Consider the following 72,089-nt stretch of genomic DNA (forward strand, 5'->3'; position numbering starts at 1 on the left):
AGGTCTGATGTTCTCACACGTGGAGAGCACGTGACCAGGGGCCTGTGTATATAGCGCCGCTAGGCGGCGCTATCTTTGCATACAACGTTTGCACTCCTGTGCCATACTTGCCGAGTAATGACTTAGAACGTATGAGTAATTCGTAATAACGAATTAATAATCCGTAATTGAAATGTTGCACGGCCTTTTATGTTACATTTGAATAAGGATGTTCACAGATAACATTTTGGGTACATATAATCAAATCTAATACACCCTTGGAATGGCTAACAAGTTGGTCTTTGACAAGATTTTGAAAGGACAATGAACATAATTATGCAATCTTTTTTTGACAGCTGAAATGTATTTGCCTAGTTAAGCAACTTAGTATTCTAGTTGTGCAGGAGGAAAATAGCATAGCCTTACAAAATCAACGATATCTCTGGTTTGCATTGATGGGTTTCGTTGATATTTTCACCAATTATGAGACCATAGGTTTTAAAATAATATTAAATTTGATTATCTAGTATGACCACCTTTTGAGCAAATCAGCGACTTCTTCATGCACAATGTTTAGACACCCTGTGTGTACATTGTATAATTATACAGGATTCAGATATACGGACCATAGTCATAGTATTGCATGAAGCATTGTCAAAACTCTTCATTACTATTTTCACTGTATTTTATCCCCCTTTTATTTATTAATCGTTCGTTTGTTTATTCCTTTATTAGTCTCTTCATTTCGCCATCTTTGTTTTTCTCCTTCATCGATCATGAAAATCCCGCTCCGGCATGTTTAACGTCGTCGTGTTTCGCAGGTCACTGTACAAACACACACCCAAATTTGTAAAGATTTGGTGAGCCCAAAGAGTTTTATAAATACATTTGTATAACTCATGGGTGAACCCTGTTTCTTTTCGGAGGTAGTGTTTTTCTGTCTGTGGGGTCATTTGTGTTGGATTGTCTCTTTGGAGTCTGGGTTTTTTTGGTCAAGTTGCACGTCTTACATTTGTCGGGTGGGGGTCTGTTTGTCGGTCGTTTGATTTTTTGTCTGTCCGTTCCAAGGTCTTTTTTTTTTTAGATCTTAAGTTATCTAGGGGGTGTTTTCCTTACTTTTTCTGTTAATTCGCTCTTTTTACATTTCCGCCATAGGCATGCACAGCCTCGATCTGGCAACGCTACACAATAAATATAGCCGGTTCAGTGATTCCCGTGTCGGAGTTCAGATCACTGAACCGGCTATTTTTATTGTGTAAAGTTGCCAGATTGAGGCTCTGCATGTCCAAAGAGCGAATATGGTGCAATAAAAAAAAATTTAAATCCAGGAATTTGTGCAATTTTAAAGGTTTTTTTCCAAGTTTTGCCCATGGGATTATGTGTTATAGTGTAACACTGTTATAATGTTTGTGTTTTTGCAAAAAAGGGTTTGTAGTCATGCTATGGGGGAACTACTTGACAATGATTTAGTTCATTTTTTAGCAATCCCGCAGGGGTTTTAGTCCTTTTTTCAGTTTTTTTAATTTTTGGTTTAATGTTTTGTTTTTTTAAACTTATCACGTCTTTTTTTATGTCTATACTGTCTGTAATATTTTTTATTATTATTCATATTTTACCATTGTAAATTTGACCTTTGAAATAAATAATCAATGAAATGAAATGAACCCTAAACCTTGGGCCGGGGTTTTTGTTAACAAGGACTTATACAAGTTTAGTTGCCGGCCAAGCTCACAGCGCCCTCATCAGCCGAGTCGTATAATCAGGGTTACCGTTTTAGCCGATTTTCGGCTAACTTTGACAGATTTTTTGTTAAAAAAATGAGTTTGACAGCAGATTTCTGGCAGAATTCTGCAAACATGGATATTTTACAGAAAAAACATATAACAAATTTGAAAAAAAGGTACATTTAAAGCTTCAATCTTCTCAAACAAACCCTTGCATAATGGGAAAGGTTGGCTGGTCTAGGTGCTGAGGTTCACTGGGAACCGGACTTTGTCGTGGTGCAACCGCGTTTTGCCTGAAATTTATGCAATTTCATAACATCTTTATATTACTGTACATTGTTTATAAAGTAATTTGAACCTTAATTGAGGCAATACTACAACATCTACATGTTATTTAAGTGTTTATAGTGTATTTCGAGTAATTCTGGGGAATTTGGCAGATTTTTTTATGAATCTGACAGATTTTTAAATTGCATTTAGCAGAATTTGGCCATGACCTTACGGTCATCCTGTGTATAATTTTACATGCGGAATTCATTGCACATGAAGTGCGCAACAACAATCTACGCACGAGCAATTTGTGATCTGCAGACTGTATACTTGAAGATGATAATGACAATGGCCCATCAAGACATCAATATGCCAATATATTGGATAATGTTAACGGCGGTGATTGTTGGTACATCTGTTGCCATCGATCATTGGTCTGATTCATTGTATGGTAAGTATATGCATTAGTAGACTACTCCTACTCCTAGAACTATGAGGCTCCACGTACGTACTGCACTACGTGGAGCCTCATATAGTTCTAGGAGTAGTAGTAGTAGACCCGTGAACGTGGCGTTGTATACAACGCCACGCGCTTCCCTCGGGTAAATTCAAGCGAAAGCTACTTATCTTTTGATCCGCTACATACATGGGTACAACTATAGAATGCAGGGCCACTTTACTCTACATCCGCGCCTCCGTACGGCTGCGTGGAGGCGTGGAACCGCAGTCGACCTACCTCCGAAAATCGATCGTGGAGTCGTGGAGCCGCAGAGAATTGCGCCCTCTATCGGTGCGCGTCTCTGCAACTCCGCGACTCCGCGCCTCCGCCACTCCAGTGCCCTGCGTCTCCGCGATTCTGCGACTCCAAGACTCCGCGCCTCCGCCACTCCAGACAGTGCCCCGTCGCCCTCCTCCCTTCCTAATTTGCGCGCCCATTTAAAACGGGTATGGATGCTTCGTTCTCAAAAAAATTCCGCCGAGAATTGCGCCCTCTATCGGCGCGAGTCTCTACGCCTCCGCCACTCCAGTGCCCCGCGTCTCCGCGATTCTGCGACTCCAAGACTCCGCGCCTCCGCCACTCCAGACAGTGCCCCGTCGCCCTCCTCCCTTCCTAATTTGCGCGCCCATTTAAAACGGGTATGGATGCTTCGTTCTCAAAAAAATTCCGCCGAGAATTGCGCCCTCTATCGGCGCGAGTCTCTACGCCTCCGCCACTCCAGTGCCCCGCGTCTCCGCGATTCTGCGACTCCAAGACTCCGCGCCTCCGCCACTCCAGACAGTGCCCCGTCGCCCTCCTCCCTTCCTAATTTGCGCGCCCATTTAAAGCGATTCTGCGACTCCAAGACTCCGCGCCTCCGCCACTCCAGACAGTGCCCCGTCGCCCTCCTCCCTTCCTAATTTGCGCGCCCATTTAAAACGGGTATGGATGCGAGTCTCTGCGTCTCAGCGACTCCGCGCCTCCGCCTAGCACTGCGGCCACTCCAGTGCCCCGCGACTCCAAGACTCCGCGCCTCCGCCACTCCAGGCAGTGCCCCCAACACATTTACAAGCACGCCCTCCCTTCCGATCCTTCATGAGAAGCTTAGAAGACAAGTGCATTCCTTCGCTGTACTTAGCACTTTTTGCAGGTTTGCAGTATTACTCCTATTCCATCCACGCCTCCAGGCAAAATAAAAAACCTTGCTTCGGCGTGGCCCTGCATTCTATAGTTGCTCCCATACATGACATATAACCAAACCATGTATAATTTTGCCCATAGGTGAATCATTAATCACTTACTTGTTGGGTTTCCTGTGAATTTCCGCGAGTGTTGGATCTGGCATTGCCAAGAAATTTGTGTAAATTGAGGCACAACTTTGTCACAACGAATGTTTTCAAAATGATCAGAAAATCAAAGACAGGCATGACACTCTGGTACCCCGTGTTCCGCATGCGCAAAACGGTGAAAGTATCACCAGTGGGTACCCGACTATCCATCTTACATGGCAGGATGACCGTAATACCATATGAAATTCTGCTAAATCTACTTCGAAAGTCTGCCAAATCACCCAGTTTATATTGCTGTTCCATTGTCATGATTGTGCAAGGGTTTGTTTTCAGGGATTTTCAAAAAATGAAGGTTTTTCTAGCTGGAGTTACCCAGCCCTAACCATGACAACCCAATGATAAAATTTAGGGCTGGGTAACTCCAGCTAGGTTTTTCAAACCAAATGTGCCATAGGCTATTCCTCTAATCTTTTTCATTTTCCATCAATCATCTTCATAATTCTGCCAAAAAAATATTCTGCTGATTTTCTGTGCAACTGATTTTTGTATGCAAATATTCTGTCAAATGTAGCCGAAATTCGGCTAGAACGGTCACTCCATCTTAGTAACTGCGGATCACAATAGAGTGTTTTTACTATAGACTGAAGCGTGGCTTGTTCACGGGTCTAGGTAAGTAGTAGTAGTACTACTACACTGTACTCCCACTAACTGGGGCGCTAAGAACTCCTTTTTTGTAATTTGGGATGTTGGTCTGTCGTACTAACTAGTACTAGTAGTAGCCATGCTAGCGTCCCACTACAATAAGGAAGTATTGTCAATGTTACAATTTCAAACTTCACCACAAAAAACACGAAAAATACCTTTGAAAGCACCTACTGGCATCTCCACATGTCACAGACGAAGTAATGGGGCGTTAATGATCATGATGATACTCACAATTATTTTTTGGGTTGCAAATCCGTGAAATTCAACAAGGCACTATAGCACAGACATCATTCATACAGCGATCATTCAATAACGTTATCTCTGTGATAACGCATTGTCTATGGTAGTACAGATGTACACCATGTACATACATTAACATGACAAAACACTTACGTGAAGCAGGGGCCAGGACACGACCGTAACCTGTGTCAAAAAACAAACTCCGCTTGTACCAGTAGATCGGGGGATGCACCTACGACTGTCCCCCAATCTACATCACAGTACATATGGGGAGTTTGTTTTTTGACACAGGTTACGGTCGTATCCCGGCCCCTGCTTCACCTACGTGTTTTGTATGTACCGTACATATCCATATGTCTGGATAAAATAACCGGTCTACATTTCAGCACGCCTACCTGAAAAAATGTCTTGACCCACCCTGCTAGTGCTAGCCCCCCCCCCCCCCAAATATTGGCTTTAGAACCGCGCCTGCTTACAAGTTACAACTGATATTATCACACTAGTAGTACAATGTAGTAGATTAAGCCACTTAATTATTACTACATGTACTAATACGTTTGTTTGTGTGTTGAAAAGGCTTCAACAAACAGTGACATAGCCGTTTTGAAGGGATAACGCCATCTTGCTTGAAATCGTGATTGCGCAAATAACATGGCAAATGGGCACATGTGACCCACGCTGAAAATCCATAACGTAAAAGGCATGGGGAGTTCAGAACTGTTTTTTTTTCCATGAAAAGAACACAATTTCAGATACAGAGTTTTAAAAACTGATATTGAACATCGAGCTGTCCGTGGGTAAAAATAAAAAAAAAAATTTGGGTCTTGATAAAATTATATGGTCGACAATTCTTGACTCTGTCCAATCTGGCAATGGTACATCTTTCAATTTCTTTAAATCGGCTAATTTTGACCCGCATTTGAGTTGGCCGGCATATGAGTTGGCCTGCGTACGAGTTGTCTCGCGTATGAGTTGGTTCATTTACGAGTTGTCTCGCGTACGAGTAGACCAATCCGCATACGAGTTGGTTCGCGTACGAGTTATCCTGTTTTCAAAACTAACTACAAATACTTCTACAATTAGAAGGCACTCTGTTCTAGCATGGTGATTTTTCGGGGGTCAGTACGCTATGGCTTTTAGAAATGCACTTTGATAGACGAAATACCTTCATCTGGAATTCCAATTTCTGAAACACAAATCCACCCAAAACATTGACAAGGTTGATCCATAACTCTGAATTGTTTTAGAACCATTGACATTTGGATCATGGGACAATCTTTTAGGTGGAAAATTTTAGTTTTTACTCACCAGCCTTGTGTTTCCGATCTGACTTTTTGGGTGGATTTGTGTTTCAGAAATTGGAATTCAAGACAAAGGTATTTCGTCTATCAAAGTGCATTTCCAAAGGCCATAGCATACTGCCCCCCGAAAAATCACCATGCTAGAAGGCTAAGGGAGTACCTTCTAATTAATTCTAGAAGTACTAACCACAAATGCAGGCAGATGCTTCTGGGCCTGCCGAAGTTGAAAATATTACTTTCAATATTGCTTTATTGGTCTCCCACTGTCGCCAGTACTTAAAGTTATAGTCCATCATTTGTAATTTGTGCATTTTGTTCGTTTGAAGCAACAAAAGTGCTCAAAATCTAAAGAAGGGTACTGAACAACTAACCTGATAAAGTTTCAGCTTAGCTTCAGCTGTATATTCTGAGACAGCATTCTAGGATCTCAATTTCAAATCAAAAGTTGCTGAATCATGTTTTGAATTGTGCCTAAATTCAGCGTCCGAGACACGTTCTCGCTGAGCCGAATGCAGCTACGCGATGTCGCGCACTGATCTGACGAATTATAGCAACCGGGGGTGCATGTGCGTCGTGCCAATGCTTGCTCGCGCTTCACCGAATAACAAAACGAACTACTAATTTAAATTTTCCTACAGTGCGTCTTAAGAAGCACCATTGGAAAGGCCTTCTTTCGTTAATTACTTCAAAATGACAGCTTGCCAGAAAGAATAATTTCACAGGGAGTTTAGTCCCCTTACTATCTTTCAACCGAGTATGTTTTTCAACAATAATACGCCAGCTATTTTTCGGATAGCTGCAAATGATGGACTATAGCTTTAATATGTCATAGATAATACGTTGCAATTTCTACAGAGGTGTAAAACTTACGGTGCAACCAAAAAGACACGTCCCATTAGGCCTATATGTTTGATTTGTTTGTCATAATTATTAAAATCTGACATCGTGACAGTTGTCTCTGATTTGGATGATCAAAATAACAATATAAAAGTGGGACAGGTCTACATTAAATAGGTCAATACGTAAAAAATGTATTTTTGTAAATAGGCCATAGATGTAAATTAATCTTGAAATTATGAAAAGTGTATTGGCATTGAAAAAAGAAAGGAAAAAGAAAGAAAATTATTGAAAATGAATTTTCTCTAAAACCAAGGAGTCTAACTCATTAAAAAAAAAGAAAATATTGAGTTACATGGCCCGGACAGCACAGATTTTTAATAAGGCATCCCCTGCGTAGAATTAGAATTAGGCAGGATTTTTTTCTACAACGCCAAAACTGCACACTTTGGAATTCTGTGGTTGTTGCAACAAATAAAGAGATGTCGCTATGGTGGATGATCGCAAGCCAACAATATAGGCACAAGTTTTGTTACTTGGAAAAGAGTGGTTGCTGTGCTATTTTTAAGCTACTTGGTTGCAAAGCCTTAGGCCTATCTGCGCTAAAATAGGAGCATCGAGGATACAGCTTTTTCATGTTTTTGATATGCGCCTACCACCCCTACTCCCTAGCCCTCCCTGGATACGTCATGTACATGGGGCACACTACTGCCTTTCCATCATGTATAGTACATGTACTTGTGGAATAAGAAGGCACCTTTCTTCTAACGGAAAGGTGCCTTCTAATTCTACAAGTATTCCTATAGTACATGTACGCCAATGGTAACCAGGTGGTAACAATTTATACAATGTAATTTGAGTGACCAAAATATCCACCCTTGGGCATGAATAACATGACCAAATCCCGACATTGGACCTGGGGCAGAGTGGAGGGGGAGGGGGGACATTTGATACGCAAAATCAGTCGGTGTGATCCTTCGCTCTGCATCTTGTCTTTCTTGATTATGTTAATGTTGATGGATGGTGGGGTGCTGTGGTCAAACGGTTTCGGTGTTCGACTCGTGTGCCATGGTACAACGTACATGGGTTGGAATCCTGACTGTGGAAATGTGGTGCTTGTGCTCTTGAGCAAGGCACTTTACCATTATTGCTTCGTCCTTCGGATGCGACGTTAAGCCGTGTGTTGTCACGTTAAAGAACCCAGTAACAGTTATCGCTAAGAGAAGGGGTTCGCCCTGGTGTTTCTGGCTGCAGCAGCTTGTAAACCCTAAGGTGCTACATACAATGTACATGTAATGGTGCAGCTACACAATGGGTCTCATATCTCTCATGTACATGTACTTCATTCACCTGTCTCTAATAATAAACATACATTACCTGTAACTCCCAGCGCCTTGAGTACCATATTTATACGCCGTTGCGTTAATGCCTGAATAGGTTTCTGCAACGTAGCCATACAGATACAGATCCAGATGGCAACAAACATGGCAGCTTGTGCACAACCTATGACAGGTATGAGGCCGAGTACCATTACCATGGAGGTAGGAAACAACTCCATGCATGCAGTTACATGTACATGTAATGCGCCTATCAAATGTTTGCAAATCCCAACACCCATACCATTTAACTACAGGTGCAATAATGATAATCACTTAATCAGTTGGACTCCACAGAATGCTTGTGATGCTTGTGTTGGAGTTTGGCTGGATTGTAATAATCGATATTTTTTTAACTTGATTACTCGATATTAGTTTGATATCGATATCGCCGATAACAATTGTTTTAATCATTTTATATCGACATTTTTGTTGTTGTGTTTTTACTTTTTGTTTAACGTTTGTTGTATATTAATATAAAAGTCAGCGGCAGCTTGTGCTTAAAATAAATACATCGCGAAATGTCAAGCAGCGTCGCTTTGTGCTGTAGCTACGTTCGCTGGAATTTGCAGTCTCCCCCAATGTAGAACCTCAAAAGGAAACGCCCATTCTGCATGTTCTGGGCAAACTATCCGTGCTGAGATTTGTTTTAACATAATTTAGCTATCATCTAGAGAATAGGCCTACCGTGGATAATTGGAACTTAAGTTTTTTTTTTTTTAATCAAAGTGTCATCTTTATGGTCTTACATTACATCCAATTACATGGGATAATCAACATATCGAATATTCTCGATGTTGGATTTCTGATCAATGGATTATTGAAAATTCTGATTTTGACAGTGCTTTGCTGGATTGGGATCTTTAGGGTTAGGCCTAATTAAAGCTTGACTGGTTCTTATACCCCCATGCATGTAGATTTGTGCACAAATTGCATGGTTGGTTTGGTCATCCAATCCCAAGAATTTCAGAAAGGTGTATTCATTGTATTGTATTGTCACTAACTGCAAGAAGTCGGCCAAGTACTTCTAAAATAAAACGGCGATAAAACATACATGTACCTCAAAACACGAAGCAGCCATTCACCAAGCAAAAGATCGACTTTAACCAAAGTAAAGTGACTAAAATATGAAAAATATTGATTAGGCGAAAAAAAAAATATGTTTAGCGTCCTGCCTTTTTGCAAAAAGGAAGCAGCTAGGATGCCCTTTTTTTCCTCCCTCTGAAATGGCTATCCTATTTTTCAAGATGTCCACAAATTGGTGTTGTTTTTAATGGCCGCCATGGGCTTGGAAAATGACATTACAGCTTTAAATGGGCTAGATGCAACAGATAAAAAGGCCAAAATGATGTCACTGTTGAAAATTTATCAATTTTTCGGTTAAAAAACAAACAAACAAAAAGGGAGCCGGCCTCCAAAATGGAAGCGGATGGGGACGCTAAACATGTTTCGTTTTGTTTTTCGCCTTATTTCTGTGGCTTCTCAGGAAGATCCGTCCAGTGCTGCTGTTCTGGCTGTGTTGTGTGCTTGTGTGCATGCGACTGTGCCAGTCAGGGTGACCAGATAAAAATTGAAAAATCAGGAATCAAAAAATCTGCTAGATCATGCCTCTGACTCAAGCACATGGTCTAGCAGATTTTTTTTATTCTTGATTTTCAACCAGTGGCCGAACCACCGCTGTTCCTGAGGCTCACAGTGTGACATAAGGTTTATGAGCATGCGCCACTTTTTCCGGGCTGTGCCGTAAAATGAATCATGAGCTCGTTCATAAAAACAAATCACTGAGAACGGCCTTCCAAAAAAACGGCTCATGATGCATAACCAAATTTTAGAAGGATTTTTGTCCTATTAGTAGTAAAAGCAACATGACCTATGAATAAATACATGTAGCTGCTCAAATACAGCGTGTGTCAATAAAAACGCAGGATTCAAAGCGATTTTTTTTTCTGAGAAAATTATGCTACTGGTGTGCCTAATTTGATAAGGATTTGATTGTCCATAATTTCATCTTTGACAAGATTTTTTTTGGTGGAATTTGGACTTTTGGTTCAAAAGTTATGACAAGTTTTGTGAAGCCCTTCTGAAGCGGGTTGGTCTGATTCAATGACCTTAACACAACGACCAGTTATGTACAATGCAGGTATGCATTGAAGACAATTAAACCAGAACAAAACTTTCTTTGAAACAACTGATGATGTAAGTATCACTTAAATTTAATAACTGGACTATCATTGTTTCAAAGCATCATGAATTATTGACTAATAACATTGATTGTGGACTAAAGGATAAATGTAAGCCTAATCCTGCCACACATGTCCTTCTTTGTGATCCACAAATACTTTCACCTGTACTGAATTCAAACCTTTCATTAGGTATGTGTGATTTCACAAATCAGACCAGCTTGGAATTTATAACCCTTCTTCAATGTACTCTATCTCTAGACAGGATTGTCCAAATGAGATGGGATAAAAAGCATAGTGAAGAGAAGGAAAGGTACACGTACTTTGAAAAGAGGGTTAACATTATGATGAATAGGGGTGGTTTATATTCTTAATATTTTTGTTTCTAATCCTGCGTTTTATTGACACACGCTGTACATGTACCGTTATCCCAATATCGTCCCAACTACATGTACATATTTTCCTACATGTATGTGTAGTTGGGATTATCACAACTATTGTTAGGTATCCCAGCTATTGTTAGGAATTCCCCAACTATTTTTGGAAAGCTGTCCCAACTTTGGTAGTTAATTGAGAATATACATACACTTGAAGCTTGTACCACTGATACATTTTTTTTCTGTATATATTTTTTTCTTCTGTTGTTTTTGCACCTGTAGATGGCTATGACATGGTTGGCTCAACATGTGTAGTCTCCTATACATCAACTGAGTATATATCATCATCTAGGGGTGCTCTGGTCTACTCGATGATTGGCTCCCAATACTCTGTAGGAACCTGTTACTACATATTCTATACGGCTGATGATGGCCGTCTCCTAGTGGATGCAGAGAAGATGGGCTTAGACGGCACCGGAGCCTGTCTCAACTTCGAGGAAAGCTCAGATTCCTCATTCAACAGGAGAAGGCAGTTGGCAAGGTATTGTGGGAATACATTGTTTCAGGTAAACACGACCAAGCGGTACCTGAAGATCAAGTTTGATTCGTCCTCATACACTGACCAGGCTGAGTTTCGTCTGGTTGTATCACCATTCTTTGAAGGCGGTAAGAATGAAAGTTTTTCAGGTTATGCTCAGCCATTTGCATGCAGTGTTGAAGTCTAGTCCATCAGAATTCCTCACAAGTCACACACATGTGAGGTGTGTGAGATTTTTCAGACTTTTAAACACATTTTGGAATATTTTAGCAGTCGATTATTCAACACTGCACTTGACCGGATATTCGAAACTTGCCGATCAAGTTTCACACACACACGAACTGCAGCTGCCTTCCTCGCTGGTCAAAAATGTCGTACAAAGCGCGCCGGTGAAAATTTGCGTGCGACAATGTATATTATGAGTCACTGAAGTATTTTGAAGTAAGTACCGGTACTGTATAACTGTCCAGGGACTTTAACCCAGCTAAAAGAATGGGACCAATAAATAGGTGTTGACAAGAAGTTTACTGTCAACAAAAAAGTGGCATCTGACAACAAAAATGTAACTTCACAATTAAAATTACAACACAGTCAAGTGGCCACATGCGTTTTTTTTTTTTTTCGTTTTGAATATTCAAAACTGGCAAAAAAAGCAATTTGCATATTCGTTTAAATATCCGGTAATTTTGGGACTTTTTTAATTGTGAGGCAGTGCGTGTGAAGAAATTGGATTAATGAAATTCTCTCTCTTATTGTCCCTCCTAAGTGTCCCTTTCAACCGTGCGCTTTAATTTTGCCCTTTCATTGCCATAATGATTGCAAGCATTAACATTCCAAGTGCTATCAACAAATACTTGCCGGACTTCCGAACCGACCATTTCAGTTCGGTTCCGTTCCGTTCGGTTTGGTTCGGTTCGGAAGACCAAGTTCGACTATTTTTAGTTTGGTTCGGCGGTTCGGCTGCAGCACTATTCTATGGCCGGTCACTGGAGTAGATTCTGTGCTTCAGGCCTTACACATTGATTCTAGCTGCTGAGGCATAGGGTACAGCCATAACCCAGGCCTGGCGCGCTTTATGTGTACATACGTCATTAATATTCATTGTGTATGTATATGTATGTACTATGTACATGGCTGGGGACAGCTTGAGACAGAGAGAGAACAACAGATTCATGGTCCTCAAAATGAGAACAGTCCTCACATGTACAATGTATGTTCGTATACTTTTTGCTTAGTCAATGGTAAGTGTTATACATATATTAGTAAAACATAGAGAAACACAGTGCATGACCGTTTGAGTTTAGTTTGTTGCACTTCAAAGAACTGCATTGTGCAACTGACTTATTCAGCTATATACTCCCTTTCTATTTTACAGGTGTTTCCATCGAAACCTTCAATTGTGATGATGGGTACAACATTAGCAAAGACATGAGGTCGGATGGTCATCAAAATTGCCCAGACAATAGCGATGAGAAGGGTATGTTTGGTAGAAAAAGTTTTAAGGTCATTTAACCAACTATAAATGTTGTGTAAATACATAGCTCCGGTGAGCACTGCTTGAACTTATTTTCATCATATATTATTCATTTTGCTAAAGATCTTCATTTTCAAGGCATTGACCTAAACATCTCAACCACCCTCCCGGACAATTTTTAATCAGTATGCAGGTTACTATTGATCCCTGAACTGAAGTCAGTGATCAATAGCGATGGTTGCATTGTTGTGGAGCGGCCTGGCCTTCCACAACATTTTTAAAATCTTTTTCGCACTAAGTCTTGGGAATCTTGTAGCAATGGCATGAACGCTGTTTAAGAAAATTAGACCGCTGGTGTAAATATTAACACATTCAAACAAAACGGCGGCTTCCCAAAATGGCGCTCAGGGGTATCACTGCGTTCCATATTAGCAATGCTTGCTCACCGCATGTAGCACGTATGTGACATGTGTACAACCCTAGCGCGGAGGTTATAAACTTGTTTTTTTTAAAGCTGGGCATTCTGCAACAAACCTTAATTATTGCGCGCGACTGACTACAAACCATGTCGCCGTAGCCTAGGAAAAGTAAAACAAAAGTTAAACGGCGTACAGGATTCCCAAGAGGGTAGTACGAGCAGGCATGCTGGTCTAATCGTGCCGTTAGATATGCACTATCCACTATTGATCACTTGCGTCTTGGGCCGAGATTACATGTAGTTACACACTGGATTGCCTTTGCATCCAGCTTTATGCTGTGTGCTTTTTGCCAGTAAAGAGTGTGTGGGCTGACCTGTAATTTTAAGGCAGAACTTTAATTCTAAGGCCTTCTGTACCCTGTATCCAACAGGTGCCTCTGCATTGCCCTGCTCAAGTCGTATGTTATCCTGTGGTGAATCAGGACCATGCATCGCCAAGGACTGGAAGTGCGACAGAATCCCTGACTGCCCAAATGCAAGCGACGAGGAAGGCTGTAGTAAGTCCAGAAGACATTCAGTACAAATAAAATTGGCTGTGTACGTGTACGGACTCTGCTGTGTGCACAGTACAGATACCGGTAGTCTAAACAAAGCCTCATATTCATGGCAGATGTCGAATTTTGAGTCTGAAATCGGCCAAATTGTCATTGGCGTGATGACTTGTGATGTAGGGGGTTAACTAGGTAACAGAGATGAAATGTTTCCGATTTTAATGGGAAAACCAATTTTTTGACTTTTCTAGCAAAAATTTTATTTTGCAATGATTTGTCCCACAAAATTTGATCTTTTAACAATTTTTCCACAAAATGTGATTTTATTTCAAATTTGATGAAAACGGCATATAAAATGTATCGTGAGCGTAGTTTTTAATCTCTTTCACCATTGGTAAATTAGTGTTTCTATGGTAAGAACACCTTGGCCAACACTGATTGGAATCCTTTTCCTGCTGGATAAAAGGTTAAACATTGACCTGTTACATGGAAAAATCACCATGTCACACGGTAATACAGTGTGTGGTGTGCTGGAATTTACTACCTTACGGAGACATGCACACAATAGGGAACAAAAGATTGTGTACGTCTCCACAAAAACATTTCTATAGATGAATACGTCTCCACAAGAATTTCACAAAATAGATATATGGATTTTACTCAAAAACTAGGAATTTCCAAGGTAGGTTGATCCGTCGCAAATGGAAGAGTTTTAGAAAAGGGATATTTAGTCCAAATTTCAGCCCAGGGAATTAATTCTGGTTAAAATAAGAGCATTTTGAAACTTCAATGTCAAACTCGAAAACTTTACTACACGAGAACAAAGAAATGTCTCCACAAGAATACAAATTCCAGAACGTGTGCGTGCGTGCACAGCACATGATGACACCGCGCCACCCGCTCTAGCACATGGCCGGCTGGGTGCGTACGTGGGTAGCCACATAAACGATCCAATGGATAAAATCCAACATGTGCAATTTTTGGAGGTTTCACATTTAGTTGTACAAAAACGTAACGCTTTAAAAATCACGAGGATTACCTTGAGGATGGCAACGAGGGTATTTTTTATACATTTCACTGGCAGTTGTTGGAAGAAAAAGACGATAATGCCCAATTTTTCCCATGTATGTTAGTGAAGTTTGGTTGAATCATGGACAAGAATGATGCCCTGGTCTTTTGGACTTTTTTCTCAACTTTCTCAAGTGAGAAGTGAACTGTTTTGTTGATGAGTCCATTACTCTAACCGTAATTCAGGCTTTATTTATTCTTATGAAAACACTGAACATTTTTCTCATATTAAAATTAACAGGAGGCGGTATCTGGAAATTGGGCATGAAGTGTATTGTGCATGTTTACATGTACATGTAACTGCAGCACGGCACAGATTGGCACCGGTCGGCACTAAAAAAAATCAACAGTCGCAAAAGTAGAAAAGTTTCAGCTTCTGTGAGGTGTTCCACGACAATCACATGATTTCTCAGTTTTGTGACCTGAGCATTTTTTTTCTGCTTGATGCCAATGGTTCTGTCGTGACGCAAGCAAATCGTGGGTCGACCTGAGGCCGGCTTTAGAGTGGGGATACATGTATCTACATGTAACTCAAGATCAGTGTACCCTTTTCTCTCCTTTAACAAATACCAGTTCCGTTAGACGGTGTGGTATGCGGTAGCGGTCTACGCCAACATGGTGCGTAACGGGCAAATAAAACCCTGCCAATTACCGATTTGATTTCAAGTCGACTCACATGTAAATGCTCATAAGGACCAGTCAAATTTATAATAACAAACTCGGCCAACAACATGCATGCTTGATATAGGATGTCCTTGACTTTTTTTTCACAAGTTTTTTATTATTATTTTATTTAATTTCCAGTATACAAGTGTCCTGGTAGTTCCTCCAATGGGGAATCTTATCAGCTGGAATGCCAGGATAAGAGTGGATGCTTCTCTCAGTATGAGCGATGTCGTGGGAATAGCTATAGCGAATGTGATGACGGATCAGCAAATAAGTACTGTGGTAAGTTGGAGGTTGTTTTTAGGAACTTTGGAGATACAGGTTCATGCACTTTACCATCTCTACTTAATTAGCTCTGTCCACACTGGACATCTTTGTGGTAAATTACACTTAAACAATCCAGTGTTCTCCAACCTGTAAATATAACCTGGTGCCCCGCCATGCTTTCTGAGGCACCTGCCAAGCTTCAAAAGTTGCCCACCATGATTAAAAACAAAGGAAAAAATAATAAAAAAGACAAACAAGTGGGACTACCCTTACCCTCCAGGGTATATTTTGGCCAGAAACTCTGCCAAAAGTAATAACATGCAACACTTGTCAAACTGACTAGCCTGCCCACTGTAGCAATCCATCAGATCAAAAGTCTGAAGGCCAAACTGCCTCAGAGTCTCTGGTCACTGATGCGTTAAAAAGATGATGTTGAGCCAGTTTTGTATGGTACTTAACTGTTAGTGTTACTGTGTTAGAAATGGCCTAAAAGCTGCTTTCCGTACATAAATTACATGTTAACAAATAGCGGCCCCTAGCATAAAGAAATGAATGACTGCAAATCGCGCCCCTAACATAATTATAGCCCCCCCCCCCCCACCTTTTTGACGGCGCACCGACCTTTAATTTTCAAAGTTGGAGAACACTGACAATCGCTGCACAGTCTTTAAAATGGCAGGAGAAAGCTGTCAGGGCACATTGTGCCGTTAACATTACACAGGCTGATTCACGCTGCGCATGATGAGTCAAAAGTCAACTTGCGGAAAGTGGTCGGATTTTACCCATTCAGATTTTAACCATTGGGTTGGTAAAAACAAAAAACACTCCAATATGAACACGGATACTCATATACCGGTGCATGTTTGTGGTGCTATTTGCTAATATGCAAGGTAGAAGTTGATTTCACCAAACTCATCATACCTTTAGATTCATGCTTTATGGCCCAAGGTAGCACTTGCAGTTCTCTTGCATTCAGTTGTAGCTGCATGTATGATGGATTTTCCAACTTGGACTTTCAGTAGACATATCATAAGTGACATGCATTGTATGAGTACTTTGATAGTAATACCATCCTGTTTTACATATTTCATGTATTTTCTATTTGAACAATAAGCAGCATTGCAAATTCTGTAAAGAGTTCCCTTTGCCATTTGCTATCGCGGCCATGAAAACATGTGCGTAATGCTCAATTCAGCAATGCTGTACTGTTCCAGCCGCACCAAAAAAGGTATGATGAAAATGTGGCAACCAGTCTATGCAAACATGGCATCACTGATCTCTATATAAAGACTGGATAGCGGATATGCATACAACATTCACACAGTAGACTTCGCATATTGACCAATTCGCCCCCGGTCTCACGAAGATGGCCGCGTATAATACGAACGTTCTAGGCGTAAATACGCGCACGTTGTATCAACAGTTGACGCACATTTTGGTCACGTTCACATATTATGATGTTCTAAAAGGGACACATTTCCGTAGTGATTATTATTTCAAAACGCCGAAAAAGTTATATTTGCGGCATTTTAGTAACCACAACGTTAGAAAAATTGTAGTTAACCTTGGTCAGTGATGGTGGTCAAAATATAAGTCAAGTGAACCACGACGTTACAAAAGAAATCATGCTGTCTATAAAAACGGCAACTTGTCCTTTGTAGATCACCAGCCGGTCTCACCAATATGGCGTCAAATTCGTACATTGTGCGGTTCTGTATTAGCTATCCAGTCTTTATATAGAGATCAGTGCATGGCATATGGCTGACCAACAGTGTAACACTGCAGAATGTACTGCGATTGCAGGTCGGATTGACATCGTAAAATACCAAGTAAACATCGATGGAGAAAGAAAATTTCTGCAAGTTAATTCCCTGAACTTGATCTATCTTGTCTGTGAATGTTTTTTTCCGTGTTCATGAATTTATTTCGAGGTTGTACCGCTCGTACTTACAGCGCATGTTCCCTGAAATTTCCTGCTGCAGCATGAGGTTCATCGCCCGCCACACACAGTGCACCATGCACGCTTATACCGCACGATATATGGATAGTGTTGGGCAGTTTCCCGTCCTGACTAGCGTTGTGGTAAAAAAAAAAAAAAAATTAAATAATTAAAAAAAAAAAAAATTAATAACAATAATACCGGAGTCTTATATCAAAAAGGACATCTCTTTCTACTGTAGTCTGTCAAAGATCCATAAGCATTTGAGTTAATACCATTTGTAACCTGAGATGACTTGGGTCAAACAACTTTAAAGGGGGGAGTATTTTCAATGTTGAAGCAAAACGCAGTCCAGTCAATGGCGGCATTGACGCCATCTACTCTTTACACAGCACAACAGTGCGCTGTAGTTGAGACATCAAGGGGATTCCCTTTCACCCGAAGTTCCCTTTTCCCCACTCTCCCCTGCATGTAGGACCACAAACTATCCTAAGAAATCCTACCATCCATTATCTTTGTTAAATTGCAGATGCTTGTGATGGCTATAACGATTACTACTATTTTGCAAATGAGCCACGGTTCGATTCGTACTGTCCAATGACCCGAACTTGCATGACAGCAGCGCAATTATGTGATGGCACGACAGACTGCCCTAATGGAGCAGATGAAGAATACAACTTATGCCGTAAGTATCTAGGTTCTATTGCACCAAAGGAATATGCTGTGCAGGTATTTTTCTCGTATTATCCATTCGCTATTGCAAAACCTTGTGCTTGTAGGCTCACATGGGGCAATGGGGCCTAAACTTGAACATTTTATGTGTGAAGAAACTGCAAATAGTTTCCTGCACACACGCGATAATATTTTTAAGTGTTTGACCAGCATGTGCAATTCCTGTGCACATTTCGAATATTCAATTGAATTCAACGTTTGACTACTTGAAAACTTAATTGTTCAACAGCCCTAGTGACCTGTGAGCAAGCATGGGATGATTTAAATTATATCCTGACATACAGATCCTTGTCATACGATTGGTGGAGCTCACATCAGGTGACATTCATAATTGCTCCCATTCACGCCGGGGCCCAAAAAGTCCCATTCGCCCATGGGGAATGGGATTTACTATTCAACAGTTAGGATCATCCTTGTTCCATGGCGCGATATTTGTGAGCAAATGCGTGCTGGTGTGCACGTTGAGCCAGTAGCTAGGCAAATGTGTGCTGGTGTGCACGTTGAGCCAGTAGCTAGGCAAATGCGTGCTGGTGTGCACGTTGAGCCAGTAGCTAGGCAAATGCGTGCTGGTGTGCGCGTTGAGCCAGTAGCTAGGCCTACAGAGTTGGGTTCAAACATTTCGTGAAGGGGTGGTTTAGAAGAGAGAAATAAATTTCCCACGAATTTCGTATTGAAATAGATGTGCATTTTAACTGTAAATCAAAAGACAAGGATCTATGTGTCAGTTATATAAAACAAATATTGAGTGGCTTTAAACTGTTGAATGGGAGGAACATTATTGCTTGGTAAAATCTGGACTTTTCCGTTTCACTTGGCTTGGCCTCGTGAAATAGAAAAGTCCCAATGTTACCTTGTGCTAATATTCCTCCCATTTCACTCTGAGCCACTCAATATTTTATAACAGTGTACATTGAATTTACATGTACCCACATGGGACAGTCAGATTAGACTAGATATCTCCACTTAAAAGGGAAGATACAACATTTGCAAACATAAAAAAACCAGAATGATTACATTACTACAAAATTCTTTACTGGAGTGTTAGGGAATGACAGTCTAAAGCATTCCATACAATCTTGACTCCTGGTGTGCTGACATCTTTAAGTAAAGTGGTATTTTTGTATCAATTTCCAACGCTGGCCGGCCGACCAGCGTCGGAGAAAACTAGCTTTTTTTCAAAAACTGCTCAAAATTGTTCATATTTAGTTATTCCTCATTTTCTTTGCAATTGATTACACACCTGTGAAGGGGTACCAAACCAGCTAGACTGATTCTCTAACCTTATAATTCTCCAACGTCTATAAATTGTTTCGTTCATCTTAAGTGGGTCAGGGAACCAGACAACAAGAACATGCATGATTGGTTTTCTTGGTTTTTCCAGCATCTACGAACCCAAAACGAGAAACAAGCCAGTGTGGCAATAATTTGCTTTAAAGGGAAGATACGACATTTGCAAACATCACAAAACATAATGATCAAATTATCACAAAATACCTTACTGTATTGTTAGGGAATGACAGTCTAAAGCATCCTGTAAAATCGTGGCTCCTGGTGTGCTGTCATTTTCAGGGAAAATGGGATTTTTCCAGTGCTGGTCAGCCGACCAGCGTGGGAGAAAACTGGCTTTTTTTTAAAAAGTGCTCCCCATTTTTCATAATTAGTTATTGTTTTCTTTGCAATTGATTACACACCTGTGAAGGGCTACGAGCCTGCAAGACTGATTCTCTGACCTTACAATCTCCCAAAGTCTATAAATTGCTCCGTTTCATCTTAATTGGGGTCAGGGAACCAGACTACAAGAACATGATTGGTTTTCATGGTTTTTCCAGCATCTATGAGCCCAAAACGTGAAACAAGTCATTTTAACAATATTTGCTATAACATAACAATCCTCCAAATCCATTTATTTCTGAAAAATGCAGCAAAAGCAAATGTTGTATATTCCCTTTAACCTTCACCATTTTGTCACCATATACATGTACATGTACAAAAATAATTCCATTGTTTTCCCCCTCTTTCCTTACTTTGTCAGATCCCAGCATTTATTGGTACTGGACCGGGGGTCAACTGGCGGGCCTTTTCATCGGTTTCATCATTTTTGCAGTGGTCGTCGTCGTCATTGTCGCCGTTGTGCACAAGAAGTGTCGCAAACAAGTGGGGTAGACTAATTTACGCATGACGACTGCCATCTTGGGGCCTATTCCTAAAAGTCTTGACAATGATCATAATTGAGTTAATGGCTCTAATATGAAAAGCACCAGACTACATGTGTATCTGTGTCAGGTGCATGCTTGACTGTCATATAGACTTAGATGGAATAAAAACCAAGCTGACAATTGTCAGAGTTTACTTCAGTACCCGATTTAGTACTGTCTAGCAGATTTTAACAATTAAATGTAATTCTGGGTCTTAACTCTAGATAGTTAAGAGGCACTTCAGGATTTGTTGTGTAAAGTTTTTTAAGGACCCTGTCACCCCAGCACTACAAATAACATGCTTTCAACAATAAATCTATAAAAGCGTAGTTCACAAGCTATTGTATTGTGTCTTTAAATTGTATAAATAGTGGAAACCCTTTTGGGTTCTATTTTGTACAGTGCACGTTTATAAAATACATGAGTAGTTTATGTTGTTTCCTGATGCCTTTGAGAGCTTTTGCTGACAATGTAATGTCTGTGTCAGCTTTGGCACTCTCTTCACTGCTGTAGGGTCTCTGTGTGTATGAATTCTACGATGTACGATTTTCTGTATATAAATATAGACTTGAACTGTTTTTGTATATTGATAATGTGTTAATATTGAAGATAATGCAGATTTTATTCATGTTATAACTCTGTCATGTAAATGCACTAACGGAATATACAACATTTGCTTTTGCTGTAATTTTCAGAAATTGATGGATTTGTGGGTTAGTACCGGTATGTTATAGCAAATATTGTTACACAGACTTTTTTGAAGTTTTGTGTTTGTAGATGCTGGAAAAACTACGAAAAAACAATCATGTTCTTGAAGTTGGGTTCCCTGACCTCCCTTAAAATGAAACAGAACAATTTATAGACGTCAGGGAATTGTTACGTCAGGGAACCAGTCTACCTGGCTTGTACCCATTCATAGACTTGCTGTAATCGGTTGCAAACAAAATGTAATCTAACCGAATATGGTAAATTGGGGGCAGTATTGGGGAAAAAAAACATTTTTTTTCTAGCGCTGGTTGGCTGACCAGCTTCATACAAAATAAACTGATACAAAAATGTCACTTTTCTTGAAAATAACAGCACACTAGGTGCCATGATTGTACAGGATGCTTGATTCTGTCATTCACTAACAGTCCAGTGAGGCATTCGTAATAATTTTTTGGGGGGATGTTTGCAAATGTTGTATATTCCCTTTTACATTTTCCTGAAACTTTTCATTGTATGGAGTCATAGACTACCCAGCTGAAACGTATATTTTTGTAAGCCTCTTGTATCATTTGGAAGCATACAGTGTAGATATGTCAAACATATATATAATTTCAACAGACGGCTTTCAACTTTTGGAAACACACCTTGCAAATTTCACATCCATGGTCACTTATAGGACAAACACATTTCCAGTGGGGAGGGGAACAGAACTTTTTTTGGGGGGGGGGGGGGCAATGCGCCCCAATCCCCTACCCCTGGCTATGCCACTAGAAAAAGGCCAAGTAAAACATAACAAATAGTCCTTGTAAAAAGAAAAATCGATAATCATTATTTATTAATATGTTATTGTTTATTATTGAATATTATTTGAATAGTGCCATGTTTGGCACGTTGTCCCAGCTCACCAGAGCTCTAATGTGAGGGACAGTGGGACACCAATTTGCACATTTTCTCGGGAGTATCTGTCGCCAACTGTGCACATTACTAATTTGTTTTGAATGTGCACAATCCTGTACCCCTTCGCGTGAGAGTCGGAAGCCGCATGCAAAGCGTTCAATGTCCCTTCCACTGGTCTCTCCCCTAACGCTTGTTCTGTATTAACCTTCTAGGGGGTACTGCACTTGTGCACAGAGATCATAGACATCGGTAATTATGTGATTCTGTTGGTCAGCAACAGTACTGACATGAAAGCTGGACCTTTGGACCACTTGCACTGTGTGCCCATGCTGAGTGACTGTGAGTGCAAATTTGTATCCTTGTGGAGACATTTCCACAATAGGGAACAAAAGATTGTATAGGTCTCCACAGGGCAATTTCTATAGATGAATAGGTCTCCACAAGGTTTTCACGAAATAGATATACCGGTATGGATTTTACTCAAAAACTAGGAATTTCCAAGGTGGGTTGATCCGTCGCAAATGGAAGAGTTTTAGAAAAGGGATATTAAGTCCGAATTTCAGCCAAGGAAATTAATTCTGGTTAAAATAAGAGCATTTTGAAACTTCCCTTTCAAACTCGAAAACTTTACTACACGAGAACAAAGAAATGTCTCCACAAGGATACAAATTTGAGAATGTGTGAAGGTACACACCTTACCAAAGGCCTACCCTCAGATATGACGTAAGATGCAAGGAATCTATAGGCAATGGGCCTTACGTGAAGAGGTCATCTTGGGGGCAATTTGTATTATTTTTATTCAGTAGCCGTCAATGCATAAAAGGTTTACTCATGCATATCCCAGCAAAACAAACGCCATGCCCTCTAAGATGGCTGCTACGCATAAGGTCTATAGTATATGTACAACTGTACATGTAGTCTGCCATTATTTGCAGATGAAATCGCAATGCCAACATGTAGAATGAAATCACAACTCTAAAAGAGATGAAACCTGAAATATTTTATTTTTAGCAAGAGCTGTTTATCAGAGAAACTTTGTATTATGTGTTTTATTCTAGTGCGAGTTATCAAAGGAACTTCATACTTGGTGTAATTTGTCTAATTCTAGTGTGAGTTGTATGCGTAAAAAAAAAACTGTTTTATGTCTTGGATTTTAAAGTTAGTTTTTTTTTGTATGAAAGATGGGACTTTGTTTTAGATACTCAAGAGAGTGTTAATTTGAATTTGTAATATATCGAGAAGGCAAAACATTTTATACGAAATGTCCCAGTTTTTTTTACTGATTCCAGGCAGTATTGAGCCTGATCTCTTTTTCCAAGATCACTTGATCGATCTTTAAAGCGCCGTCCATTGATCTTTAACCAATCACGGTGGTGATTAATGTCCGATATGATATCGCTAAGTCCGTCGTGTGTGCACATTGGTGCATTTTGTACTTGGTTTCTCAAGTGGGCGGGGTGTAATGGTCGGTGTAGTTTGTGTTGCGCTCAGTAACGTTTTCGAACTTGAATATCAGACCGTTCATGTAGCGGACAGTCATTCACACCTCGCACTAGAAAGCACTCGGAGAGCCCAAACCTCCAACATGTCCAAGGCTTAAAAAATTCCCCGTCATATTGTTGATAGGCCTACACCATAAAGAAATAATCGCATGAATAGTGAAGAATCCTAATAAAACAATCTTGGATCCAGACCAAGATCTAGATCACATCTAAAATCTAATCGATTTGTACTTGTATACTAAGGTCCACCCCTAAATCTTTTTTTTTTCATGCAAATCCATCCATACCGTTTTGAGTTATGTTTTCAAACTAACCAACCAACAACAAACCGAAACCGATGAAAACATAACCTCCTTGGTGGTGGTAATAATGTTTTTTCTGGGTGTCGCCCAAACATATGTTTAAGACAAATCCAACATGTTCAAGATATATCACAACCTGTCTAGAAGTCTCAAATTTGCTTGAAGCCTGAAATTGCCTATTTTTTAGTTGTACTTTTCGTTGTTTTCAGACAGATTTATTATTTAGATTTATTGTACATGTATGGGTTTATTAATATATTTTCGTTTGAGGAAAAAAGTTTCTTCATTGTTACAAGTATTTTATAGCTGACACGGAACTTGTTATTCTCATTTTATTGGCAAACTTTTTCAGTGTAATTTAATCAAATTGCTCATTAAATTTTACTTGAAGTTTGAATTGATCACCATGACTCAAGATGTTGACTCTGTGACATGTTTTGGAGTTTCATTTCGAGAATTTTTTTTTTATTTATTTAGTTACTTATTTTTTGAAAGGGTGTAGCAATTCACTTTTGAATGAGATATCCAATCACAAGATCAGCCGCGTTTGGTGAAATAGTCGGCCGGCTGGCTAGGCCTAATATGTAGGTGGTTAGCGTTGGCCCAATTAGCTCTGGTGAGCGAATCATGCAACGAGCGGGCGCCAACTCCGCCTATTTTCGCATTGTAGAAAAATGAGCAGTCTTTTCCCAGACCGCTCTGATGTCCTGAATCCTCCTACGTCGTGGTTGACCCCGCTTACATTTCCCTGGGATGGTGCCCAGCATCACCGCCTTCTCAACACCCCCAGCGTGCCGCATTTCTGCAACAAACATGACCAAAGCAGCCATAATATGGTTGCGAAGACAAAGCGTCAGTCGTTGTCAGGGACAGCTAATCCGATTACGTACGAAGACATATGCAATTTACTCCACACCATAATGGACAAGAACCTCATTGATATTCGTGAAGCTTGAAAAGATTGATAGATATTGCGGACGCCAGTGTTACAATTTTCAAAATTGCACGTAACCAGACTATTTCTCCAATTTCAACGAAAAGTAATGAACCTATCACAACGATTTTTAGCACATACTCGGATCATTGTATTTGGAGCGCTTTCAACGCCAGTCTCGCAAATGAGAGTTCCGCTCAATGTCGCTATCCTGTGACACTCGTGAATGGTAAAAAAAAATCCGGCAATGCAATATGATTGGCACATTTTGTGGCAGTTCATAAGTTAACCTTTACAGGAAAGTGGAAGAACCTAGTGCCACTTTATTCTTATTGTATTTTCATTGCATGCATTTTGAGTCAGCAAGACTATTTTTTGCGTGACTACGCGGAGCTTTATAGCGTCCAGTGGAGCTGCTGCGCGTGCGTGGCGGCACTGGTTGGCCAAGGTGTGGAGCCAAGTACTGTGATGACACGTGATGCGGTGAGCGCTGTTGCGGACAGCGGGCAGGCAAAAACTGCGTTTGTGCAATGCTTATGCGCATGCTGTTTGCACGGAGTCGTATGAGCTGTACTGAGGTTACGCAGTGGCATGCATAGCTGATAGTCGAGTCCGAGTCGCCTCTTCAGAGTTCGAGTTGCGGGTTATACAAGTCTGGTTCAAGGCTGTAATGTCTGTACGTTGCTGATGCTGGCTTGCTTGGTTGGTGTGTAGCGAGAACAAAGCTGTACTGCTGTACATTGGTGATGCACATTGCTGACATTGTGGTACCGTTGCCGACACTGTGGTTTGATGATGTGTCCGCATTTCTGCTGCTAGCAGTAGGTTTAGGTTGTATCCCGTTTAAGAAAGGTCCCAGATAATAAAACACCCAATTAATTCTAATTACTGGTTGTCTAAGGGCCGCGGCTAACTTGCAAACGGCAACGGGTCCATTCTGTTTCAACGATGTCTTTGTTAAATGCATAATGTGAAATAAACAGAGAGTTAACAATCAGTCAGGCAATCGGCAGTATAAATGATCGAAATGCACGTAATGTTGTGGATTTGGTGGTTGTTTTGAAGTATGAGCAAAGAAAAAACAATTGGACGAAGCGGTCCAGGCTGTCCTACTAGACAGAAAATTTTGAGGAGGTTGAGCAGCCAAACCGAAAAACCGCCAAGTTGACGAGAGCTGTCGATTCTGGAACAGAGCAGAGGTTAGTGACATAAGAGGAAAGTCTGAGAGTCAGGCTAAGACACAGGCCCGTCGCCGGGGGGGGGGGGGGCTGGAGGGCCGGGGCCTCTTGGAGAGCAATACTCCCCCCCCCAACGGCAGTAGCCATACACATGTATTTTTGTATTTTTTTACGGTAGTGGGCCCCCCTTGTTGGTACTGTGACCCCACCTTGTGCTCGGGGCTGGTCTGTGGCTGTGTTGGTGAAGTCGTTGTTAAGGGCCAGTGGCGTGAAAAGGGCGTGTTGTCTCCCAAATCACACAAAGCTTGTAGCTTGAGGCGTTTCAAATGTGGATAGATTGAAGGGTACTTCGCTCTGGATTGTAAGAAAAAATCGAGGGAAGAGAGCACTCCGAAACGGCGGTCAGCCCCCCTCGTACGACCCACAGGAAGGCTGAGTGGTCCAGAGGGTCGAGACGACATAGCGACAGCAATGATGGTGGAGAAAAGTAGCCAAATTAAGGGGATCGGCAACGACTATACAAGTCCGATCCCAGCATTGGTCCTCGATATGGTCTATTTGTGGATTGGATGGTAAGTGTCGATTTCTGATTGACACGGGGTCCACTTACACTTTGATTAGTAATACGGTGCATTACGGTAGATGGTGAATAGACCCGTTTTAGGACGGAAGAGGTCCAGGTGAAGAGGTTGATGGTAGACAACTAGCTGTGATGAATCATCAACTATACGTTTTATACATTAACATGAACTGTATAGTGACTTTTCTTTAGTGCCCAGTCACTCATACTAGAACATCAGCATTTAATTGGCCAGCGCTGTTATTCGGCGTGGCTTAAGTCATCTACTAAGCAATACTGCATTTTCATTGGTTGAGGCACCTTGTGTACTTTAGTAATGAGGGGCATTTATTGTATGTGAATGTATATGACCATGTTGGCCTATAAAAGGCACAGTTCGAGAGAATAAATCTCACTTCTTCGCCTGGTGGGACCAAAGAAGTCAAAGAAGTCTCCTGTCTCTGTTTTATTGTCTAAGTGTCACTAATTAGGGTGTAAGTCTCCCCCACTTGAGCCACTTCAGCCACTAGAGCCACTCGAGCCACTTGAGCCACTTAAGCCACTGGTTAGCCACCCTGAGCCACCGGTCAGCCACCCAGAGCCACCGGTCAACCTCCCAAACCACAGGCTAATCCACCCAAAACCACAGGTTAATCCACCCAATCCCCTAAATCCCAAACACAAGTTGAGTTAGCGCTTTCCCCTGGTGGAGCAGAGTTGGGAGTGCTGTTCGTCACTTGGTGCTGTGGCCTCCAACCGCAGGTGCTTCAACTCCATCGGGACTGGGCCAGAGAGGCAAGGGACCGACTAGGCGACGCACATTACATTGGTGGCAGCGGTGGGATCCACTGAGAGTGACGGGACAGCTAGCCAAAGGAACCACAGGGTGAGAGTGGTCAGAATCGATCTACCAGAAGCAGTGATTTGGGGATAGCAGAATTCCGCGGTGGAAGTGGAGAACCACTAGTCATAGCAACAATGGACAGCAGAGACAGGATGTTGGAAGAAAGTGTGGGATACTTTGAGACGACACCGGCCAGGGTGACCAGTAGAGCAAGCATTAGGCTACACCCTGCGGTAACACCATCGCCTCCTATATTGACACCGGCAAGATCCGCCGAGAGGATGCCAGGTGTTGGCATCAGGGCGCCGGAGCCAGTGACGGCACAAAAGCTCTTCCAACAGACCGGAAGAGTTGGGGAAGTGATGACACCTACGGCCGGCACAGTGGAGGCCTCTCCTCAGGCAAGATTCATGTCAACACCAGTGACATGGGGACCGGGGGTGGTAGAGCAGCCAGTCTACCGGAGTTTGACTGATTGGGGTGGAGTAGAACCAGCAGAGGTTCGACGGCAGAGACCTACTGGAACGAGCGATGGTCTGGTGGAGTCTGGATGGCCTTCGGCCCGGCCAAGGATGCAGGCTCCAGGGGAAATGCCAGGTAGCTTAAACACCCCACAGTCGGCGTTTGATGCGAGGTGGAATCTGCAGCAGCGGTTGGGAGAGGCGCCTGGACATCAGACGTGCACAGCACCACAGCGGGTGGTGGAAGAAGTCGGAAGCACAGGGCAGCACCTGAGGAAACCAGTGGATCCGGGAGAGAAAGGATCAGTAGAAAAGAAAACTCTGCCTGAACAAAAGGGGCAGGATCCACCCAGGAGAGCAGCAATTGCAGAGGCAGAAAAAACCAGCAGAGTTCATCGGAAGCCAAATATCGTGCCGGATCGATTCGCCGGGGTGGTGCCATGGAGAGACTACAAATCTCATTTTGAGTCATGTGCAGTTATCAATAGCTGGACGGCAGAGGACAAAGCTTTTTTCCTGGCAGCGAGTCTCAAGAGTCAAGCACAGCAAGTGCTGGGAGACAGGGCTACTGGAGAAGTGCTGACCTATGCGGAGCTAACAGCAAGACTAGAAAGACGTTATGGGCCTGGTGAGCAAGCCGAAACGTACCTAGCCGAGCTTAGGAGCAGAACAAGGACAGAAAACGAAAGTTTGCAAGCGCTGGGGCAGGGAATATGTCGACTCACGGAGCTGGCGTATCCTGAGCTGCCCCGAGAGCGTCTGGCACGAGGGTATCTGGTGGATGCCATACCTGATGCAGAAATTAGAGCGGGAATCTTCAGAGCGCACCCTAAGACGTTGGATGAGGCGATCAGAGCTGCGCTGGAGACCGAGTCTTTTCTGAAAGCGGAGAGAAAACGGCAGCAAAACCAGGGTGGTCGCCCAGACAGAAACAATCGAGTCACAAGACAAGTGGAGATTGTCTCAAGGGATGAGTTTGAAAGGCAAACACGGGCAATGTCGGAGCAACTGAGGCAGGTGCATCAGATGTTGGCCGGGCTAACTCAGGCAATGCAGAATGACACACGGCGTCCTGAACAAACCGACTTCGAACAGAAGCGTCAAAAACTAGCTTGCTACCACTGTGGAAAAACGGGGCACATTAAGAGAAACTGCCCTGAACTGAAGAACAGCGCAACGTCGGGAAACGACTCCGGACCAACCCAGGGGGTCGTGGGAAGGTCGGCAACACAAGACCCCAAACCTGTGATACAAATCCAGAAAAAGTAGAGGATGGTGGAGAACTTCCAAGGAAGCAGCTCCACCCAGTACCACTACCAAGTGAAGTTGCTTCATATGGGGTATTCGTGCCGGGTGAAATTGGGACACATCCACTGCCATTCCTAATAGACACTGGGTCGTCAGAGACATTGATAGACACAAAAGAGTACAACCTGATGGATCGAGAAACCAAACCTATACTGACACCGGTCGATGAAGTTATCCGCCAAGCCGATGGGAAACCACTCCCAGTAAAAGGAAGTGCCCAGATGGAGATACAAATTGGAGGATATAAAGCGGAGGTGGAAGTCTTGGTTGCATCCATCAGAAACCAGGAATACTCGGCATGAATTACCTGCTGACCACTGGTTTCCCCCGGTGTTTCTGGCAGTGGCTGCAATATGCGCCAAAGCACCTTGTAAACCATTACAAGGTGCTACATAATGGGTCTCATATCTCTCATTAACTTTATTTACCTTTCTTTAATAATAGACATAATCTCCAGCGCCTTGAGTACCTAATTGATGGTAGATACGTGCGCTATATAAGACTCCATTATTATTATTATTATTATTACTGGACTTGAGGCATCGGCAATTGAAGATTGGGGAGCATGTAATTCCTTTACAAGGAAAAGATCAGACAAGCATTTTCAGCTGCCGAGTGCGAGCAGACAGGACTACAAGGATACCACCCGGGCATGAAGCAATCATCACTGGTGTCCTGGACGAGAAGAAAGACCTCCATGGATGGGGGATCATCGAGCCAAATGACAGGAGTAAGGTGGCAAAACGAGGTTTGATGGTAGCGAGGGTACTTGTGGATGCCACTGCAGATAAATACCCGGTTCGAGTGTTCAACCCAAGTACTACAATTGTGATGATAAGTGGAGGCAGTGTCTTGGGGACCATCACATCCACGGCTGATAAGGACATTCAGAAAGATGATCGATCTACGATTAGGATGATGGAAAGAGGGGAAGAAACAGCAGAGAACAAGGCTGGTCAAGAGCTTCCAGAACATCTCACCGATCTGTACCAACAGAGTGTTGAGAACTTACTGGAGAGTCCAGATAGAGACAAGGTGAAGAAGCTACTCATCGAGTATCAAGACGTTTTCTCAAAGGGCACGGGAGACCTGGGGAAAACGGACCTGGTGCGTCACGAGATCAGGACAGATGATACGGCCCCCATACGCCAACGTCCCAGACGTCTCCCTACCTGGCAACGGGCCGAGGCGGACGAGCAGGTACAAGACATGCTACAGAAGGGGATAATCGAGCCATCAAATAGCCCATGGGCGTCTCCAGTCGTCTTAATGAAGAAGAAAGATGGATCCACCCGGTTCTGCGTGGACTACCGGTTTCTCAACGAACACACACTGAAAGATGCATACCCGATACCCAGGGTGGACGACAGCTTAGATTCGCTAGCAGGGGCACAGTGGTTTTGTGCCCTAGATCTGGCCAGTGGATACTGGCAAGTGGAACTAAACGAGGATGCCAAGGCCAAATCAGCTTTCGTTACTAGAGGAGGACTGTGCCAGTGGAAGGTCATGCCTTTTGGCCTCTGTAACGCCCCGGCTACATTCGAGAGGCTGATGGAAAGGATTCTCTCCGGGCTTCAGTGGGAAACACTACTACTGTACCTAGATGACATCGTGGTCTTCGCCAAGACGGTGGATGAGGAGATAGGGAGACTTGAGGAAGTCTTCCGGAGGCTGAGACAGGCCAACCTCAAACTAAAGCCGAAGAAATGTAGCCTCTTCAAACAATCGGTAGCCTACCTGGGACATGTGATATCTTGTGAGGGCGTAGCCACGGACCCCGAGAAAGTGAGAGTTGTGGAGGAATGGCCAACACCTCGGTCCACCAAAGATGTAAGGAGTTTCATTGGATTGGCTTCTTACTACCGACGGTTCATTCAAGGGTTTGCCAAGATTGCCCAACCATTGCACCGACTTATGGAAAAGAACCGGATGTTCCTGTGGAAAGAGGACTGCGAGGTTGCTTTCCGCAATCTGAAGACACAGTTGACATCAGCACCCATACTAGTCTACCCCGAAGAAGGAGGAGAGTTTGTACTAGACACGGATGCCAGTAGCACAGGCCTGGGAGCTGTGCTATCCCAAAAACATGATGGTGTGGAGAAAGTCGTTGCATATGCCAGCCGTACTATGTCAAAGCCAGAGAGGAATTACTGCGTCACGAGGCGAGAACTCCTGGCCGTTGTGACATTTGTCAAGCACTTCCGGCATTACCTGTATGGTCGACACTTTGTAATCAGAACCGATCATGGAGCCTGGAGATGGTTGCTAAACTTCCGTGACCCAGAAGGACAACTGGCTAGATGGATGGAGATCTTGAGTGAGTACGACTTCACGATCCAACATCGGCCAGGTCGAGTCCACCAGAATGCCGATGCACTCTCCCGCATGCCATGCAAGCAGTGCGGAAGAGGTATGGAGCAGAACGAAAAGGACCAGGCGGAGATGCCTAGAATTAATTGCCCAGAAGATTCGGCAATCGGCGATCCTAAGAACGATGGAAGACAGGAGGAGACAGAAGGGAAAGGTCAAGGCCAACAAAACGTACCGACGACAGGGGTGAATGCAGATCGTGGGACCCGAATGATAAGTCTCTCACCAAAATGGACGCTGAAGGAACTGAGGGAGAAACAGTTGGGTGATCCTACGATTGGACCTATTGTCAGAGCTAAGGAGAATGGAGGGGACAGACCAGAGTGGGAATCTCTCTCCACTGAGTCAGCAGCAACCAAAACATATTGGGCCCAGTGGCAACAGCTGAAGATGCAACAGGGAGCTCTATGCCGACGCTTTGAGACAGATGACGGAAGGCAATGTAAGTTGCAAGTAATTTTGCCGTCATGCCTGCGGGAAAGTGTCCTGGATGAACTCCATGATAGTAAAACGGCATGTCATCAAGGAGTGCGCAAGACCCTACACAAGGTCCGACAAAGGTACTACTGGGCAGGAGTATCGGCCGATGTGCGTTCCAAGGTTCGACAATGCACAGTGTGTGCAAGGAGGAAATCATCGGGCAAGAAACCCCGAGCTCCCCTTCAACAATACACGGTTGGCGCACCGATGGAGAGAATCGCTCTGGATGTTATGGGCCCCCTGCCCAGGAGCGACAGAGGCAATGCGTATGTACTAGTTGTGGGAGATCCATTTACGAAGTGGATTGAGGCGTACGCACTGCCAGACCAGAAGACACCGACCATAGCAGAAACTCTGGTGGAGCAATTTATTTGCAGATACGGCTGTCCAAAAGAACTCAACAGTGACCAAGGCACAAACTTCCAGTCTGCCATATTCAAAGAAGTTTGCAGATTGCTGGGGATCGACCAGACGCGAACTTGCCCATGGAACCCTAAGTCCGACGGATTCATTGAAAGATTCAACCGAAGCTTGGTGAATCTGGTTGGGCCGTTCGTAAAGCCAGACCAGAAGGATTGGGATGTCCAGTTGGCATACTCGATGATGGCATACCGAAGTACGGCTCAAGAAAGCACCGGAGAGTCACCTTGCACCATGCTTATGGGGCGGGAGATAGCACTACCACTACACGCGCTTACCGATCTACCGAACGACAGTGATGACCACATGTCGACTGACTATGCCAAAAATCTCCGACAGAAAATGAGTGAGGCACATCAAAGAGCTCGGAGCAAAATGAAAGTAAATCTTCGGAGGCAAAAGCGCAACTATGATCGCCATGTTTCGGGTAGCAAGATACAAGCTGGAATGTTTGTATGGCTGCACAAAACTGCACGCAAGAAAGGATTGTCTCCCAAGCTGCAGTTCAAATGGATTGGCCCGTATCTAGTCCTGAAGAGGTTATCAGATGTGACCTTCCGGATACAGGAGAAACCAAGATCAAAGCCGAAGGTTGTGCATTATGACAAACTGAAGATCTACACGGGCCCAGAGAGAAGAAAATGGCGAACCGAGGGGAGAGATAGCGTTCCTGTGGAGCTGGAGACAGAGGATGAGCAGGAACTTCCACCAACTGATGAAGATGGTGTTCACTTGGCGGAAGATAGTCCACTTGGAGAAACCACAGACAACATGGGGGAATGCCCACTTCACCTCGAGCCCTCTGTTGAACGATCGACAGAACAAGAATCGGCGGGAGGGAAACGAATTTCCGTCCAAGGAAACGGCAGTGAAGATATCACAACGGGCCTAATTCCAGACGAGGAGCAAGAAACAGCATCAAATACCCAACTCTTCGTCGGGCGGTACCCAAAACGCCAGCGACGACGTCCCGCTAGGCTACAGGATTACGAAGTTTAGCCCATACAAGAAAGAAAGGGATTTAGCAGAAAAATCAGCTAAAATGGTCATCGTTGCGGCAACTTTTAACTGCCGGCCACCACAGCCACCGCTAGTTCCACTTCAGCTACCACAGCCACCGCAAGTTCCACCTCAACCTCCACTGCTACTAGCCACCCCAAGACTGGGGGAAAGTCGTTGAAGCTACTGCGGCAGCTTCACGCCGAGATGGTAAGCTCGTCGACGGAAAGTGACGACCCGGCGGAGGAGATGGCGACAGATCACATCGAAGTATCCACCATCACAAGAGTTTTCCGCCGAGGGGTCCTGTTCAACCAGAAGGAGGCCAAGCAGGACTTTTATTTCTAGAGAGAAAAGAGAATTAAGTCAAGCTCATGTATAAAGTTACACAAAAGTTGTCAAGTATCTATAAAAGTTAAAAGAGTTTTGAAGTTCAAAGTTTTAAAGTTTAGTTAAGTTGTTAAACGTTTTACAGTTGATGTTAAAAGTTAAAAAGTTGAGGACAAAGTTATTTCTAAAAGAGTTGGTTTAATATGAACCACTTTATTTTGTTATACATGTTCATGTACTAAGAAGACTTTTATAGAGGTATTTTGAAAGTGTTGCTCATCTATTTTATATAAAGTCATCTATTCCATATAAAGCCATGAGTTGATAAAAAGGAATAATCATTCGATTTTAGAGTTGTTCTAAGATGGTTGTTAAACTAGGTTTGTGTGCACAAATACTGCTGCTTATGAGATTTATTAAACCCACTTTGTCAACTGTAAAGATTGTAAATTTTATATAAGAATACTGAATAAAGGATGTGGCTCTGATTCAAAATCTTAAGTTTTCAAATGTTGTTGTGTGGAAACTTTAATACATTAAGACTTAACAGTTTCAGGGACTGAAAACTCTGGGGGGAGGTCATGTGATGAATCATCAACTATACGTTTTATACATTAACATGAACTGTATAGTGACTTTTCTTTAGTGCCCAGTCACTCATACTAGAACATCAGCATTTAATTGGCCAGCGCTGTTAGTGGGCGTGGCTTAAGTCATCTACTAAGCAATACTGCATTTTCATTGGTTGAGGCACCTTGTGTACTTTAGTAATGAGGGGCATTTATTGTATGTGAATGTATATGACCATGTTGGCCTATAAAAGGCACAGTTCGAGAGAATAAATCTCACTTCTTCGCCTGGTGGGACCAAAGAAGTCAAAGAAGTCTCCTGTCTCTGTTTTATTGTCTAAGTGTCACTAATTAGGGTGTAAGTCTCCCCCACTTGAGCCACTTCAGCCACTAGAGCCACTCGAGCCACTTGAGCCACTTAAGCCACTGGTTAGCCACCCTGAGCCACCGGTCAGCCACCCAGAGCCACCGGTCAACCTCCCAAACCACAGGCTAATCCACCCAAAACCACAGGTTAATCCACCCAATCCCCTAAATCCCAAACACAAGTTGAGTTAGCGCTTTCCCCTGGTGGAACAGAGTTGGGAATGCTGTTCGTCACTTGGTAATGTGGCCTCCAACCGCAGGTGCTTCAACTCCATCGGGACTGGGCCAGAGAGGCAAGGGACCGACTAGGCGACGCACGTTACATAGCTATGCTGGGCATATCTTGGCTAGAGGTGCAAGTTGGTCGAACCACACACCAAGTGAGGGCAGTCTTCACTGATATGAAGAATAGTATCCTGGGCATGGATTTTCTCGTGCCCACGGGTGGAAATTTGAATTTCCAGTTGAGAGATTTCATATTGTTAAAATTCACTGACCCGTATCATCTTAACTTAGTAATATATAACATTTATGAATCCTCTTTATGGCAGCATCGAAATAAATGTATCTATAAAATGAACAGAGAGTGGCAGCTCAGTGGTGATGAGCGAATCAAGTGCACAAATGGTGCAGCCGTGCAGGTGATCAATATATTGTATTCTTACAATGCCGGTTTGCAAACACTGTTGCGCATGCGTCTAATTTGCATACATTTTGCATATTAGATTGCGCCCCATTCCTTTTCGTTTTCTGTACTCTCGGCACGGGTGGGAATTTCTTTTCCGTGGGTGGGATGCTCGAAAGTCATGAATAATTCAATAGTTTCGATCAGGCCAGTATGTTTATTCATGAACAGAACAACGATATCAAGAGCATTGTTGTTATTTGGTCAACCGGTTACATTAAAGCATTTTAGCAATTTAAAGAACGGTTGTCGTCGAGAATTTGCTTTTGGAGTGGGGAATTCAATGTTTTTGCCGCGGACAATTTGCTTTTGCCGTGGAGAATTTATTTTTGCCGTGACAGTTGTGGGCCACCACACTACCGTCTTCACACGTTACCCGGTCTCGCTGCTACCCGACAGCGATATTTTTTTTTCCGAACGCCTTTTTTTGTACACATGCATATGGGTGTATTCGAAGTACGTCGAGTTGCAAGTCAGGTTCTCGGACTTTATTTTCCCTTGCAAAAAAATCCTCCAAACCACATATTGGTAAAATAAGAGAAAAAAATAAGTAAAAAAGAAGAAATTAACCCAAAAAAGCATGCAATGAGAATCGAACTCGCACCATCGGATTTGAAATCCAATGTAGTATCCATGACACTACAGCAGTGACTCGGTCGTAAAAAGCAGTAGTTTTACTACATACTATTTTACGTAGTACTATTGCATATATAGGGCCCTCCAGCATAAATCTATATATACTAGCGAGTGTGTGGTATGGAAAAAATAATCGCTACCCGCGATACCCGGCAACCGTCGATTGTACCACTTTGTACTTGTTCATATTATCTCTTTGTTTGTGAGTTACCTTTTTCTAATTGGGACACACTGTAGAGAACACTGGGCAACCCACTATATTGGGTGTTAATTTCGACGTACTTACGCATAGGCCTACGCACTAATACCAACACGGGAACTAGTCTGGTTCCCAGACCAAAAGATTCTGACTATCTCAGGTCAGGTAGCCGCTAGTAATACATTTTATAGTCTGGTTCCCAGACCTGACAATTATTCTGGACGCTCACGTCTAAATTGTAGGTCAAGCAGCCTCCGTGGCTAAAAATAAACAGGACGACATTGATGTCCCTTTTTCAAATCTCGGCTTCGTTTCCGATTTTGCTTTGTCACTTATAGCTTTTAATTTTCTGATCAAATTTTTAATTACATCACTTGCTTCGTAATATCATACAGTTATGATAATACAGTTTGATATTTCTGTAAGATAACATTGACTTATGTTGATCTTGAATCTTCACACTTAGGCACCCAAATAGCACTGTTAGCAGGCCGAGCCGAATGAAGACCGAGTTTTAGAAAATCACGGTAACGGTCGTCAAATTCAAAATAGTAGGCCTACATCTTCTTCTTCTTCATTCATTGAGTTTCATGATGACTCGATGAGTTGGGCCCAACTGTCCCCGTCGAGCATAGTGTTGGAAAGAGATGGACCACTCAGACCATGCAGTTTCTAGCTCGATGGATGTTTTCAGGGTCCTGTTTGGACGACCTTTACGTCGAGGGGCTTCAGGATTCCAGAGGAGAACTTGACTAGCTGGCTCATTATGTCGATAAACGTGACTGGCTAGCCAAAGGCGACGCTGTCTGATGGTGGTGGAGATAGGGGGAAGGGCACCATACAGAACAGAGTTAGGGAGATGTTGTTGCCGAGGAACGTTCTGAACAGCCCGCAACATCCGTGTATAGGTGTCATCAATGGATGCATAGATTTGTTTGGTCTGGGTCCAGGACTCGCAACCGTAGAGGAGGATGGATTCTACTGAGATCTTAAGTTTGGTGGTCTTGGAGATCGAGGATCTCCATACTTTTGTCAGTGAGAACAGAGCAGACCAAGCCTGAGCTTTTCTACACTCGATGTCATGAGCTGTGTTGGTGTAGGAACCCATATACATGACGCAGGCCTACGTGACGCAGCAAAAAGTTCGCCCATACGATCCAAGTATATTTGATGCACAAAATCGTCGTTGTGCCTTATTTCAATGGGGAGCGCTGACAAAATCCTACACACTATATTAACTAAAAGTGCACCCTTCTCACGATTATTTACTCAGGGGAGACCGTTCGCATGTACGTCACATTCTTACATCCCCCCCCCAGGCGCGGTTCTAGAGCCAATATTTTGGGGGGCTAGCAAGGTGAATCCAGAATTTTTTCCAGGGTGGCGTGCTTAAATGTAGAGCGGTTATTTTCTCCGGACACTTAGGCCTCTGAAACTCAATGCGTGGGGGGGGGGGGGGGGGGGGGGGGGGGGGGGGGCTTGTTCATATTTTCTTTGGGGAGCGTTCGCTCGTACCCCCGCCCTGCAAACAGGACGCTGGGAAGAGCTGACGAATCAACGCTGCGATTGGATAGATTTTGCGTGACCTGTGACCGGCAAGGCGTCACGGCCACGACCCTGCAAGGTTTGAAACGGCCGTTAAGACTGAGTCATTCGTCACTCTTTTATTCTCATTCATAAATGCGGCGCCCTGTTTTGTGGGTTGAAAAGCATAATAATGTAGGAAAATCTGTAAAACTTATCTGTTTTGTAAATGTTCAACTCCCGCCAGTTGCTCAGGCTCCGTTTCGAATTCAAAAAGGGTCGAAATGCATATCATTCGACGCTCAAAATTTGTCCACATGGTCCGCAATGAAAAAGAAATCACATCCGGTATGGTGTGTATGTATTTCTATGGCAAACTTTTCGGATAGTATTTGCGCGCATTGGCTAACCGCGGTCTACAGCTGCAGCCAGATGCTTTATACAAAGGTCATGATAAATTACCCAGAATGCCATCACCACTTCCTTCACAAGATTCTGTGAAGCTCATCTGCCCTTCCCAGCGCCCTGTTTCCAGGTCGGGAGCACCGTCGAATGGGGAGCGCTGATAAAAACCCCCAAACACTAAAAGTGTACAAATGCACCCATTTAGGGGGAGACCGTTCCCATGTCAAATTCTTACATTTTGCTAGTACATTTTTTTTCGTGGAATTTTTTTTTAGGGAGGGGGCTAGACAAAAATTTTTTTTTTTTTTTGGGGGGGCTAAAGTCCCCCCTAGGGCCCCCCCCCCCCCACCGTAGAACCGCGCCTGCCCCCCCCCCCCCCCCCCCCCCCCCCCCCCCTAATCGCCACTGGGAACATTCAACGTTATCAGTTATTAAGCGAATTTTTTGAAAACGAAGCCGAGCTTTGAAAAGGGGCCGTCAATGTCGTCATGTTTATTTTTAGAGACTGAGGCTGCCTATAACCTACACTTTAGACGTCTGGGCGTGGGCGGAGGGATTGTCAGGTCAGGAAACCAGACTTCACGGGAACGATAGGTCCTCGCAAATTAAACGGTGCTGGCATCTTATACTGTATATTTTGATGCACGCGGCTATGGGTTACCAGCGATGCAACCACACCCTTTTTCACGAACTCGGAAATTTACAGCAGTAGGACGTCACCTCTTTATTCTACATTGCCAGCCTGCATCTTTGCTTGCCGACCCGCAGGTAAGTCTCCATTAGCCAATTAATTCATCCGACTCTTTTTACATGTGGTCTTTTGTGGTTCTGCATGAACAAATCCCTCATATTTTTAAAGTCACAATCCTCCGTCATTATGTGCGCCATGTTGTATTCTGGCGTGTATGATTAAATAATTTTGAAATAATTATGTGCCTGACTTTGTTTTAATAATGATTTTTTGCCCACAATGATTCTTAATTGGTAAAAACGTATTAGTGAGGAAAATACTTCCGAACGGAACTAAAATTCTTGGGTATAGTGAACACGTGTATATTTGTGGGAGTTTGTGGGAAGTTCATCGTATGCTTGGGTAACTGTAATGTACCACATTGGCATTATGGGGCCGCGGAATTTCCACTTTTCTCACAATCTTTATCTCCGTTATGAGATCAATTTTCATGATGGTCATCATAGCGTTATATTCGCATACGTCACTTTATCTTTAATCCGAGCAAGGAACACTGAATTTGATAATATTGAATTCGAGAGGAAAATAATATTCCTTTTCCAAAGGACATCACATAGGCCTATATTTTTTTATTCTTAAAACCCTGAAGCGAAAGTAATGCTGACGTTTTGCCAGTTCGCGATCGCTAGCCCTGTGGGAAGTTGTGTGGGGCGGGAAATCCCGGTGCCCGCACCCGTTTACTTGCAGTTCAGGGAAGCGGAGGGAATTCCCAATAATGCCGGAGCAGTCTCGTCTACATGAATCTCACGTTCCTCGTGATGGTGTTGAGCATATACGCTCTCAACACACACTGCCTGCTCTCTCACCCTGGTATTCAATTATTTGCATATTAAGACAATCTTGCACGTTTGTTTGCAAGTCAGGAATAGTCTGATGCCAGGCTTTACTTTCTTCTTCCAAGTTCTACGCCAACTTCATATTGTTGAAGACAAATGCACATGGTTGGGTGCGCAACTTGTGGATGGAATGCATAGCCAGTTCCAAGTTCATTCAGTCATTCATTCATTCATTAGTACAGGCAGAGAACAAAAGTACAGCATTAACAAAGACAGAAAATGCAAATACTAAACACAATGTCATAAGAACAGTGAAGCGGAGGGACCCGTAGGAAGCAGAGCTTGTCGAGTACGGGACCCATGGACAACACAGTGTGGAAAATAAAGATACTTATTTGATTATGTTCAGGTCAAGTTAAATTGGATAAGTTAGACGAAATATAAGAAACGAAACAATAACAATTACAGGGAAAAAACTAAATAAGCTGTGTCATTAGCGGAAGTACGTAATTAAAACATGAAATCAAACAAGCAAATATAACAAAAGAACTAGATATATATATAAATATATATATAATGTGTAGCAATAGCAAACAGGATTAAGCAGCTTGGCATAAGAAATATATAAGTTTCAAAAATTAGTACATAAGGTTTAATTAAACAATAAGAAATTTTTGAAGAGACAAAGAGTTTTGGCATCGTTATATGAAGGGAATTCCATAATTTGGGGCCTTGAAACTGTCTTGAATGTTTTTAGTGAAGTATTTGTACTGGAAAATGGGAGATAAAAATGGGAAGCCAAGTCAAATCCCAAGTCAAATTTTATCAAATCAAGTCTCAAGTCAATTATTTTCCAAGTCAAGTCAAGTCTCGAGTCAATTTATCACAAGTCAAGTCGAGTCCCAAATGAATTTTTTCAAGTCAAGTCAAGTCTCGAGTCATTTTTTTTTTAAATATAAGATGCACAGACTACTTACAGGGACCAGTTTATGTGTTCATAGTTCCACGATGGAGCCGCGCCAGAGTATAGGAAATATCCAATATACGACAAAAGAAAAATCATATACTTTCAAACATCCTCTCTCAAACACCTTATTTGTATCTAAAGAGTCTAAAAACGCATTTTGATATAATATTTTCATACTTGTTCCATCACGTTGAATGTTTGAAGGACGTCTGACAAAATGTCCTTCCGAACGTTTTCGTTTAATACATGATGTGAATTCTTGTATGTTGCATTATGGCGGATTGGAGGTAGGAGCTGATTTCCAGTCGTTTAAACCCTAGTTGCATCTACATGTAGCACGCTTACTGGTAAACCATGCACTCAATGTGTACGTGTAGCCTATGCATATGGTTACTAATGACCGCTCTATAACAACTGATGGTGCTCAGACTTCGCACGGTATAAACTTCACCTCGGGATTCCCAGCTATCGCATGCTGGTTGCTAATTCGCTATGCACTATCTGCATTCTTTTCAACCAATTATGTTTGTGCGCATGCAACGCCCCGAGGTTTGTGTTTTCTTAACTTTAAGAAATTTTTTAATGTCAGCAAGTCAAATTTATTCGACTCAAGTCAAGTCTCAAGTCTCATTTTTTTCAAGTCAAGTCAAGTCTCAAGTCATTTTTTCCCAAGTCAAGTCAAGTCTCGAGTCAAAAAAATAACGACTCGAGTCCGACTCGTCCGAGTCAGCGATTCGAGTCAACAACACTGTGCATAGCCATCACTGTTTGTTTTTGTATGGGGCGTCTTGGGTAAAAACCAACCAATTCGTTGCCGCGAGAGATCCAAAAACACGGTCATAAAAAAATACCCCTCAACCGCGAGGGGTAATGTCATCGCCGTCCGTCCGGGTAGCTTAGTTTCCGGATGATAACTTGAGTTAGAAATGTTGTGTGGGATTGTAACTTCTGTAGGGGGTTGCCCTTGAGAGTAGGCAAGTTCGAATTGGTTTGGGGTCAAAAGGTCAAAGCTAAAGGTCACCGTGGTGAGTTAAAGGTAAATGGTTTCCGGATGATAACTTGAGTTAGAAATCACATTTTGCTGTCTAACTTCGGTAGGGGTTGCCCTTGGGTACAGGCAAGTTGGGATTGGTTTTGGGGTCAAAAGGTCAAAGCTCAAGGTCACTGTGGTGAGTTTAAGGTAAATGGTTTCCGGATGATAACTTGAGTTTGAAATCAGATTTTGCTGTATAACTTCGGCAGGGGTTGCCCTTGGGTACAGGCGAGTTGGGATTGGTCTAGGGATCAAAAGGTCAAAGCTGAAGGTCACCGTGGTGAGTTTAAGGTAAATGGTTTCTGGATGATAACTTGACTCTGTCTGAGGGGTTTCAACAGTAACGCTGTTACTTTTTAAAGTTGGAGCGGACGTAATAACGTTAAAACACGTACAGTACATTGAACTAAATCACCAATATACACGATATAACACATTTTAAAAATCCTGATGTCTTTTCTGTCTTCACAAAACACCTCCCAACAACCCTTTTGGGCAAAACATGCTTTTATTTATTGTTTTGCCTACTTACACTGGCTATTTTTGTTAAGAAGAAACTCCGTTGTTTTTTTACAAGTTCGCTTCGCGATAACTAGTTCGCAATTCGATGATGTCGCGGTGATCGTGACGATAATTTATGTAACACGTGCGTACACTGTAAACACGTTGGGCAAAGTGGGTTGATATGTAGACCAACGTTGGTCAACATATCAACAGGTTAAACTCTAGGGCGAATTTTTTTCAATTGTTGGAAAATTTTTACCCAAATTTAGTAATTTCAAACCAATGTTGGGTAAAATTATATTGCCCAACAGTGTTTTACCCATTATTTTTTTACAGTGTGCAAATGCTGAATGCAGCGATGACGGTTCCCGCCGCGCCGCACACTGAACGGCAAAGGGCTAAAGAGGGCGTGTAGAAAATGCGGTAACCAGTCAATGCATGGGCGGTGCACTGCAGTTGCAGGTCGCACCAGACATCGTAAAAATGCGAAGGAAACACCGATGGAAAAAGAACAGTTTTGCAAGTTTATTCGCAGAACTTGATCTCTCTTGTCTGTGTATGTATTTTCCGTATTGATGAATTTATTTTGAGGTCGTACTACACGTACTTGGAGTGATACGATGCAGCGTGTTTCCCCGAAATTTCCTACCATAAAATTTTAAAAACGAGGTTATTCGCCCGCCACACACAGTATATTGCGCCCGCTTTACCGCGCGATTTATGGACAGCGTTGGCCTGTTTCCTGTCATGACTAGCGTTGTGCATAATGTGTGTGAGACCTGAATTTTCCATTATTTATAGATATAGTCCATCATTTGTAATTTTTGCATTTTGTGCGTTTGAAGCAACAAAAGTGCTCAAAATCTAAAGAAGGGTACTGAACAACTAACCTGATGAAGTTTCAGCTCAGCTTCAGCTGTATATTCCGAGAAAAACAGCATTCTAGGATATCAATTTCAAATCAAAAGTTGCTGAATCATGTTTTGAATTGGGCCTGAATTCAGCGTCCGTCCGGGACACGTTCTCACCGAGCCGATTGCAGCTATGTCGCGCACAAATCCGACGAATTATAGCAACCGCGGGCGCCCTTGTGCGTCGTGTCAACGCTTGAGCGCGCTTCGCCGAATAAAAAAACCGAACTACTATAGACCGCTTGCAGATGCGTTCGATAATCGACGCGCGAAGGCGCGCGACGCCATGTTGTGGGACAGGCGTATATCTACCCATGCACATTTTGTCTCATAACATGGCGTCGTGCACCTTCGCGCGTCAATATCGATCGCGTCTGCAAGCGGTCTATTAACGGAAATTTCCAAAATGATTACTTCAAAATGACAGCTTGCCAGAAAGAATAATTTTACAGGGAGTTTAGTCCCCTTACTATCGTTCAACCAAGTATGTTTTTCAACAATAAGTACGCCAGTTACTTTTCGGATAGCTGCAAATGATGGACTATAGCTTTAAGAACATCGACCATAAATATTTTGACAGTAATCAAGGTAAGTTTTAATCCATTTCATGGCCATTTTTGAGAGGCATGTAATCGGAAGCAGAACTATTTTGTTGGCCTTAATATTGGGGAAAAGGTTGTGTCTCCGTTGCGTTCCAGCAGTAATGCATCCAACTGTTTAGGTTGAGTGTTGTTTTCATTCAACAAGGTAAATCTAATCACATGTCCAATTTGACGTTTATCAGGGGTGGATCTAGCCTTTAGTCAAGGCCCACGCGTCTTGATCCGGACAAATAAATGTCGGCTATTCTGATAAAATGTATATAAAGACATTGTTTATAAACAACAATGAAAAGGAAAACGTAGAATTTAAAAACTGCTTTAAATTACCGTTAAATTATTTAAGAAAATTGGGAAATGTTTTAATGGATGATTTTGGAGATTTGTGTGACAGTTATTATCTTTTTGGGAAGAGAACAATTTACTTGGATTGCATTATATATGTCTGACTTTCAATGACAATAATAATGCCCCTGAAAACCGTTTTAAGAATTAAATTAAATGACACTCCCGTAACGTTCCGGACTTCTGAATGACCTAATTGACCAAATTAAATACATTGTGCTCTACTTTTGGTACCCATTTTGTTCAACATTGTGAGATTCTTGCGCCTTCCATAAGATTTTCAGATGCTGGATACGCGCGCCACTAGAGGTACAGAGCAAAATAACACAAATGTATTTGTTCTATTAAAAAAAAAAGAAGTTAGTGAATTGAAAGGCTGGGGAGGGCGTGCACCCCCCCCCCACCCCACCCCCACCCCCCCCCCCCCCGAGTAACCAACAGTACAAAACTGCATCTGATTACTGCGTATGACATACTCTGAGGAGGGACAATGGAGAGAAAAAAATGTTGTGGGTGTTGTCCCTTGAAAGCTGCTGTGAATTTAAATTAAAGGACAGCACAACAGGTACGGAAATAAGATGTTCAAAATGATCATTGTTCTGTTTGTTTGTTGACGAACAAAATAACACTCAAAGAGCTGAATGCAAGGGTTTTTTAAGCAACGCACACCAGCATTTTAAAACGGGAAATGCATGCTGGTGTGCGCGTTCAAAAATATCACTTTTGTGGACATAGAAATAATGTCTTTCCATACAAAGCTACGGAAAAAAAGGTGCGCGTAACGCAACTGTTGCCCCACGCGCTAAGAAATGGCGCCGCCAACAGCCTCGACTCCAGGGGCGCGTGCTCGTTCCTTACACTAACCCCTGGCTGTGATGATGACGTAAATGACACTGAATGGCTATTCACAGCGCACTGCGCGGGCATTTCGAAGATTTCACGCCCATAATGCGCTCGCGCTAGCGTGCTTAGCTTTGCACGTAACGTCACGTACGAAAAAAAAAATTATGATTCAAAAGTCGCGAAGCCTGTACGATATGGTTTATGTCAGCCGCGTTTTTCGCTAAAAAAACCCCCTGTATCTGTGGTTGAAAAGGCACGAAAGGGGTACGTACATTTAATACAAATCTTTGCTAATTAACACAACGTCCAAACGCTGTGTTTGAAAGGATTGATTCTTCAAAATCACAACTTTTAACATTTTAAAGATGGCGTCGGCACGTAAAACGGATAAACTGTAGCCCTAATTATAATGTACCGTATTGGGTGCGTTCGATTAGCTTACACGTGTATACGCGGGGTTACACCCAGGGAAAGCCACGCAATGAGGCTAATCAAACGCTGCAGTGTATTCGCCTATGGCATGCTGGGGAAATGAAGGTCAAAGGTGTTAAGGGGCGGGGCCAAATGTGAATGTACACACAACGTCGTCTGCTCACCGGGAAAATAGAGATGCGGCGATCCGGCTAATTTAATTAACTCTAGATCATTGCAATACGATAAATTAATGAGAGAATCAGTAGATTTGCTCTAAATTATCGACAAGTATGTCATAAAGACCGATGTAAACGTAAATTTCATCCTAAATCGTTTGGAATTCGTTCCAAAAGTTGAGGGATTTTCGGCTTGAAAGAAGTTCATTTCATAAGCTTGTTATTGATAAATTGAACTTAGGCCTTAATATCGAGAGTCGAGTCCATGACAACAAATTGCAGACAAAACCCGTCAAAAATATTGCCACAGTGTCTTTTTTTATATTTATCGACACACTTTCAAGAAATACATTTAGAAAAAAACTTCCATTTGCCTATTAAAGTATATAACTTATTGCTTCAGTCTACAATCATTGGACATTTCATAACTTGAAAAACCTTTTTTTCTTGCATATCGTGCTTCTCGAAATTGAAAATAAAAAAAATTGACTGTGAATCATCCATGGATTATAACTATTATTTCAGTTTTCATTGTTTTTGACACTCTAACTTATTTAGTGCTTACAAGATTATGTCGGTACATGATAAAGATTAATTTATTAGTAATTAATACCTCCTTTATTCATAAAAACAATAAGTAAATTTTCTGTTCAGGGAAACAAAAAAAAGCAACTGTTTAAAGATATGTGTATATAACCGACAAATAAATACTTCTTTAATATATGAACACATTATTTACAATATATCTGAACAAACATTGTATTGTGTGTTCGAGGGCTTAGGAGAAAAAAATGCACATACATTGTATTGACATGGATGGGACTCACGTCTTTGGATCTTCATAATAAATGGGTGTCTTGTGTACGTTCTTCCAGTCAAAAATTATTTATAAATTTATTATAAGGTGTTGAAATTTCAGAAAATCAAATTGACTCGGCCTTCTTGACTTAATGACTCAACTCAACAGGAGTAACTTTCTGATAAGGACTCAACTGGACAGTCTAATGAAATGTGTCCAGTTAGTTGTTTTTAGTGCATGAAAATGAATTTTAGTCGATGCAATCTCTCAATTGTAAACTGAAAGAGTCAAAGTTCAAGAAACCTGTGAGTAAATTTTTTTTAAAGAAATAGGCATTCCGGCAGCAAAGTACGTGTGAGGATAAACCCAAAAGCTTGAAAAGATCATATAGGAATTTCATCCAGGCCTGCACAAGAAAAGGCAACTCACACAGCAACTTCAAATGCCGTGGCTAGCCTGAGCCAGGATTTGTTCAGTAAGTTGGGGTTGGAGGGCAGGGGAAGGCACCATCTTGTTTTAAGGGGACACCAAGGGTGGACCCAAGAACATTTTTCCCCTAAATTTCAGGCCACTGCAGGTGCTGCAAATTCGAAAAGCAGGGCGGGGAGGGGGGGGGGGGGCTGGACCTCTTTTGACTCTTGACCGCTTTCTTTTTCACCGGTGAGGGCTTCGTTTCCTTGAACACCTCCAATAGATGAGATGTCTCTTGAAATCTGCAAAAATAAAAAAGAAGAAATGGGTGATATTTCCCACGGATTAAAGGAATATGACTATGTTTTACAATGCAATTGTGGGAAAAGAATATTTTACTGACAGTTTGTTGTGAACATTCACCTCGGTTTAAAGACTGTTTTCTGGATGGCTTCTATTAGAACCTCGACTTGGATCATCTGATATTTGAAGTGTAATAACTTTAACATTTTGTCAGACCATTTAAGCTACACAACTGCACACACTTGGGGTGCAATGCAAAGATGCTCTATTTGACCTTTCAAGTGACTTTTTCATGGAGCGCCTTGTACTACAAAATATCACAAGTGATCTTACTTCAAATGGAATGCCTTTCATACAAAGAGAAAAACAATGATTACTACAGATCTCTTTAAGCTTTTCAGTTTATCCTCACAGTTTTCTGCTGGAATGCCAATTTCTTTTTCAATTTTAGTTTTCACACCGGCTTCTTTACTTTGACTCTTTCAGTCTGCCTTCATACCTTGCCATTATTTTGATCAGTTGTCATGCTTCACCATCCCATCATTCATGTGTGGTAGCAGACGACGTGGTTTGTTATCCTGAAATCGAGGAAATCATGTATCATTAATGGCAAGATAAAAAGAATGCTACATTATGCAAATTCTAAGCAGAATATTAAATGTCAGTTGACTATCAGTTATTTTCCAACCATTTATCCTATTTAGAGATACTGTATTGACAAGAAAATCAATTCATAAAGAGTCAAAATCGCTCCAAATTTAAAATGCAAGTATCTGTAGCACAAGGTACTATTGCGGGTGACAGAGCACCTTCTGATTAAGAGAGAGTCTACTTAGATTTCCAGTGGAAAAAAAACTACTGTTGATTATGGAAACTTGAAAAGGTTTTGATGTTCTAATGTGACATATATTTGGATTCTTTGGATTTTTTTGTAAAAACCAGTGTTGTAGTACTTCTACTCGGTACTCGTACTTGAGTACTTCTCGAGTACATTTTTAAGTGTACTTGTACTTGAACTGGTACTCGCATGTCAAAGTACTCGTACTCGAAATTACGGTACTCGTACTCAGGCAGCAAAGTGCTCGTACTCGACATGTCGAAATTGTACTCGATCATCAAAGTATTCGTACTCGAGTAGCGGCCTTATCTTATCGATACTTATAGTTTGAAATGGTGGATTGGCTGCGTTTGTGGAGTAATCGAAGTTTCCTGATTTTCCTCTGTGCACGTCCGGACAAACACATTTAACAGCAACCCGTGAGTAGGTTTGTATTGCCCTATGGCCGTATTTGGAAATAGAAGTACTCGTACTCGTACTCGGAAGTACTCATACTCGTGCTCGTACTCGGAAGTACAAGTACAAGTGCTCGGAGACCTGTACTTGTAATCGGAAGTTCAAGTACTCATACTCGGCAACGCAAGTACTCGGCAGTACTCGGTACTCGGAAAAAAGTACTCGAATACGTACAACACTGGTAAAAATGTATTTCAGGTCATGTGGTAAAATGTTTGCTTTTTGGGGGGCAAAAATGACCCAAAATACAAAGATGAACCTTTTTTCAAAAAAATGGAGATTAATAAGTGTTTACATGAAGCAGCTCTTCATGATGTTTCATAAAACAAGTTTCGCACACTGAATCTGAAAGAAAACAAAGCAATAAACCAAGAAACATTCAGAGCTCTACTTTTCAACGGTAATTGGAATAGCATAGCTGACTATTCAGTATTTGCCCAGGCTGTCAACAGAAAAAACTTTAGGCCTATTGTCAGATGCCACATTTTGTTGACAGTAACTTTTTTGTTGACAAAACTTTAGGCCTGTTGTCAGATGCCACATTTTGTTGACAGTAACTTTTTTGTTGCCATCATTTCATTGTTTCCATCCTAGGTTAAAGCAAATGACCAGTTATTGTAAATTATTTATTGCAAAACACTCGTGTGGCATGCAAATTTTGGACAGGTACAGTGTACTTTCTGCAGGCAAATGGCCACTTGTGTAAAATTGACGCCAAGTTTTGAATGTTAAAATAGGTCAAATGCAGTTTCAAATAATCAAATACTAAATTTTTCGAAAATGAATGGCCTTAATTGTAAACACTAGTGTGTATGTGTGAACAATCATATTTAAATATGAAAAAACACAAATATTCAAAATTTTAACTTCAAGAATGAAAAATTCTGGAACAGGTTTAAGGTCAAATATTTAAAACTACTATAACTTCAGTTCACCATAATTTGTAGGGCAATACCCCCCCCCTCCCCGTGCCTTTAAAAATATGTTTTGGCTATCATTACTGCAGTCGTAATGCAATTTTCAACTACTATCATTACAAGGCAGTAATAACGTTAGGATTTTTAACTGTTGGAAATAGACTACGATGATATATCAACCGAATGGTTCTCAGGCTCTATCTCTCCCTTAAAACATCCTCCCAAGCCACTGATTACAATTACAACGAATACAATTAAATCTTTTTAAATACAAAGAATGATTCGATTAAAAACGTAAAAGTAAAAACAACCAGGAGTCTACTCTACTCTAGTCTAGCTATAGGACCCAGCATTATTATTAAACAGGAAAAAACTAATAAAAAACAAAGAAGGAAACTGCTGCAATGCTGAACGACAGTAGTTGAAAACTGCATTACGGCTGCCGTAACAATAGTCACTAAAATTTGAATTAATGTTAGGCTAACTCCTTTTTCTTCGAAGCCCGGCCCTGTTATTAACAAAATAATAATTGAGGTCTATATACTGAACCATCGCAAAGAACGTAGTATCATACTATCCAGACACCACTTATTTATATCATGGAGAGTTAAGTGCATTTTCAGACTCCTTGTTTTAACCATCGCTATTGTTACGGCAGCCATCCGGCCATGACCGGTCCATGGCTGGTGCCGTACCGCGATTTTCGACTGCTTTCGGTACGACATTGGCCTAGCTATAGCAGCCAACTGTCGGGTTCCGTCCCTGAAAATAAACGGACCATACAACTTGCACATCCTAGTTTCCAATTTATTTTGTCTGATAAATAAACTTTTCTTTCCATTTGCGTCATAATCTGTACATTTGTACTTACGTCGCGGCGAATTCTGCCCGCCATGTTTACTTTTTGCGAAGTCGGGCTAGCCCGTTACGTCATTACACCGGGACTTCCACCAGAGACCCGCTCGCCAGCTCGGGTAATGGTGTATGACACCGGAGCAGACACGAGAATCACGTGATGGCTAAATGAACGCTCTCGTGTAAGGGAAACGTGTAAGCTATTCGAACGCACCCATTATTTTGGTATATTTAAATTACACAATTCCAGGGGTTACGATCGCGCAAGGCATGATGGGAAACAACATGGCGCTGCAAGATCGTACCCACGGGGCACGAGGTTGCGCCGCCCATGGCAGAACGCGCGTCTGTACGCACTGCCGATCTAGTCGTTTTATTCTATATCTATGGCAAATGCATGCATAGATCAGGGTTCTCCCCAGGATTTTTTCAAACCTGTGGGGGAAGTTTTGTTGTGATTCACCAACCTGCGAAGCCATGGCGTGGGGTTCGGGGCCCGCTTAAGGGCCCCGAAAAATTTTGAACTTTAGAGGCTCTCTGGTGCATTTTAGAGCAAATCTGGGGAGTCTTTGAGGAAGATTTTCCCTTAAAATTTAGAGGAGATCATGTGATATTTTTTGTAATTAAAGAAAAAAATATATTAAAATTTTTAACTTAAAAAAAAAAATCAACATTTCAAAACCTGTGTTAAAACTTCCTGATCTAGAAAGTATGAATTATATTAACAAGCAAGTTTCAAATTAAGAAATTAAGGTGAAGAAAAATATCACTTTTGCTTCCGATTACATGCCTTTCAAAATAGCGTCGGTAAGTCGGAAAAATTATTTCGCCAATTTTTTGGGCTGCTGATTGAATCATGGAGGAATAAAAACACTTGATTGAATGGAGCATATTGAACAAGGAATCATGTAGTTTTGTGCCTGGATTATTTTCCTTTGCACCACGAAAATTATCAAGACTGACCGTCAAAAGTGATTAAAACTTGCCTCACCTAATTAAAAATATATGATTCCACAATATGTTTAACGTACATCATGGCCCCTGGCGCCGTCAACATTCAGTCTGGCCGGCTGTACATCGCGCTGTGCATTACTGAACTGTGTACGGCCCATCCCATGTGGCTGAAAATTTTGCACCACTGCTTCTAAGAAGCATGCTACGCTTACGATGTTTCGCCATACGTTCGAGCTTTGCAATCTCGTCATTTTAATGGAAAATACATACACAGAAAATAGAGATCACGTTCTGTGAATTAATTTGCAGAAATTCTCTTTCTCCATCGATGTTTGTTTGGTGTTTTTACGATCCAACTTCGGCCGAAATCATCATGTATGCACGTACAAGGCAGTAGTCACTGGTTTGCGGTCCTTCATCATAGCATTGATACTGTTAGCACGCGAAGGGAACCAGTGTACCATGCTGAATGCGCTAATACATGTATATAGCTGGGTGCTGGCGGTCGTCGCGAAAGACCCGTCATCGTGTGCATTTTGATCACACATGCAGCATCAGAAATACGGGATTTTTGTCAAGATTTTGAATGTCAAGATGAAATAATGGCGTATGAAACGATAATGTTGTGCATTTTAATGGCTTGTGTAATAAATTATATTGTGCGTATCGGGGGCTGAAAAATGTGATCGGCATTTTTGTCGGCGTATCGGGCCACAATTCCAGCGTATCGGGCCGATACGCACGTTTGTACGTGGGGAGAACCCTGTAGATGTAGAACATGCATGCTGGTGTGCGCGTTCAGCATTGCGCGTAGCCCGTATTGTTCCGAAGAGCCAGAGCTACAGAGTTGGGTCCAAGTTTTCCACCAATTTTGTATCGAAATAAAGGTTCAAGTTTATCAAATGACAAGGATCTATATGTCAGTTATAATTAATTACACAAATATTAAGTGGTTTTAAATTGTGAAATGGGAGGAATATTATCGCTCGGTAAAATTTTGATTTTTCCAGTTCACTCGGCTTCGCCTCGTGAATTGAAATGAAAAAGTCCAGATTTTACCTTGCGATAATATTCCTCCCATTTCACTCTTAGCCACTCAATATTTGTATACTGATTACTAGCGCCCATTGAATGAACGCTTGATGTGAGTCAGCTTCCGGTTCCATTCGTGCTATGCAACACCGTATGAAGAACACATGGTTGAATTTAGATGACTTTACACTAACTAACCGGATGAGAAGTCGAGCTAGCTGCCCGCGAAAATTTGAGACGATGCGGCAATAGAGGGCGCTGTATCGCGGAAAATTTGAATAAAAAAGCAACGACTAAAATACGTTCACACTTTACAATTCCGCCCAGTTTGTACACCGACCATTGCTATCAACTTATAACTGTCGCGGGGAATGTGGGAATCGTATATAAATGTTAAAGGTGTTTGTTTAGATAAATTGAAGACGGGTTTTTTATGATAAAAGTGATATTTTATATGATTTAAGCCTGCAAAAAGTTGCTTTAGGGCTACCGTGTTTGAAGTACACATTTTGATAATGGACAGCTTGGTTTTACTAGCGATTCACTATGGTTACCACCATATTACCATGGTTACCATGGTACTATCATGGTACTTTTTTACAAGGGTAAGATCGTAAATCGAGGGTTGACGAGAATATTACTCTCAAACGGTTTGAACGGGGTATTTCAGTCCAACATCCCTTTTGTTTTCTGTTTTAAAAAATCGCTCATGTTTTCCATTAAAACCGTACGCGCAAACACGTACATAATGCAAGCAATAAAATGTTTATTTTAAAACCATTTTTTGGTTATATATTTCAACACCCCAGAACCACCCCCCCCCCGCAACCAACATAGCCCCACCTCCCTTCTTGAAGAATTTTATAGAGAAACATGTGTATCATTGCTGCGTTTCTGATTATAATGATTAATTATAACTTCTAAACCTGTAACTTCCACTCATAAAAAAGTCGGTTTAAATATGTCATAATACCTTCTATATCGATAATACCTGTATTTTATTCATAGAGTATTGCCAAGAAGAACACGAACGGACGAACATACCTCATCTCGCAACTTTGAGCATTTTTGCAAGTCTTCGACACCGGCTTTAAAGGTGAAGAATTTCCTTTTCCGATTCGACACTTAATTCATTGTCACTGTCAAGGCATGCTTGGCTGCCTCCATTTTGAAAGTGTACGTATCTGGCTTAGACATTATTTCACGTGATATAAGGAAGGGATAATTCTCTTTTCAGTGGCAAGAAACAAGCGTTTGCATGTCTTGTTATTCAGCGGGGCATTGTGGATGAACAGAAACATAAATGGGTCATTCTATTCAAAGTTCAAAGTGTGACACATTCCTGATCCTGTTCCATATTGTGGTTTTAACCCTGTCGCTACACAGTGTTTTATTTCCAGATGTCTTCCCTGCCATTTCCCGCCTTCCACTCCCTTTATATTTTTTTTCTACTTTCCTTTACCCTCTTATCTCATAATTTGTCCCTATCCATTCACCTTCCAACTCTTCACTCTTGCCCTTCATTGTTCCTTCCCCATACAACCCCTTTATTTTCCCATGTCCCTTTGTTTTGATTAGTTTCCTCACTCCTTTGTTTTTGTGTGTGCGAGTCTTTTTCCTTTCCTTCTTGCTATTTATCTCTATTTATCCTCCAACATACCTTTCCTTGTCCTATCCGTTCAGTGTGGTCAATGTGTGTGTTTTAAGGGTTTAACTGTATTTTGAGAAACACTTTTAATATTTAATTTATTGCCTTTTCATTGAATGTTTTAATGTGTATTACTATCCGCTCCGTTCACAAACACCCCCTCACCGGCAAAAGAAGTACAGTTGGGGTGACCGACCGACACCATCTTGAATGACTGCGCAATTCATTTGTCGCGGCGCGCGGCCACTGCGTGTAAATAGAACAAATCCCCTGGTGTACATGCGTCACACACAAGAACACATATCTTCAACCAGCGTAATGTCCCGCCCAAGGGACGTCGTTGTTAGGCATTGATCTCCATACCATAGAGCTATATTAAATTACTAGAGCGCTAACTCCTGATTCTGCGCGCGGAGACGCTTTGAAGCCGTCCTTGGCGCAGACATTTTGAATTCATGTGCGTGTTTGTAGAACATAATGAAATTAGATGGATTGAATTTTGAAAGTGTACTCTACATGCAACGCGCAAGTAGGACACACGCAAACAACTTAAGCGCGTCACCGACGGTTAAAACACGTGACACGCTCATTTGCTGATCGTGCGTTTCGGTTTGGTGCATTGGCTTCGATAACGCATCGGTTTGGAATACAAACGCAGATATGCAAATAGCCGTACAAAAGCCGTACACAATTTCTAGGTTTCCATAGATTTGTGCACAAACATAGATGCGCCCAGCAGGCATTACTTTATACCCGAAGTTAGCGCTCTAGTACCATATACACAGACTATATATGGAGATCAATGTTGTTAGGTAAAAAGGCGCACTCTTTTGGTAGCGCACGGATCTCATATCGTCAGCAACACCATGAAGTAACACCCATCTTCATACCAGTAAAAAGTAACATTCGGAGAAAACGGCATCTAAAGTTGAACGCCTTCTAAAAACGACACTTTGTGTAAAAACGGCAGAGAATTTTCGGTGGGGTTTCTCTTTGTGGACACTTGATCAATTGAATTTATTAAATCTGCTCTTTTTCACCCGTTTGTGTAATCACCGACACCACGAAGTAACACTCTACCGTGTTAAAGCATATTTTTTTCGATTTTCAGTTTTTTTGATTTTTAAACATTATTCATCAAGGCCTACCATTGCACGAAGTTTCAAAGCTTCAAGAGCTTTACTTTAATTTACGCTAAGTATCCATGGCAACTTTTGCGCAAAAGTGACAATTTTCGTTTTTACGAAGTAACACTCAAGTTCCATTTTCCATTGCAATGCATTGCGCGCACTCTGCTCATAAGTGAGCAAAAACGTTTTCACGAAGTAAGGCCGTGTCCGAAACGGGCTTCCAGAGCTACGGCTACGTCTATTGTCAGCGCGTCCCCGCGTATTTTCAATGGGCGCAGACCTAGACCTAGCTCTAGCCAACTGATTCGGATGCAGCCTTCTACTCTTCTTGTAACAAGTTGTATGAGCGGGGGCGCGCTGACCTGAAGTTGCACTTTCCTCGTGTTAAATACATCACTGTTTTCTCTTATTTCTTGTTTATTTAATACACAAACGAGTGAAAATAGCAGATTTAATAAATTCAATTCATCAAGTGTCCACAACGAGAAACTTAAATGAAAATACTCTGTCGTTTTGACGCAAAGTGTTGTTTTAGAAGGCATTCAACTTTAGCTGCCGTTTTCTCCGATTGCTAGTTTTTACTGGTATGTAGATGGGTGTTATTTCGTGGTGTCGGTGACGGTATTAAATCAACAAGAAATAAAAAAAAAAATATGAGTGTTAGTTCGTGAAACCGAAAAAGCTGCGAAACTGTTAATTTTCGTTTTCACGAAGTAACACTCTTCAATGTGTAAAGCTGTCAGATTCAGGAACGGATCCCGGGAAAACTTCTTGTGAAGTTAAGGAGGGGAATTCAGTCTTGTACTAATAACAGTGAGGATACTTCAGTTGTGTGATGTTACAAAACGTCTTCCGACTTTATTACAACTGTGTCACAATTACGATGTACATCTTCTCTCTCCCATCGCCAAGAACCAACTCCCTTCCAAAATTCTTTTAATCACAAAAACGAAATCTATAGGCCCAAATATATAGGAGGACCCAGCACATGATACTTTACGTAAACGAGCATTAAGTTAACAGCACACTAAATGTACTTAGGTGTGTTTTGAAATTGTCTTCAAATTTCCAGGATGGCAGCGGCACCGCGTCAGAGATACACGTACGGCTATACCACTGTGCAGCAAGAACGGCAGCAAACTCTACGCCTTAATGTTGCAGGGATACAAGAAGAAATAATCACCGAATTTGAAAAGCAGTTAGTAAACGCGAAGGCAGAAGTCGAGGCCCTCGACAATGGCGACGAGGTGGACGATTATGTTGACCAAAAATTTGATATCCTTAATTACGAATTCAAGAGGCATTCTGATAACCTGAGGAAAAAGGTCAAGTCCAAAAAGCCTAAAAAGCCAAAATTCCCAGCTGATGCGAGCGAGGAAGAGGTGGCCGCAGGTTATGCAGAATACAATGCTGAAATGGCCGATTACAAAAGCTTTGTAGAATTTGCGGCAACCATAATCAGCAGGCTCACTGATTTCGTTCGAGATTTATTTGTCAAAATCAAAGAATTCTTTGCCAAACTCTGGAACTGGATTAAGAGCAAGCTTGCGGCCGTTGCGGAAAAGGTGAAGGATTTCATTGAATTTATGAAAACGAAGTTTTCGGGCTTGGTTGATTTTATTTTTGGCTAGCAACCATGACAAACTAAACAAAGTTCCGATATGACGACTTAGCGGAGGCAGGTTCACTGTGTGTAATGGCCCCATCCTTCATGTGTGTTAAATGTTTCAATTAACTACTTTCAGTTTTGCATTTTAATGAGAACAATTACTTAAATATGACTAGCAAATCAGAAGACAGTCATTTCGCCTTTCATTTTCCAAATTATGTTTTAACTAGTTAAGTGGTGGCTTTGTACATGACATTGTATGGAATGTGTTTAAAAGCTTGTTGTCTTTAATTTTCCCCTAAAATATCTGGGAGAGATAGAATCGATCACACCCTCTATATTTAACAATTTATTTTGTCAATTCAATGATGCACTTTGCCCTTGATTATTTTGTTGTACAAAATAACCCACTCGTTGACCCTCCTCAAGTCGAAAAAAATAACGAAAGCTGTTTTCAAAAGAATGTCGGCATTTTTCGCGATCCGTTTTTTTTCAAGTACATGTAATTTGATTTCGTTGCAAGAATTCCAAACGGCGCATTCGGGACCAATGTCTCTTATGAACGCTTTGCCTTTATACCTCATTCTAGACTTTGAGTTAAACCGTGGCACCATACTTGCAGTACTTACACAACTCTCATCTCGAAATTCCCCAACAGGATTGAAGACTAGTTTTGACTGCAGTGTTTCAAGAAATGAAAACAAATAAACTTTGTTTTATTTCTCGAAACACTAGGAGGGAAGATCGAAAAGCTTTCTCAACAAATTCTGGCATTGGACATGTTTTATAAGCTTTAACAAGTTGTGATGATTAATTCGACGTGAAACAACGTTCATATCGTTAGAATTCTTTAGATATGAGCTTGTAGAAGTGAGGTGTTAACCACTATAGATCACAAACAGTTAAAATTCTGTTTTACACCACGTTGGGGTTATGCATTGCCTTATTACTCAGAAATTATATACAACGTGTATCAATTATGTTTTTTTACTTGTTGTTTGCTCTTTATTTTTTATCATAATGAGTAGTGTAATTAACAACATTAAGTCCTGTAGATCATTAACTGTATACTATTATCATTAACTGTATAGTGTCATTAGGTTTGTTTCAAAATTCTACCGTATTGTCAAGGGGTTATTTCATTCCGATCTTTCTTCTTCATATCCCACAAAGGAAAAATCGTGAATTAAAAAAACAACCAACTTCCGGAGTCAAAAGTCACGGAAATCAACAACAACTCCTCAAACAACTGCGGTTGACTTTGACAAAGCAAACCCTGTTTACAATAATATTTCATTATTCATCAATTTTGTTTATAAGAATACGACTGAATTTTTTTCAATAAGTGAGTGTGCTGGCAGTTTAATTTGAATCTAAATGTAGATGTCAATCAAGCATAAAGCCTCAAGCATAGTCTGTCACTTTTCATCCAAAATTTAAAATAAAATAAAAAGGTTTTCCCGGCCAGTTTCCTGAAATGTTCATTCACTTCTTAAAATCGGTCATTCATTTTCATCTGAATATGAATGCATGTCTATAATCCCATTTCAAATCAATCGTTTCCGTTGTCCGTTCATTCGGTTTTGAAAAACAGACGGCCAATTACGTTACCTGTGCATTCATTTACGCAACCTTTTCGCGCAGAGTTCTGGCCAGGAATATAATTTCGTGAATGTGCAATTAAAAGTACATTCTCATTCAAAATAGCAGATTACATCACAATACATTAAACTAAAAGTGAAATAGAATGGTCAATGTTTGATATCGCCCTCTAAAAGCAAAAAAAGACACGAAAGGTGCTGCTCAATCACTTAATTGATTGAACTGCAGTGGAATGAAATGCTCTGGTAGCGGAAAGGAAACGCGTATTCAGAGCGATTCTCAAATAAAGACGAAAATGAAAAACGATTTTCAGAAGTGAATGAACATTTTAGGAAATTGGCCGATCGTTGAAAGCAAGTTCGCATCTTCTGCCAATTTCAAATAATAAGGCACTTCCGGTTTCGACCGGAAGGAAGGGTCACGTGATTTTGTACTTAATACCAAAAATGAAGACCCTGCTTTATTGTATCGAATGCCATAAAAACAAAATCAAGTCTGTAGCAGTTGATTTTATATTGATTTTCAAAGATTAAATCTAGACATTTTTGATTGCTTGTAATATGATACTTGATGACGTCATTGTGACGTTTTTACCAGAAAGTTCAAGAGCTATTTTAACTGTGCTATATATAGCCAAATCTTGATTATATCTATCACAGTTGATTTTTTAGCAATTTTTGAAGGTTTAAAGGTATTTTTATTGTAACTTCCGAACGGATGACGTAATCAATTTTTTTTCGCGCAGAGGTCTTGTCTGCATTAAGGTCATCATGAAAATTAATTTTGAAGCGAATACCGCAAACTTCGCCACAGACATCAAGTGGAAAATGCGTTTTTGACGTTTTTTAACCTGCCGCTAGAGGGCGCTCCAACTCTTCATGGCGTCGCCCATTATTTTTTTTTAAAGGTCAATCGAGGCAGACACCAACATCATTAAAAGCAAGTTCATATCTTATCCCACTTTCAAATTATTAGGCACTTCCGGTTTCGACCGGAAGGAAGGGTCATGTGATTTGACGCGCACAGGTTAAAAGAAAGAGCATGTATAATCATGTCGATTCCCGCAAAATTCAAGTTCCGGTATCTCACGGTTGATTTTATAGTTAATTTCAAAGATTAAATTTATTATATTTTGAAGTGACGTCACGTGACCCATGATGACGTCATGATGACGTAATTACAAAAAATACATATGCAGTGGGTTGGGCATTTGGGTATTGACAAATGAAGTTCATTTATGTTTCCATTTTTCCAAACAGTTCCGGAGAAGAATCTGTCTTGAATAAAAAAAAAAGAATATTGAATTCATAGAATAACAGTAGGTTTTGGGCTGAATCCCAACACCTAATAAAACACACATACACACAAATTTAGATATTCCTACAAAAATACCGTTTCTTACCGTCTTTGACAATAGTCTGGTACACCGTGTTGACGCAGCAAGGCCAAATGCTTTCTGAAGCCGCGCTACCGTACCGTTACCATCCAATGCGTTCTTTCGAAATCTTTGCTTCGTCTTTGGCTTTGGCTTTGCCTCCGACTTCTGAATCACTGAGAGGCAAACTAAACAAAAATATTCCAACTTTTGGCTTCACATCAACCGATTGAATGTTCCTGAAGCATAACAGGCACCACAATGTAGCTGGAGATCCAGAAGTTGGGGGCTTATAATCTCCTTAAGCCGACGACGAAGCCGAAGCCAGTCGTTTCGAAAACGCTCCTAATTCAGGTCAATGCACTTATTCTCTCCTGATAAAGAGGGCGCTCTTTCTTTCACCACTGGCAAAATTAATGTGATATGTCATGCAGGTGACTGCGGCGGCCGGCCGGCCGCCCGCGCAGCATCATTGTCAGAATGAATGCCGAGCCGCGGATGATCCGTAACGGGTGTGTTTTTATTCCTCCATGGTCGATCCCACCGCAATACATGTGTATTATAATTGCCTCCTCAGATCATCTTCGTTATGAACCTCCAAGTCTCATTTTCAAATCACAATGTCATAGTAATTCTTTTTCTTTTCAAAAAGAATGTTTTTACTACACTTCCAATCCTGTATTTCTGAACGCCAGTTCCCAATTCTTTACACACAAAAATCTGTTCTTTTATCATGTGCGAATAAATCATATACTCATTTTTTTTTCATAACACCAATTCCATAGATTGTCAATATATTGTTAACAATTTTTTTCAAACACTTTTCACACGTCAATCTTAGTAAATATCACGAACTGAAATGCTAAAGTCAATGTCTTTTATTATTTTAATCGGATTTTAGGTCAAAGCTATATGACAGATGTTGACGTCATATGACGGAGAACCCATAGCCCTAATTCAAATGACGTCATGATGACGTCATCATGCACGCGTGTCATGTGATATCACATTGGAAATACATAATTCAAAGCCCTATGAGAATGTACTAATCACATATTATATGCCACCATTTCCCAATAATTATCTACAGAACTAGGACTAGAACTAGGCCTACACAAAAAAGTCATCCTTCCTGGAAGGAACTTATACTTCAAACTTTACAAAATGACATGACAGAAAAAAAGGTACCGAAACAGCCCTGTGTTTGTCCACAAACATAAGTCTAGTTTCTTATTTATATTAATGATATTTGTAATTCTACTCGACTTCTGACGTTCATCTTATTTGCAGATGATACAAATATAGTTTACAGTAGTAAACATTTGAATGATGCTGTTGACATAATGAACAATGGGCTAACTAATGTATTTGAGTGGTTTGTATTTAATGAAGTATCTTTGAATTTTAAGAAAACACATACGATGGTTTTTACAAATCGAATTGTAGATAAAAGTATTCAGATTCGTTTTAACAATCATCATATTGAAAAGGTTGATTCCTGTAAGTTTTTGGGTGTCATTATTGATGATAAGTTAACGTGGAAAAATAATTGTCAGAAAGTCCTTACACATATCTCGCAACCTTGGCATTCTTAGATAACTTAGATATTTTTTCCCATCCCGTACTCTTTTTTCAATTTATAATACGTTATCCTTACCTCATCTTTAGTATGGTATACTTGCCTGGGGAAATACTCATAAAACCTACCTTGATAAATTGCTCGTTTTACAGAAGAAATCTTTAAGACTGATTAATGGTTCTAGTTTTAAGGATCACTCTGCCCCGCTATTTGTAAAGTTCAACACCATCTGTATATGATCTTTATAAATATAAATTGTGTGCTCTAATGTATAATTTTGAAAAAAACATACTGCTTTTGAATATCAAATCGTTTTTTGTAATAAATACAGATATTCATCATTACGACACAAGGTCGTCAAATAAGCTTCATCTTTATGAAGTTAGTAGTTATCCCTACACCTCTCAACTGTACGACACCAGGGGTCCCTCCTTTGGAATAAAATTCGATCTCTCTGCCCAATGACCTCAATTAGAGCATGTAAAATATATTATAAAAAAGTACTTCTCACTACGGCTAATGTCAATGGTGATTAAGAGCAAAATTATTACTTTATTGCCAAGTAAAATTATTAACAACACATGTAAAGCCAAGGATGGTAAATTTAGTTCAAGTAACTTATTCTGTTTTTTGTAAAGTTTTGCATGAGCTCATGAATTTAATGTAATAACATATTATCGATATATCCTATGATAAACCATGAATTGTATAACTACATGTATTCGCTGTAAAGGTGGCAGACCTAGTACAAGCTTCGGCTTCTTGTCTGGCCTCCCCATACCATTATTTCAAGTTCCTTTAAAATGTTAACCTAATATACATTATTTAACTTAATTACCTTATAGTATGGAAATAAACCTGAAACCTGAAACCGAATTACCTATATGTCCGCCTTTCAACAACACTCCGACACAGAGGCGTAGCCAGCAGGGGGGGGGGGGGGTGGTAAGGGGGTATATATACACTATTATGTGACATAGTGTGTGTTATCGTCGGATTTGAACAACGCCCCCATTGGACGCATGGTGGACCCCCCCCCCTTTTTTTTCTTAATATATACTAATTTGATTTAGTTGTATAGAGCTCGAAACGGCGCATCCATACGGAGCCCTAAAAGGACAGGCATGACGAATTTTTTTTATTTCGTTCCCTCGAAATATTATTTTGTTTCCTCGAAATATTATTTCGTTCCCTCGAAATATTATTTCATTCCCTCGAAATATTATTTCGTTACCTCGAAATTATTTCGTTCCTCGAAATATTATTTCGTTCCTCGAAATATTATTTCGTTCCCTCGAAATATTTTATTTCGTTCCCTCGAAATATTATTTCGTTCCTCAAAATATTATTTCGTTCCCTCGAAATAATCATTTAGTTCCCTCGAAAAGATTATACGGTAGCCCGGAGTGACCATCCGCATTTTAGGCGGTCTGAATTCATAACATTCGGCAAGTAGCAATCCGTGCTTTAATGGATCAACTGTATCGTAGCCCATATTTACTGAATCACCTAACTATAAATCCTTATGTGCATGATGTATTGTCTTGTACTTGTTCATATAGATCTATATTTTATGTGTACTGCATGCCAGCAACAATTTGATTCGTCTTTTGATCATTAACCTTAGTTTCTCAATTAACTTTATTTAAATAAACCATTTCACTCCTTCTCTTTACCATTTCATTGAACAGATCCCTCACTCAGGAAATCAACCAGAGGTTTGTTGAAGTTTTTCATATTTATATAAGGAGTTTGCAAACAAAACTTTGCAAAACGTTATATTTTCTTGAAGTCCTTAACTCGTAAATTTTCAATTATTGCACTCTCTGAAACGTGATTACAATCTGATCCTCATATTTACTTTATTTTGCCTGGCTATGGACTCATTGTAACAAGAGAAAGGGTACTAAAGCTGGAGGTGGAATTGCTTATGTTTCATCTAACTTGAATATCATTGTTAGAGAAAAGTTTTTCGAATAAATTGCTTTTTATTGAAGTGGTTGTTCCCAAAGCTAAAAACGTTATTTCAGGGGTTGTATATAAGGCACCTTCAGTTGATCACGGGAAATCTGTGGATACTTTCCAAAATGCTTGTTGCTCTTCAAAACAAATCATAGTATTATTTTAGGAGACTTCAATATTAACTAGAGTTTGATGACAAACACACGGTGTTGGGCTAGAGGTTTGGCTTTTTCGCATTGTTGATTATTGTCGTTGATGTTGATGTTGATTTTATATTGAACTGATTTTATATTGAATTTCAAAGATTAAATGCATTATTATTTGAAGTGACTTCATGTGACCCATGATGACTTTAGTGGGTTGTGCATTCGTGTATTGACAATTGAAGTTCATATGTGTTTTCATTTTGACAATCGGTTCTGGAAACGAATGTGTCTTGGAGAAATAAAAAAAAAAATTAAATTAGTAAATTCTTACAATAACAATAGGTGTTGGGGTCAGGCCCAACACCTAATAATTAACATTGTTAATAATTTGTTGAGATTGTGAAAATAAATAAATAAACCTTCAACCTTGAACCTTGAAACCTTAATATACTTTTGAATAATTGTTAAAATCACTTCTTTGGCACTTTTTGGGGTCATGAAAAAGTAGCATTTGGAAAATTACATTTGATAAATAGCGGCTCGCAAAGGTCACCAGAGGTCAGCTATCTAATGCCTCCATGTCTGTGTTATGGCACGTGTAGTCTCATGCTTTAGACGTTTCTTTTAAAAGGTTTCGCGGAAAAATTTTGAAAAATGTGAAAATGAATTCGTAAAAGAAGCATTCGTTTTCGTGCGAAATAGAATGAACATCAAAATTCCTTGTCTCTATTAAACAAATGATAATTCTATTTACAAAAAAAAAAAAATCCATAAAAATCAGCGTCCGATTTCCCGAATGTGCACCGAATTTAGTATATTGACATTTCATTTTAGCGCGAAATCGAATTAGGCACATCCGTAATCCTGTAATCCTTTTAATTTATCATCAGTCTATTCGCTAAATTTGCAGCCGATTTCCCGCGCAGTGTTATAGGCCTATGACTGGTCAAGCGTTGGAATTCATTTATGTGTTCACAAAAGTAACATTATGAGGAGTGTTTGATTAAATGATTGGATTTTTGAATATTCAGGATGATTGAACTAAACCAGGTCGTGGTGTAGCCTTTTGAAACATACGCAACCAACTATTATAATAAATCCTATATACAGGGGTGTGAGTGACCACTGCTCAAAAATGGCTGAAAACAGCTGAAAAAGGTGTAAACAAGCTGTAACTTTAGAAATCTCCTATACTTTTGTACACAGCAAGTGAGGGGAAAAAGCTGATATCCAAAACAAAAAAGCTGAAAACAGCTTTAAAGCTGAGATTTCACACCCCTGTATATAAAAACCTATGCTGAAGACAATCGTTCCCTTTTTTTGTTTGTTCAGCATTTGCCACAATCGCATCGTATAACCAAGCAATCGAACCGATAAAATGAGAATGAACTTTAAGAAATACACAGCGACATTAAAATACAATTAAGACAGCGAACCAACAATGAAACGTCTCCAGATCCCATGTTACGTGACACGTCATGTTTCCCATTACCGTCCAAATAATAAGCGTACAATATTATAGGTAGTTTTCCCGGAAAATTTCGGAAAATGTGTACACGAATTTGTAAAAGAAACATTCGTTTTCGTGCGAAAAAGAATGAACGTTCCAAATCTCTGTTTCTATTTAACAAATGATAATTCTTTTTCCGTGAAGATGCATTCAGTCGTAAAAAAATCAGCGTACGATTGTGCACTGCATTTAATGTATTGACAATTAATTTAAGCGTGAAATCGAAGGCACATCCGCAATCCTGTTTTCCTTTTAATTTATCATCAATCTTTTTTGCTAAATGTGCAGCCGATTTCCCTCGCAGTGTTATTTAATGTATGCCTGGTCAAGCATTGGAATTTATTTATGTGTTAAAGTAACATTTGAGGAATGGTTGATTGAATGATTGAATTTTTGAATATTCATGATGATTAAGCTAAAACCAAGTGGTGAAGTCTTTTGAAACATACCAACTATTGTAATAAATCCTATATAAAAACCAAAACTGAAGAAAATCGCTATTTTTCTGCTCAGCATTTGCCACAATCGCATCATATAGCCAAGTGTCTCAGTTCACATAGTCCTAAAATATCCAATAATGGCTGCACGAGGGGGATACACACGAATCTCGGACGTTGACCGAAATCGCCTCATCGATGCCTTTAAGGCTGACGACGCTGACTATCTGCAGGTAGCAGATACGCTGCGCATCAATCACTCAACGGCCAGATTACCCGTTGGCGTATATCTCCGGGATGGTCGTCGTATATATTTGCAGGTTCTCACCAGCTTGGACTCTTGCGTCTTGGTCTCCAAATCTGTCCTGCCATTCAGGAAGCCCCACTTCACTCCCGCCTTGAAAAGCTGAGTGCGCCATTTCCGTTGGATTTAAGAATGGCGAGTATGGGGGCAGCAGCTTGATGGTGAAATTGCCGACATCAGGGGGTAGTTGGGCTCGGATATGAGGACGAGCGTTGTCATATATCAGATCATGCGTTCGCCTGCCGGGAATAACATACCACATTCTTGTACAGTCGTCGCTAAGAACTCCTCAAAACTCGCTCTCGTCACAGTCTCTGATAATACTCTGTGAGCCACAAGTCCAACCTCACTAGAAATGGCAAACGTGATGTTGACTTGCTCTGGCCATGGACGACACGCCTTGCTGGCTCTCCACGAGGAGCGCGACCATAAGACCGACGGGTCCATACGTTGTACCCGGTCTCGTAAATGTACACAGTTTGGCTAAGGACACCAACCTGAAGAAACCAATTTCCAAATATATGATTCGTGCATCTAATATGCATGGCTCATTCCTCTGTTCTGGAACATCTTCCGCTAGTTTAAGAGTTATAAGCATACCATCTATGGAGATCCCTCCGTCTCCAGGAGGTGGCTGCACTCAACATTGGAGAGGTGACACCTGCAAAATGCACCGCCTGGTACAACCATTCTCAGACATATCTCCCTCGATGTCGTGGTAGACAGACAGGTCATTGGAGGATATACAATCGAACTGATAAAACGAGAGAGAACCTTAAGAAATACATAAAGAAATTAAAATACAATTAAGGTAAAGAACCAACAAAAAGGCCTCATGCAGATCCCATGTAACATGATACGTGATGTGTCCCTTTACCGTCTCATTAATATGGCTACAAGATTTTATTGATTGATTTCATATTTGTCACATTTATATAATTTTCACATTTCATTTGCCTACATTTCACATAGGCCTTTGTAGAAAAATACATTAATGATCAATGAGGCATACCTTGACTAATCAATGAATCAAAGTTGTATCATGATTTCTATAGGCCTGTATAATTTATTTAAATTGAATGCAGAAAATGCGAATTGAAATTGTAACAAATGAAAAAGAATGTTCAATTCAGCCCGTGTCACAATAGACAATCGATATTCTGCGAATTTGATTGCACATTCGTAATAATCGGCAACGCACACGTCAAACAAAAAACCTAATCACGTACATGTACAATCGACTCTCGTTAGTACAAACTCTGTTAATACAAAATTCTGGTTATAACAAACATAAAGCCTTGGTCCCGACTGTGCATTTATATGCACAATGAATGGGACTGATTTTCCTCTGAATACAAAATTCTGATATAACAAACAATTTGGCTAGGTCCGAACGAGTTTGTTATAACGAGACTCGACTGTATTTGTAATCCCTTAAATGAAACATTATGCACCAGGCGCGGTTCTAGAACCAATATTTTGGGGGGGCTAGCATCGTGTTTCCAGAATTTTTATCAGGGAGGCGTGCTGAAATGTTGACCAGTTATTTTTTCCACACACTTAGGCCTCCGAAAATCAATAAGTGGGCGGGGGGGGGGGGGGGGGGGGGGGGCTTATGCCATATTTTCAATGGGGAGTGCCAATAAAATCCTAAAATCATTCAAACTATATTAACTAATGCACCCCTGTCATGGCTATTTCTTCTTTAGGGGCAGACCGTTCGCATGTACATCACAATCCTACTTTTTGCTAACGCAATTTTTTTTTACGGAATTTACTTTGGGGGGTTAGACAAAATTTTGGGGGGCTACAGCCCCCCCCCCAGCCCCCCCGTAGAACCACGCCTGTTATGCACATTCATTCATTTGATTAATGCAAAATGAAATCGAATGCTAGTTACTGCGAAAATGAAACAAGGATGCACGTCGTTCTAAAACTCGGCGCCAAATTAAACGTATGTTTTAAAAAATTCAAACGCACATTTTCCGAAATTGTTCCGAAATTGTTACTTTGCAGAATTCGAAATATTTTCGGCCGACGATAAGTTAGTCACAGGATAATTTGGATCCTTCCCAACCGTAAGATTTTTTTGTGAGCAAAAGGCCATCATGAAAGCGTTTTGTAGGACGGTTGGAGCAACCAAACATGGAAAACCTTTCTGGGGTGCATGTTATGAAACATAAATATAATAAGACAATAATCCACATTCATCCATGTCACCGATGTCACCGACATTTTTTAAGTGTGTGCCATGTCAGGTGTAGACAAATGGATTTTCCCATCTTTTTCCTAGGAACAAAGCTTTTTCATATTATCCCCTTGTTTGTGGGTGACCCTTTTTTGGGACACACTGCAGAGGACACTGGGGCAACCCACTATATCAGTCATATTAGGGAAAACTAATCCAATTACGTACTTAGACGCTAAAGCAGAGCAATGAAATTCATGCACCACAAAAGCATGTCCTTTGAACGTTTTGTTTCTCAGAAAATATGCTCAGTATGATTGAAATGTTGAATTATAACGGAAGATAAGAAGAAATTCTAAACTTCTTGTCAGTGAAAAAAATCGCAGTCGTCGATGTCGAAACGTCAATGCTGGTTACTGGTATAGCTGACCTTCAAGTCTATAAATCTCCTAATTGTTATTTCACGAGTAGTTGAACACTTATATCATCCAGTACTTTCCGAATTTCAGCTTAATCTGTTGCTGCAAACGCTAGTGTTACAACTAGAACCAACTACATGGGAAATTTCGACGAGGATTTGCTGCGGTCTCAACGCACACTCAATGTTCAGCAAAGCTCTGTAAGCGCTACGGTTGACCAATTTCGGCCAAGCAACGCAACAACGTATGGTAGATTAGCAAATTCATTAGCGTCACTCGGCGTGTTTTGGCGTGGGTCTCGGTATCGACCAATGGAAGCCGGCAAAAAGGGTGATATTTATCACTTAATCACTCGTGAAGGAGGCTTTTCTCCAAATTTGCACGTAGCCAGACCCATTTTTCCAATTTCAACGAAAAGTAATGAACATATAAAATCGATTTAAGCACATACTTGGATCATTATTAGGGAAACAAATTCTGAAAGTTGCATGAAAATACCATCTTCCCAACTGGAGAAATTAATTTTCAAAGATTCTCCCGCCTGTGTGAAGTTTTATTCGAAACAAAGTGTTACGTAACCTTTAGAAATCGCCCTTCGCAACCACATGACTGATATTGTGTGTTTGACGTACCGCCTACGCACTAATACCACGGGAACGGCTCTACTCATACGTCATCGAAAATTAAACGAATGACATCTTATACTGTATATTTCACGAAAAGGAGGAATGCCTCCGTTTTCCAAAAATGATCGTAGTTTGCTAAGTGTATTTCGTCGACAATCTCGGATAGCGAGATAGTAATTTCTATGAAACAGGTTTCATTGCAATGCCTTGCTTATTAACAATTTAAAAACTAACTTCGTAATTAATAAATCTAAAAATTAATGTGGCCTGACGTTGCGAACTTAGCAAGTTCTTCTTCAGAGGCTAAAACAGAAATGACAGAGGCACATACATTAACAAGGGGGTGCACACAAACATGCAGGGATGAAAGAAGAAACACAAAAGGAGGATTAGGTGGGAAAGGTGTGGAAAGATGCAGGGGAGGGTGGATGAGAGAACAAAGAAACAAAGGGAGATGGCAAACCACAAGGGGTCTGGTATGAACAGGGGAGGGACCAGAAAAGGGAAAGGATCAAAGGTCACAGGGAGTGGGAACGGACAAAAGAGTGTGGGAGTGAAGGGGATTATGCGGGGGGGGGGGATCAGTATGGAGGTGGAAAGGGATGAAAGATGGGGGAAGATGGGTAAACACAAACAATGAAGACCAGGTGGATTATCTGTAACAGAAGACAATGGAGGAAGAAAAAGATTAATCATTTCCAAGTTGGATGTTGAGACCATGTGGTTGAATAGTTCGAAGACGATTCATCCACACTTTCTCTCTGCTGAGGCGAACTGAGTCCTTGCGATGGCCAAGAGATTCAATGCCCTGCAAAATCATATCAGAAATGGAGTGGTTAGGCAGGTTGAAGTGATGACCGACAGGGGTGTCTAGTTTCTTGGTGTTGACCGTTGACCGGTGGGCATAGAAACGCTTCTTGAGCGTATTCTTAGTCTCACCTAAATACTGCACTCCACAGACCCTGCAAGAAATGAGATATATGACATTAGGGGTGTTACAAGTGATGTTACCAATGGTTCTGTGGGTAGTGACAGAAGAGTGGCCAGAAAAGGAGTCAGACTCCTGGATATGAATCTGGCAGACAACACATCTGGAACTGCACTTGAAACTACCATGCTGGGTGGGAGGGGATGCATGTAAGGATGGGACTTCAGCTCGAACAATCAAGTCCCGTAGATTTCGAGGACGCCTGTAAGCCAATGTGGGGCCGTTGGGGATGGCGCGGGCAAGGCGATCTGAAGTATGGAGGATATGATGATTGTCATTAGTGATTTTGCGAAGGGGAGGGAGATTGGGGTGAAACGTGGTGACCAAGGGAATCATGGGTTTGGCCATGGCATCAGGGGCCTTTCCCGTGAGAGCTAGATTTCTATATGTAAGTTTCATTGTGTTTTGTTTTGTTCCTTCTTTTGATCGTTTTATACCATGAACTAATCAAACTGTTCTCTCCACTCTACAGGTAACCACAATTTTGTTTTGCTCTGTCCCTTCAAAAAACATGAGCAACTCCATTTGACTTGCACTTTTTGTCTTCGTGTCTCTCCACTGATTTATTGTATTAACCATTTATTCTCTCCCTTTCTACAGATATGAGTGACACCATTTGCACTTTCCAACAGCTCAGAAAGGCAAAGGAAAAGGCCTTACGCTTCTCCTACCATCAGGATAACTACAGTTTTTACTCCCTCTCTCGATTTATCCCCAAAGGTTTGCAACTGTCTCACACTCCCTGCTCAGGAAACCTCCCACCACACCTTCAAAGGAGATGGAATCAAGTTATGCATGGTGCCTCTATTAAACTCATCAATATTCTCTCTCAGCAGTGTCAATCTACACGTGAGGACCTCCATCAGAACATTTCCCACCTTGACTCCCAACTCAAATCCAGTTGTTCTGATTCCACGTACAGGAATTTCCATGATGAGATTGAAAGGGGTTTGTCTAACCTTGACTCTGTCCTACTCAACAGGAGAAACAAGAAGATTGGTGGCTTACTTGCCAAGCAACAACAACGCAGACACAGACGTTTCAGACGTCCTAGGTCCCCATCTACCACGCCACCGCCAGAACCCCCTGTCAACACTGTAGTTAATCTTTCTTCCTCATCCATATCTGACGCAGAGCACAAACTTCTCTCCAAGGGTCTCAATTTTTGTCCCGCTCCCCGTTCTGTGAACCAGGTTCAGCTCAGCCAAGATCTCACGGAATACTACCGTAGAATCCGTCTGCGTGAGTTTTTCCTGGACAGTGAACCGTGTGAGCCAGAGCCTTTTCGAGTCAAGAGTTCATGGGTACCCCCCAAGAATCGTGTGCCAGCCATAGAGACATACGTTCAAGTTATAAATTCCCAAGTCACTAACCCGGACAACTTCCCCCACAGGACTCATGATAATCTCCCCAGAGAGGAGCGCCTTGCTCTCAACTCCTTGCGCTCTCGCACCGACATCATCATCAAGCCAGCAGATAAAGGTTCAGCTGTGGTCATCATGGATCGTCAGCAGTACATCGACGAGGCCCATCGCCAGTTGGATAATCGCACTACCTATACCCGCCTTGACACTGACCCCACAGGCACTTTCTGTCGAGATATACAACAGGTACTTGACGATATGCGATCACGTGACCAGTTGTCCAAGAAAGCTCACAAATTTCTTTCTCCCTGTGATTGTAGGACTGCCAGATTTTTACCTTCTACCCAAGATTCACAAGGCTGGCAACCCCGGTAGACCCATCATCTCCGGTAATGGCTCACCCACTGAACGCATCTCCCTGTTCATTGACAGTTTTCTCAAACCCCTTGTCCCACAGATTTCGTCATACATTCACGACACCCCAGACTTCCTACGCAAGCTTGAAGGAATCAAGGACCAGATTCCCAGCACGGCTATCATTGGGACTTTCGACGTCTCATCTCTGTACACCAACATCCCACATGAGGAGGGTGTTCGTGCTTGCTCCTTGGCTCTGGCCAAGGCAGGACACACGACTCCTCCCATCAGTGATGTTGGCACCCTCATGAGACTTATACTAACGAAGAACAATTTTTCCTTCCTTGGTGAACACTATCTACAGGTACACGGCACTGCAATGGGCACTCGCATGGCCCCATCCATGGCTTGCCTTTTCATGGGTGACCTCGAAGAACGCATTCTTGCCTCGGCCCCATGTCGCCCTTGGATCTGGTGGAGATATATTGATGATGTTTTTTCATCTGGACAAGCGATGAGGACAGTCTCTTGACCTTCACTAACCACATCAATTCCTTCCACAGAACCATCAAATTCACATCGGAGTTCTCGGCTCACCAAACCCACTTTCTGGATGTCACCGTCCGCAAACAAGGCAACTCACTAACCACTGACCTGTATTCCAAACCCACAGACACCCAC

The 72,089-nt window shown here is 41.3% G+C and overlaps 1 protein-coding gene and 2 long non-coding RNA genes across 3 annotated transcripts; 2 read left to right on the plus strand and 1 right to left on the minus strand.

Annotated features, from left to right (window-relative positions):
* The first annotated feature begins 11,014 nt into the window (after positions 1 to 11,014).
* On the plus strand, positions 11,015 to 21,535 carry LOC119746119 (low-density lipoprotein receptor-related protein 1-like). The gene is made up of 6 exons (XM_038222916.1): positions 11,015 to 11,422; positions 12,670 to 12,771; positions 13,618 to 13,743; positions 15,610 to 15,753; positions 18,207 to 18,362; positions 20,442 to 21,535. Exons 1-6 carry the CDS (start codon positions 11,050 to 11,052, stop codon positions 20,570 to 20,572), a joined length of 1,032 nt encoding a protein of 343 aa, XP_038078844.1. The 5' UTR covers positions 11,015 to 11,049; the 3' UTR covers positions 20,573 to 21,535.
* A 17,331-nt stretch (positions 21,536 to 38,866) lies between these two features.
* On the plus strand, positions 38,867 to 56,207 carry LOC119718901. The gene is made up of 3 exons (XR_005269860.1): positions 38,867 to 39,048; positions 53,173 to 53,260; positions 56,015 to 56,207. It is a non-coding gene; the product is annotated as an uncharacterized LOC119718901 (long non-coding RNA).
* On the minus strand, positions 46,602 to 50,347 carry LOC119718900. Its single transcript, XR_005269859.1, has 4 exons — positions 50,195 to 50,347; positions 48,702 to 48,751; positions 47,612 to 47,690; positions 46,602 to 47,111 (listed from the first exon to the last, which is right to left on the minus strand). It is a non-coding gene; the product is annotated as an uncharacterized LOC119718900 (long non-coding RNA).
* Positions 56,208 to 72,089: the final 15,882 nt, after the last annotated feature.

Source organism: Patiria miniata, unplaced genomic scaffold, assembly GCF_015706575.1.
Source record: "Patiria miniata isolate m_02_andy unplaced genomic scaffold, ASM1570657v1 HiC_scaffold_7, whole genome shotgun sequence".
NCBI classification, from domain to species: Eukaryota; Metazoa; Echinodermata; class Asteroidea; order Valvatida; family Asterinidae; genus Patiria; species Patiria miniata.

Coding starts and splice junctions, on each gene's coding strand:
- LOC119746119 (XM_038222916.1), top strand. CDS start 11,050: ATGGTTGGCTCAACATGTGTAGTCTCCTATACATCAACTGAGTATATA. Junction 13,744..15,609: donor AAGCGACGAGGAAGGCTGTA/GTAAGTCCAGAA, acceptor TTTAATTTCCAG/TATACAAGTGTCCTGGTAGT. Junction 18,363..20,441: donor TGAAGAATACAACTTATGCC/GTAAGTATCTAG, acceptor TTACTTTGTCAG/ATCCCAGCATTTATTGGTAC.